At 31.7% G+C, this 72,089-nt stretch overlaps 1 protein-coding gene across 1 annotated transcript; it reads right to left on the reverse strand.

Moving 5' to 3' along the window:
• Nucleotides 1–12,362: 12,362 nt before the first annotated feature.
• LOC143242024 (uncharacterized) lies at nucleotides 12,363–46,540 on the reverse strand. The gene is made up of 4 exons (XM_076485366.1): nucleotides 46,430–46,540; nucleotides 42,515–42,679; nucleotides 40,908–41,009; nucleotides 12,363–12,524 (listed from the first exon to the last, which is right to left on the reverse strand). The coding sequence occupies exons 1-4, from the start codon at nucleotides 46,538–46,540 to the stop codon at nucleotides 12,363–12,365; spliced, it is 540 nt and encodes a 179-aa protein (XP_076341481.1).
• Nucleotides 46,541–72,089: the final 25,549 nt, after the last annotated feature.

Below are 72,089 nucleotides of genomic sequence, written 5' to 3' on the forward strand. Positions count from 1 at the left end.
ACTGGCTTCTTCCTTTAACTTAATGAAAAACAAATAAAAACTGGGCTTCTTCCTTTAACTAAATGAAACAACAAATAAAAACTGGGCTTCTTCCTTTAACTAAATGAAACAACAAATAAAAACTGGGCTTCTTCCTTTAACTAAATGAAACAACAAATAAAAACTGGGCTTCTTCCTTTAACTTAATGAAACAACAAATAAAAACTGGGCTTCTTCTTTTTAACTAAATGAAACAACAAATAAAAACTGGGCTTCTTCTTTTAACTAAATGAAACAACAAATAAAAACTGGGCTTCTTCCTTCAACTAATTTCTATATTGAAACCATCTGACAAATTTTTAGCAACAAGTTTCACTTGGATAATTTAATATACCACCTCCATACAACAGGCAGATACGTCTGCAATGTGTGTTTTCTACGTCACTAATATAACTGCTGTAAATTTGATTGTTTGCTTTGAATTTCGTGTAAAGCTACAGAAGGGCTATCTGCGCTTGCCGTCCCTAATTTAGCAGCATAGGACAAGAGGGAAGGCAGCTAGTCATCACAACCCACCGCCAACTCTTGGGCAACTATTTTACCAATGAATAGTGGGATTGACTGTCACATTATGACGCCCCAACGGCTAAAAGAGCAAGCATCTTTGATGAGACGGAGACTCAAACCCGCGACCCTACGAGTTAAGTGCCAGGACAGCTCCTGTAGAATCATTAGTCACTCCCATGTAATGAAGTAGAACTGTTTATCACCTCATTTTGACAACACTGTTTATAAACAGAATTTACTGGATTTAAACCGATTCTTATTTTAAACAGCTTTTATCACACATATTGACGATAACAAAAAAAACAACAAACATTCTTCCTAAAACACACGAGATGTTTACAAAGTGTTACAAGCCTACATTCATTCAGAATTAGGGACAGATACGAGCAGAGAAAGCATGTTCACAAATCTCACTTCAACATAATAGGAAAAATACCAATAAAAATTAACGTATGAGCAAATTAAACATTTACATAATTCATTATTAAGCTAGCCCTAAGTATCCCTGTCTTCTATAACTTCTATTTTATGTTTAAAAGTTTGACTGAAATCTACAACAATAGATACTGACACTGTAAGATCCACTTTCAACTAAATTACTTATTGTACATAATAATTTTGACTGGATATCTAGGTTGTTGTACCATTGTAGAATGTACAAATTTATATCAACTAGGACGTAATTGCACTTTTATGTATATTTCTTACCTCCTGAAGATAGGGGAACGTTTTCCACTGAAACCAGTAGTTTTTGGTACAATTACTTTTAATTTGTTTGTACAATACATGTTTGTGCATTTGAAAACTGATTTTATTATATAGAAACTGATATGGTGATATAAGTTTCAGACTCTATTATTTACCGCCATTGTTCCCATAAAATATTACAATCATAAAAATCTCGTCCACTTAAAACTTAGAATGATTCTTATTTTATATATCTATACTACAAAGCGTCTCTAAGGGCCGAAAACGACCTGTCTCCTAACCTCTTACAACTACGAAGGGTCATTTTTATCATATTCCCACCGAATAAACCACATGCACACCGTCTCGCCATCCCCGAGTAGACTTGTTATTATATACTTATTGTAAGCCTTTATATAGACATTTACAAAACAAATATAAAAACATTCATTTGTCAGTACCGAACACTTACAACCGAGCCTCAACTTTATTCTCAGAATTTCATGTTAATTACAAGTGATCACGCAGCACTCGTTGAGCCTAAGCCTTCTTGTAGTTGAACTTAGTTAAGCCGCAAATTAATCGATGAAGTAAATCGTCTGGCACTACGTGACTCGCTGTAAGTTACACTTCCATAGTTTGTTCTTTAAATAAAAAAGTCAGGCGAATAATACGCTTGTTGCCTTGTTGGTGTTAAATTACCGAAGTATCTAATTTAAAGATAAAAATACCTTAAAATCTCAGATTGAATAGTTGAACGAAAACTAACACTCAACAAGATGGGGCTGAACGTAAACAGATACAATGAAACTATCTATCGTATCTTTCTGTCTACTTGATAATAGGTGTGAACAAAGCTTTCTATCGTATCTTTCTGTCTATTTGATAATAGGTGTGAACAAAGCTTTCTTGTGTATCTTTCTGTCTACTTGATAATAGGTGTGAACAAAGCTTTCTATCGTATCCTTCTGTCTACTTGATAATAGGTGTGAACAAAGCTTTCTTGTGTATCTTCTGTCTACTTGATAATAGGTGTGAACAAAGGTTTCTAGTGTATCTTGCTGTCTATTTGATAATAGGTGTGAACAAAGCTTTCTTGTGTATCTTTCTGTCTACTTGATAATAGGTGTGAACAAAGTTTTCTATCGTATCTTTCTGTCTATTTGATAATAGGTGTGAACAAATCTTTCTATCGTATCTTTCTGTCTACTTGATAATAGGTGTGAACAAAGCTTTCTTGTGTATCTTTCTGTCTACTTGATAATAGGTGTGAACAAAGCTTTCTATCGTATCTTTCTGTCTACTTGATAATAGGTGTGAACAAAGCTTTCTAGTGTATCCTTCTGTCTATTTGATAATAGGTCTGAACAAAGCTTTCTTGTGTATCTTTCTGTCTACTTGATAATAGGTGTGAACAAAGCTTTCTTGTGTATCTTTCTGTCTACTTGATAATAGGTGTGAACAAAGCTTTCTAGTGTATCTTAATGTCTACTTGATAATAGGTGTGAACAAAGCTTTCTATCGTATCTTTCTGTCTATTTGATAATAGGTGTGAATAAAGCTTTCTTGTGTATCTTTCTGTCTATTTGATAACAGGTCTGCACAAAGCTTTTTTGTGTATCTTTCTGTCTACTTGATAATAGGTGTGAACAAAGCTTTCTAGTGTACCTTTCTGTCTACTTGATAATAGGTGTGAACAAAGATTTTTAGTGTATCTTTCTTTCTACTTGATAATAGGTGTGAACAAAGCTTTCTAGTGTATCTTTCTGTCTACTTGATAATAGGTGTGAACAAAGCTTTCTAGTGTATCTTTCTGTCTACTTGATAATAGGTGTGAACAAAGCTTTCTATCGTATCCTTCTGTCTACTTGATAATAGGTGTGAACAAAGCTTTCTAGTGTATCCTTCTGTCTACTTGATAATAGGTGTGAACAAAGCTTTCTTGTGTATCTTTCTGTCTACTTGATAATAGGTGTGAACAAAGTTTTCTAGTGTATCCTTCTGTCTACTTGATAATAGGTGTGAACAAAGCTTTCTATCGTATCTTTCTGTCTATTTGATAATAGGTCTGCACAAAGCTTTCTTGTGTATCTTTCTGTCTACTTGATAATAGGTGTGAACAAAGTTTTCTATCGTATCTTTCTGTCTATTTGATAACAGGTGTGAACAAATCTTTCTATCGTATCTTTCTGTCTACTTGATAATAGGTGTGAACAAAGCTTTCTTGTGTATCTTTCTGTCTACTTGATAATAGGTGTGAACAAAGCTTTCTATCGTATCCTTCTGTCTATTTGATAATAGGTCTGAACAAAGCTTTCTTGTGTATCTAACTGTCTACTTGATAATAGGTGTGAACAAAGGTTTCTAGTGTATCTTGCTGTCTATTTGATAATAGGTGTGAACAAAGCTTTCTTGTGTATCTTTCTGTCTACTTGATAATAGGTGTGAACAAAGTTTTCTATCGTATCTTTCTGTCTATTTGATAATAGGTGTGAACAAAGCTTTCTTGTGTATCTTTCTGTCTACTTGATAATAGGTGTGAACAAAGCTTTCTATCGTATCTTTCTGTCTATTTGATAATAGGTGTGAACAAAGCTTTCTAGTGTATCCTTCTGTCTATTTGATAATAGGTCTGAACAAAGCTTTCTAGTGTATATATCTGTCTACTTGATAATAGGTGTGAACAAAGCTTTCTAGTGTATCTTTCTGTCTACTTGATAATAGGTGTGAACAAAGTTTTCTAGTGTATCTTTCTGTCTACTTGATAATAGGTGTGAACAAAGCTTTCTAGTGTATCTTTCTGTCTACTTGATAATAGGTGTGAACAAAGCTTTCTATCGTATCTTTCTGTCTACTTGATAATAGGTGTGAACAAAGCTTTCTAGTGTATCCTTCTGTCTACTTGATAATAGGTGTGAACAAAGCTTTCTTGTGTATCTTTCTGTCTACTTGATAATAGGTGTGAACAAAGTTTTCTAGTGTATCCTTCTGTCTACTTGATAATAGGTGTGAACAAAGCTTTCTATCGTATCTTTCTGTCTATTTGATAATAGGTGTGAACAAAGCTTTCTTGTGTATCTTTCTGTCTACTTGATAATAGGTGTGAACAAAGTTTTCTATCGTATCTTTCTGTCTATTTGATAACAGGTGTGAACAAATCTTTCTATCGTATCTTTCTGTCTACTTGATAATAGGTGTGAACAAAGCTTTCTTGTGTATCTTTCTGTCTACTTGATAATAGGTGTGAACAAAGCTTTCTATCGTATCTTTCTGTCTACTTGATAATAGGTCTGAACAAAGCTTTCTTGTGTATCTTTCTGTCTACTTGATAATAGGTGTGAACAAAGGTTTCTAGTGTATCTTTCTGTCTATTTGATAATAGGTGTGAACAAAGCTTTCTTGTGTATCTTTCTGTCTACTTGATAATAGGTGTGAACAAAGTTTTCTATCGTATCTTTCTGTCTATTTGATAATAGGTGTGAACAAAGCTTTCTTGTGTATCTTTCTGTCTACTTGATAATAGGTGTGAACAAAGCTTTCTATCGTATCTTTCTGTCTATTTGATAATAGGTGTGAACAAAGCTTTCTAGTGTATCCTTCTGTCTATTTGATAATAGGTCTGAACAAAGCTTTCTTGTGTATCTTTCTGTCTACTTGATAATAGGTGTGAACAAAGCTTTCTTGTGTATCTTTCTGTCTACTTGATAATAGGTGTGAACAAAGCTTTCTAGTGTATCTTTCTGTCTACTTGATAATAGGTGTGAACAAAGCTTTCTAGTGTATCTTTCTGTCTACTTGATAATAGGTGTGAACAAAGCTTTCTAGTGTATCTTTCTGTCTACTTGATAATAGGTGTGAACAAAGCTTTCTAGTGTATCTTTCTGTCTACTTGATAATAGGTGTGAACAAAGTTTTCTAGTGTATCTTTCTGTTTACTTGATAATAGGTGTGAACAAAGTTTTCTAGTGTATCTTTCTGTCTACTTGATAATAGGTGTGAACAAAGGTTTCTAGTGTATCTTTCTGTCTATTTGATAATAGGTGTGAACAAAGCTTTCTAGTGTATCCTTCTGTCTACTTGATAATAGGTGTGAACAAAGCTTTCTTGTGTATCTTTCTGTCTACTTGATAATAGGTGTGAACAAAGCTTTCTTGTGTATCTTTCTGTCTACTTGATAATAGGTGTGAACAAAGCTTTCTTGTGTATCTTTCTGTCTACTTGATAATAGGTGTGAACAAAGCTTTCTAGTGTATCTTTCTGTCTACTTGATAATAGGTGTGAACAAAACTTTCTAGTGTATCTTTCTGTCTACTTGATAATAGGTGTGAACAAAGCTTTCTTGTGTATCTTTCTGTCTACTTGATAATAGGTGTGAACAAAGCTTTCTATCGTATCCTTCTGTCTACTTGATAATAGGTGTGAACAAAGCTTTCTAGTGTATCCTTCTGTCTACTTGATAATAGGTGTGAACAAAGCTTTCTTGTGTATCTTTCTGTCTACTTGATAATAGGTGTGAACAAAGTTTTCTAGTGTATCCTTCTGTCTACTTGATAATAGGTGTGAACAAAGCTTTCTATCGTATCTTTCTGTCTATTTGATAATAGGTCTGCACAAAGCTTTCTTGTGTATCTTTCTGTCTACTTGATAATAGGTGTGAACAAAGTTTTCTATCGTATCTTTCTGTCTATTTGATAACAGGTGTGAACAAATCTTTCTATCGTATCTTTCTGTCTACTTGATAATAGGTGTGAACAAAGCTTTCTTGTGTATCTTTCTGTCTACTTGATAATAGGTGTGAACAAAGCTTTCTATCGTATCCTTCTGTCTATTTGATAATAGGTCTGAACAAAGCTTTCTTGTGTATCTAACTGTCTACTTGATAATAGGTGTGAACAAAGGTTTCTAGTGTATCTTGCTGTCTATTTGATAATAGGTGTGAACAAAGCTTTCTTGTGTATCTTTCTGTCTACTTGATAATAGGTGTGAACAAAGTTTTCTATCGTATCTTTCTGTCTATTTGATAATAGGTGTGAACAAAGCTTTCTTGTGTATCTTTCTGTCTACTTGATAATAGGTGTGAACAAAGCTTTCTATCGTATCTTTCTGTCTATTTGATAACAGGTGTGAACAAAGCTTTCTAGTGTATCCTTCTGTCTATTTGATAATAGGTCTGAACAAAGCTTTCTTGTGTATCTTTCTGTCTACTTGATAATAGGTGTGAACAAAGCTTTCTTGTGTATCTTTCTGTCTACTTGATAATAGGTGTGAACAAAGCTTTCTAGTGTATCTTTCTGTCTACTTGATAATAGGTGTGAACAAAGCTTTCTAGTGTATCTTTCTGTCTACTTGATAATAGGTGTGAACAAAGCTTTCTAGTGTATATATCTGTCTACTTGATAATAGGTGTGAACAAAGCTTTCTAGTGTATCTTTCTGTCTACTTGATAATAGGTGTGAACAAAGTTTTCTAGTGTATCTTTCTGTTTACTTGATAATATGTGTGAACAAAGTTTTCTAGTGTATCTTTCTGTCTACTTGATAATAGGTGTGAACAAAGGTTTCTAGTGTATCTTTCTGTCTATTTGATAACAGGTGTGAACAAAGCTTTCTAGTGTATCCTTCTGTCTATTTGATAATAGGTCTGAACAAAGCTTTCTTGTGTATCTTTCTGTCTACTTGATAATAGGTGTGAACAAAGCTTTCTTGTGTATCTTTCTGTCTACTTGATAATAGGTGTGAACAAAGCTTTCTTGTGTATCTTTCTGTCTACTTGATAATAGGTGTGAACAAAGCTTTCTAGTGTATCTTTCTGTCTACTTGATAATAGGTGTGAGCAAAACTTTCTAGTGTATCTTTCTGTCTACTTGATAATAGGTGTGAACAAAGCTTTCTAGTGTATCTTTCTGTCTACTTGATAATAGGTGTGAACAAAGCTTTCTAGTGTATCTTTCTGTCTACTTGATAATAGGTGTGAACAAAGCTTTCTTGTGTATCTTTCTGTCTACTTGATAATAGGTGTGAACAAAGCTTTCTATCGTATCCTTCTGTCTACTTGATAATAGGTGTGAACAAAGTTTTCTAGTGTATCCTTCTGTCTACTTGATAATAGGTGTGAACAAAGCTTTCTTGTGTATCTTTCTGTCTACTTGATAATAGGTGTGAACAAAGGTTTCTAGTGTATCCTTCTGTCTACTTGATAATAGGTGTGAACAAAGCTTTCTATCGTATCTTTCTGTCTATTTGATAATAGGTCTGCACAAAGCTTTCTTGTGTATCTTTCTGTCTACTTGATAATAGGTGTGAACAAAGCTTTCTTGTGTATCTTTCTGTCTACTTGATAATAGGTGTGAACAAAGCTTTCTAGTGTATCTTTCTGTCTACTTGATAATAGGTGTGAACAAAGCTTTCTATCGTATCTTTCTGTCTATTTGATAACAGGTGTGAACAAAGCTTTCTAGTGTATCCTTCTGTCTATTTGATAATAGGTCTGAACAAAGCTTTCTTGTGTATCTTTCTGTCTACTTGATAATAGGTGTGAACAAAGTTTTCTATCGTATCTTTCTGTCTATTTGATAACAGGTGTGAACAAATCTTTCTATCGTATCTTTCTGTGTACTTGATAATAGGTGTGAACAAAGCTTTCTTGTATATCTTTCTGTCTACTTGATAATAGGTGTGAACAAAGCTTTCTATCGTATCTTTCTGTCTATTTGATAACAGGTGTGAACAAAGCTTTCTAGTGTATCCTTCTGTCTATTTGTTAATAGGTCTGAACAAAGCTTTCTTGTGTATCTTTCTGTCTACTTGATAATAGGTGTGAACAAAGCTTTCTTGTGTATCTTTCTGTCTACTTGATAATAGGTGTGAACAAAGCTTTCTAGTTTATCTTTCTGTCTACTTGATAATAGGTGTGAACAAAGCTTTCTAGTGTATCTTTCTGTTTACTTGATAATAGGTGTGAACAAAGCTTTCTTGTGTATCTTTCTGTCTACTTGATAATAGGTGTGAACAAAGCTTTCTTGTGTATCTTTCTGTCTACTTGATAATAGGTGTGAACAAAGCTTTCTAGTTTATCTTTCTGTCTACTTGATAATAGGTGTGAACAAAGCTTTCTAGTGTATCTTTCTGTTTACTTGATAATAGGTGTGAACAAAGCTTTCTAGTGTATCCTTCTGTCCACTTGATAATAGGTGTGAACAAAGCTTTCTATCGTATCTTTCTGTCTATTTGATAATAGGTCTGCACAAAGCTTTTTTGTGTATCTTTCTGTCTACTTGATAATAGGTGTGAACAAAGCTTTCTAGTGTATATATCTGTCTACTTGATAATAGGTGTGAACAAAGCTTTCTTGTGTATCTTTCTGTCTACTTGATAATAGGTGTGAACAAAGTTTTCTAGTGTATCTTTCTGTTTACTTGATAATATGTGTGAACAAAGTTTTCTAGTGTATCTTTCTGTCTACTTGATAATAGGTGTGAACAAAGCTTTCTATCGTATCTTTCTGTCTATTTGATAATAGGTGTGAACAAAGCTTTCTCGTGTATCTTTCTGTCTACTTGATAATAGGTGTGAACAAAGATTTCTATTTTATCCTTGTGACTATCTGCTTATCCCGTTGTAACTTCAAAAGTTCATGCTTGTTGATAACCATGTTGTTTACCCACATTTACTTATCTCTGTCAGTATTATACCTACCAAACTATTTTGACTTCATTTTTGTCAGTCATTCTTTAACTTCTCAAATCCAGTGATCTATTGTGTTTAGAAAGATGAAGTAAAGTGATGTTTGATCATCGATAGTTAACCAAAGATCTATTAACGGAGCCCATACATACTTCTCTGTTTTATACAAGTTTTCTAAAGTATTTGTGCACCAACTGCTTGATAGGTCCATGACCTTGCTGACTACACGGCACTTAAGAGTGGACTGAGCTGTCGGGAGATCATGAAACCCCTTTGTTTCATTTGTGAAGTGTACAGGTCGTACTGGTATATATATATTATACGTTTTGCAATAATTAGCGCAAGAGCTTGCTCAGGTATTTTTCAGGAAACCTCCACGTCTTTGGTATCCCAAAGAATCCCATGCTGTTTTATTATCCCATCCCCAAATATGCCCCCGAGGGTACCTAATAACGTAGTCTCACAAAGTTATCCCTCAATAGTGAAACTATTTCTATTAACGTGACCGTATTTTATTTAGAGCACGAGTGAGTCATATGTTTAATTAATTAAGTGTAATTCTGAGGATACTTGTCAAGGAAAACGTGTCACCGTGATGCAGAATCGCATCGCCTGTTACGTTAAACAAAACTTCGTAGATTTGTCACAGAAACGTGTCAATGTGACGCGATAACGTGTCATCTTTCTTATAATAGGAATGTGAAAGTCGTTCTCTTCTGTCATACTAGCCATTATAGTTTGTTCGTCTTTTGAATTTCGTGCAAAGCTACACGAGGACTATCTGCTATAGCTATCCCTAATTTATCAGTGTAAGACTAAAGGGTGTGTGTCGTTTTTCTTATAACGAAGCGACATCGGGCTATCTGCTGTGTCCACCGAAAGGAATCGAGCCTCTGATTTTAGCGTGGTAAATCTGTAAACTAATCGCTGTTCCAGCGGGGGAACAAGACTAAAGGGAAGGCAGCTAGTAATCACCACCCACCGCCAAGTCTTGAGCTACTCTTTAAACAATGAATAGTGGGATTGACCATCACTTTACAACACACCATGGCTGTAATGGTGAGCATGTTTGGTGTGACAGGATTCGAAGCCGCGACCCTAATATTACGAGTCGAGGCCCTAACCACCTGGCTATGGCGGGACTAGTCATTATTTAACTTGTATATTCAAACATCTCTTCAACTTTTATCAATCAAATCGAACGTATCATAGCAAATGGCTCAAGTTATTCTGGTAAAGATAGAATATGGCCAAATATTAAGCTAAGTTTGGTTTGTTTGAGATTTTCGCGCAAACCTATACGAGGGCTATCTGCGCTAGCCATTCCTAATTTAGCAGTACAAGACTAGAGGGAAAGCAGCTAGTCATCACCATCCACCGTTACATTATAACACCCCCAAGGCTGAAAGGGTGATCATATTTGATGTGACGGGGATTAGAACCCGGAACCCTCAAATTACGAGTCGAGTGCCTTAACCACCTGGCCATGCCGAGTCACTAAAAATAAGTAGAAAATAATGAGAACAGATATGAAAAATAAACTATGTCCTCTTGAATTGCCTTGTCCGTTTAGAAATTCAACTACAAAGTTTTCATCGTTTGAAAAATTCCTCTAACGAAGCCATTTATAGAAAAAAAACTTCAGAAAAACTCACCAATCGTTCATTTTTTAATAATTTAATATCCCGAAGGAGGGAAATTTCATTTTTTGAATACTTGTTCAACTTACAGCGTCTGGTGAATTGTAAGATAAGTTCAATTAACACGAATATTATGCAGACGAGGGATGCGAGCGCCCTCTATTAATAACTAAGTATAGTACAAGGATTAATTATGTGTGTATACCAAAACCTCTGTTATATGGAAAAGGTTCATGAATATTGACACTTTAAGATAGAAAACAATTGTATTAACAGATAAAAACTGTTACAATCTATCTTCAGTTTGTGAGGTACTCAAGCAATGGAAAACTGTTATTAATTATAATGTATCTCAGAACGACTGTTATGGGTATTAACACTTTTATTTGTAAGCAGCGAACAACGTTTCGACCTACCAAAGTCATCTTCAGCTTAACAAAAAGGTCGAAACGTTGTTCGCTGCTTATAAATAAAAGTGTTAATACCTATAACAGTCGTTCTGAGATACATTTTTATTTCAAGTGGGTTTCTTCACCAAGTGTTACTAACTTTAACAATCTCTGAGGGAGTCTTTTCATTGTAAACTCGTGGATTATTGTCTAAATAGTCTCGGAACTCAGTATTACTGGTTTTATGTTGTAACTTAAACGTTATTGTATCATTAAGTTAACTGTTAATCTGATCTTAGACTTGTTTATTTTGTGAACATAAAAGATTAATTATTAGTGCTTCCTGTTTTCGGATAACACTTATCATCTTACCCTAGTGGTCATCCTTTAAATTAGAGTTAGAAGAAGAAACCCTAGTTTCACAGAATACGCTTATGTTAGCACGCGGTTGACTTCACGCAGATTTCTGTCGCCGGCCACGTTAAAGCGTCACATACCGTGCCCTCACGCTACGTCAACTCGAAAGGCAAACTCACTTAACGTATTCACAGTATGGCTGCACGCGGTGGTTCGTGACTCGCTCAACTCTTGACATGCGGGGTCTGGGCGATCAATTGGAAGAACCTACATCAGAGATCTTACCAGAGTAGGGAGATGTTAAGATAGAATAACGTATATAATGTAGAAACAAACGTTCAACCACACATTAAAAAAGAAAACGAGTCGTATTCCTCTGATGAATACGGCGCCTGATGTTCGCTTGCACAAACAACCAATCCCATCAGTGGGTGGTACTGGATACCCTGGAAAAGTGTTTTTGTGCAGAAGTTCGCCAGACAAAACAATGAACTTGATTCTCGGATAATGGCGTTGGCTGTACATATTAACTGGATGGTAAATCCACATAGATCACTAGTGAATTTATAATGCTATCAAATAATTGCCTATACATTGGTCACAAAGTAAATGTGTTAGGGTAACAATTATGTATATTCATTTTTTTTCTTTAATTTGCGTGAACGAGATAATTACTTTCAACTTCGGATTAATAAATAAACGGCACTAACAAATTTAAAATAATACGCAATTATTAACTTCTCTTATAATCACAGTGGTATGCCTGTGGGCTAACATCTCTAAAATCCGGGTTTCGATACTCATCATACAAACAATCTCTCATGAACAAGGACTAACCAATAATAACAACCTAACTTAAGTATACCTTCACACTACTGACATGGTGTACAGATACTTAAAGAAACGGCATCACTGATCGTCGTTTCGGTAGAACAGAATTTTGTATACTAAGAAGGAACAACCACGTAAATTATTAAGGAGGAAGACAAACTTGCTCTTTGTGGATACACACGGCACGAGATTTAAGTTATATTCTGCACGTGTGGGCCGGACGACAACGCTTACCTTTCTCTAGTATCCAGTCCTCGTCTCGAAGGCGTAAAGTCCTCATTTGTTATGCCATAACTTTTGTTATTTTCTTGTCTAAAAACGACCTCTTGCCAACAACCACCTCGATCGGAAGCCTGAGCTAACCGAGAGCCACGAGGTCGCTGTAAGAGTGCCTACACATAGGAGTGCGTGTGGTTCTCTTACCCAATCAATAAGCTCTCTCATATTGGACGCAACCAATACGAACTTCGGAAGAGGGAGTGGAAGGCTTGTACTTAAATAACCGTGTTTGTTTTCATGTTGTTCATGTATAACATTAAAACTAACCGTGTTTGTTTTCATGTTGTTCATGTATAACATTAAAACTAAACGTGTTGTTTTCATGTTGTTCATGTATAACATTAAAACTAAACGTGTTTGTTTTCATGTTGTTCATGTATAACATTAAAAGTAAACGTGTTTGTTTTCATGTTGTTCATGTATAACATTAAAACTAAACGTGTTGTTTTTATGTTGTTCATGTACAACATTAAAACTAACCGTGTTTGTTTTCCTGTTGTTGATGTATAACATTAAAAGTAAACGTGTTTATTTTTATGTTGTTGATGTATAACATTAAAAATAAACGTGTTGTTTTTATGTTGTTCATGTATAACATTTAAAACTAACCGTGTTTGTTTTCCTGTTGTTGATGTATAACATTAAAACTAACCGTGTTTGTTTTTATGTTGTTGATGTATAACATGCAAAATAAACGTGTTGTTTTTATGTTGTTTATGTATAACATTTAAAACTAACCGTGTTTGTTTTCCTGTTGTTGATGTATAACATTAAAACTAACCGTGTTTGTTTTTATATTGTTGATGTATAACATGCAAAATAAACGTGTTGTTTTTATGTTGTTCATGTATAACATTTAAAACTAACCGTGTTTGTTTTTATGTTGTTCATGCATAACATTAAAACTAACCGTGTTTGTTTTCCTGTTGTTGATGTATAACATTAAAACTAAACGTGTTTATTTTTATGTTGTTGATGTATAACATGCAAAATAAACGTGTTGTTTTTATGTTGTTCATGTATAACATTTAAAACTAACCGTGTATGTTTTTCTGTTGTTGATGTATAACATTAAAACTAAACGTGTTTGCTTTTACGTTGTTCATGTATAACATTTAAAACTAACCGTGTTTGTTTTCCTGTTGTTGATGTATAACATTAAAACTAAACGTGTTTGTTTTTATGTTGTTGATGTATAACATTAAAACTAAACGTGTATGTTTTTACGTTGTTGATGTATAACATGCAAACTAAACGTGTTGTTTTTATGTTGTTGATGTAAAACATTTAAACCAAACGTGTTTGTTTTTTAGTTGTTGATGTATAACATTAAAACTAAAGTGTTGTTTTTATGTTGTTGATGTAAAACATTAAAACTAAACGTGTTGATTTTATGTTGTTGATGTAAAACATTAAAACTAAATGTGTTTGTTTTTATGTTGTTGATGTATAACATTAAAACTAAACGTGTTGTTTTTATGTTGTTGATGTAAAACATTAAAACTAAATGTGTTTGTTTTTATGTTGTTGATGTATAACATTAAAACTAAACGTGTATGTTTTATCTTGTTGATGTATAACATGCAAACTAAACGTGTTGTTTTTATGTTGTTGATGTATAACATTAAAACTAAACGTGTATGTTTTTACGTTGTTGATGTATAACATGCAAACTAAACGTGTTGTTTTTATGTTGTTGATGTAAAACATTTAAACCAAACGTGTTTGTTTTTTTAGTTGTTGATGTATAACATTAAAACTAAAGTGTTGTTTTTATGTTGTTGATGTAAAACATTAAAACTAAACGTGTTGTTTTTATGTTGTTGATGTAAAACATTAAAACTAAATGTGTTTGTTTTTATGTTGTTGATGTATAACATTAAAACTAAACGTGTTGTTTTATGTTGTTGATGTAAAACATTAAAACTAAATGTGTTTGTTTTTATGTTGTTGATGTATAACATTAAAACTAAACGTGTATGTTTTATCTTGTTGATGTATAACATGCAAACTAAACGTGTTGTTTTTATGTTGTTGATGTAAAACATTAAAACCAAATGTGTTTGTTTTTTTAGTTGTTGATGTATAACATTAAAACTAAAGTGTTGTTTTTATGCTGTTGATGTAAAACATTAAAACTAAATGTGTTGTTTTTATGTTGTTAGTGTAAAACATTAAAACTAAACGTGTTGTTTTTATGTTGTTGATGTAAAACATTAAAACTAAATGTGTTTGTTTTTATGTTGTTGATGTATAACATTAAAACTAAACGTTTTGTTTTTACGTTGTTGATGTCGTTTTTTTTTAAGTTCGCGCACAGCTACACAAGGGCTATCTGTGCTAGCCGTCCCTAATTCAGCAGTGTAAGACTAGAGAGAAGGCAGCTAGTCATCATCACCCACCGCCAACTCTTGGGCTACTCTTTAACCGTCACATTATAACGCCCCGCGGCTTTTTTTGAAAGGGCGAGCATGTTTGGTGTGACGAGGATTCGAACCTGGGACCCTAACCACCTGGCCATGCCTGCCGAAATCAAATGTGACGTTAAATTTCCATAACATTTTGTTCCATTTGTTATGGCACGTACAAGACTATTCTTACAATTATATAAGATATATCATTAGGACAATCTGTACAGATATAAAACACCTTTCAATAGAAGTTACACACAGTTCACAAACGTTTCTGTTAATTGAACGATATTCGACTTCATCAACAATTAACGTAATTAACAGTGAAGACAGCTCAGATATGTCGTCCATCTCTTGGATGAATCAAGACGCCACATTTTAAGGCAGCCGTTACATTTCCACGGTTGAAGATTCTTAAAATTAATCCATTAATCACTTTTGTTGTTGTTGAATTTCATACAAAACTACTCGACGGTTACCTGCGCTGTCTGTCACTAATTTTGAAGTTATCGGGTAAGCAACAACACATACTCTTGGGTTAATGTTTACCAATGACTAGTGGGTATTGACCGACACACTATAATATCCCAACAGCTTAAAGGACAAGCATGGGCAATATATAGGTGATTGACAAAATTGTCTGTTTTGGGTGAAGAAAAAAAATTATCGAATATATATATATATTTGTGAGAAACAAACACCTGGATATGCGCATTTTGTAACACGTCCCTTATGAGCCAAGTACCTGCATGGCAATGTGGATAAGGCACTCGAATCGTAATCTGAGGGTCACGGGTTCGAATCTCCGTCAAACCAAACATGATCGCCTTTTCAGCCGCGAGGGCGTTATAATGTAACGGTCAATCCCACTATTCGTTGGTAAAAGAGTAGCCCAAGAGTTGGCGGTAGGTGGTGATGACTAGTTACTTACACATAGACTAGCTCTCGTGTTACACTGCTAAATTAGAGACGGCTAGCCCAGATAGTCCTCGTGTAGCTTTGCTCGAAATTCAAAACAAACCAAATCCTCATGAGCCAAGCTGTTGAATACTAAAAGTTGGTTGAAACTGGAAACACCGGAAGAGGTTGGTTTTGAATGTATCTTTTCAAGACAAGGTTTTATTTGTTAACTGATACATTTTTAAATAAAATACAACATCCTTAAGTCTCCGTACCAGCTGGTACTAAGGTCTACCTGCTGGTAGTAAATTCAGTATATATTACTAAAGAGACATTCTGATAATTGTTAATTAACAGATTACCAGCCTTTTATGTGTCTGCTATCACCTTTTATTTTTAGCTTTGAATTTTAATACGAACGATTTCTCCTATGATACCGTATGGAAGGTGGAAGCATTACGATAGTCAGCAGTGGGATAAGTAGACAGGGACACTTTGAAAGCAGCTACAGACTTAATATTATACTCGGCTTGCTTCACAGTATCTACCAACGTTGTTCTAACTGGTTCCTGAATACTTCTGTGTTTCATTTGAAGACTTATATGTGTCTCGTTCTTGGCCATGAAGCTCGTGATGCGCTGACGGATGTCAATCACCTCACAACTTAATATTACTTTTCGCAGCCTCAACGATAAAACGATGCGGTAAATGTTTTCATTATAGCCAATGGAAATGTAAAAAAACAAACAAGACCAGTTTAAATTAAGAAAAAACGGATTAGATAATTGTTTGTTTGTTTCTACAAAAATGTCCCCCACTGGTACGTGAGGGGTCTGTAAAATGTATTAAAACTAATGATGTCTGTATTAGCTTACGGCACACACGTGTTGCTGTGAGTAGAAATAAAGCAAACTCATTCCATCGATCAAAGTTAAAGCTGAAGCCACAGGCTACTAAGAAAGTACGAAAAAACTACAAACTCAAGCGTGGAAAAAACTTTTAAAAAGTTTTATAATGAAGGCATGATTGTGCTGAGCGTTATTCTCTTAGCCCAAAATACAATTTGTTCAGAACAGGTGTGGAAAAGAGATAAATAGGATCTAATCTTTTTGTGGAAAAATACCATTGTGAAACATGACTTATTTAATTGACAATATCTCCTTGTCTGGTACCATTGTGAAACATGACTTATTTAATTGACAATATCTCCTTGTCTGGTACCATTGTGAAACATGACTTATTTAATTGACAATATCTCCTTGTCTGGTACCATTGTGAAACATGACTTATTTAATTGACAATATCACCTTGTCTGGTACCATTGTGAAAGATGACTTATTTAATTGTCAATATCTCCTTGTCTGGTACCATTGTGAAACATGACTTATTTAATTGACAATATCTCCTTGTCTGGTACCATTGTGAAACACGACCTATTTAATTGACAATATATCCTTGTTTGGTACCATTGTGAAACATGACTTATTTAATTGACAATATCACCTTGTCTGGTACCATTGTGAAACATGACTTATTTAATTGACAATATCACCTTGTCTGGTACCATTGTGAAACATGACTTATTTAATTGACAACATCACCTTGTCTGGTACCATTGTGAAACATGACTTATTTAATTGACAATATCTCCTTGTCTGGTACCATTGTGAAACATGACTTATTTAATTGACAATATCACCTTGTCTGGTACCATTGTGAAATATGACTTATTTAATTGACAATATCTCCTTGTCTGGTACCATTGTGAAACATGACTTATTTAATTGACAATATCTCCTTGTCTGGTACCATTGTGAAACATGACTTATTTAATTGACAATATCACCTTGTCTGGTACCATTGTGAAACATGACTTATTTAATTGTCAATATCTCCTTGTCTGGTACCATTGTGAAACACTACTTATTTAATTGACAATATCTCCTTGTCTGGTACCATTGTGAAACACGACTTATTTAATTGACAATATCACCTTGTCTGGTACCATTGTGAAGCATGACTTATTTAATTGACAATATCTCCTTGTCTGGTACCATTGTGAAACACGACTTATTTAATTGACAATATCACCTTGTCTGGTACCATTGTGAAGCATGACTTATTTAATTGACAATATCACCTTGTCTGGTACCATTGTGAAACATGACTTATTTAATTGACAATATCTCCTTGTCTGGTACCATTGTGAAACATGACTTATTTAATTGACAATATCACCTTGTCTGGTACCATTGTGAAACATGACTTATTCAATTGTCAATATCTCCTTGTCTGGTACCATTGTGAAACATGACTTATTTAATTGACAATATCACCTTGTCTGGTACCATTGTGAAACATGACTTATTTAATTGTCAATATCTCCTTGTCTGGTACCATTGTGAAACATGACTTATTTAATTGACAATATCTCCTTGTCTGGTACCATTGTGAAACACGACCTATTTAATTAACAATATATCCTTGTCTGGTACCATTGTGAAACATGACTTATTTAATTGACAATATCACCTTGTCTGGTACCATTGTGAAACATGACTTATTTAATTGACAATATCACCTTGTCTGGTACCATTGTGAAACATGACTTATTTAATTGACAATATCTCCTTGTCTGGTACCATTGTGAAACATGACTTATTTAATTGACAATATCTCCTTGTCTGGTACCATTGTGAAACATGACTTATTTAATTGACAATATCACATTGTCTGGTACCATTGTGAAATATGACTTATTTAATTGACAATATCTCCTTGTCTGGTACCATTGTGAAACATGACTTATTTAATTGACAATATCTCCTTGTCTGGTACCATTGTGAAACATGACTTATTTAATTGACAATATCACCTTGTCTGGTACCATTGTGAAACATGACTTATTTAATTGTCAATATCTCCTTGTCTGGTACCATTGTGAAACACTACTTATTTAATTGACAATATCTCCTTGTCTGGTACCATTGTGAAACACGACTTATTTAATTGACAATATCACCTTGTCTGGTACCATTGTGAAGCATGACTTATTTAATTGACAATATCACCTTGTCTGGTACCATTGTGAAACATGACTTATTTAATTGTCAATATCTCCTTGTCTGGTACCATTGTGAAACATGACTTATTTAATTGACAATATCTCCTTGTCTGGTACCATTGTGAAACATGACTTATTTAATTGACAATATCTCCTTGTCTGGTACCATTGTGAAACATGACTTATTTAATTGACAATATCTCCTTGTCTGGTACCATTGTGAAACATGACTTATTTAATTGTCAATATCTCCTTGTCTGGTACCATTGTGAAACATGACTTATTTAATTGACAATATCTCCTTGTCTGGTACCATTGTGAAACATGACTTATTTAATTGACAATATCCCCTTGTCTGGTACCATTGTGAAACATGACTTATTTAATTGAATATCACCTTGTTTGGTACCATTGTGAAACATGACTTATTTAATTGACAATATCCCCTTGTCTGGTACCATTGTGAAACATGACTTATTTAATTGACAATATCTCCTTGTCTGGTACCATTGTGAAATACGACTTATTTAATTGACAATATCCCCTTGTCTGGTACCATTGTGAAACATGACTTATTTAATTGACAATATCACCTTGTCTGGTACCATTGTGAAACACGACTTATTTAATTGACAATATCCCCTTGTCTGGTACCATTGTGAAACATGACTTATTTAATTGACAATATCTCCTTGTCTGGTACCATTGTGAAATACGACTTATTTAATTGACAATATCCCCTTGTCTGGTACCATTGTGAAACATGACTTATTTAATTGACAATATCCCCTTGTCTGGTACCATTGTGAAATACGACTTATTTAATTGACAATATCCCCTTGTCTGGTACCATTGTGAAACATGACTTATTTAATTGACAATATCACCTTGTCTGGTACCATTGTGAAACACGACTTATTTAATTGACAATATCCCCTTGTCTGGTACCATTGTGAAACATGACTTATTTAATTGACAATATCACCTTGTCTGGTACCATTGTGAAACACGACTTATTTAATTGACAATATCCCCTTGTCTGGTACCATTGTGAAACATGACTTATTTAATTGACAATATCTCCTTGTCTGGTACCATTGTGAAATACGACTTATTTAATTGTCAATATCTCCTTGTCTGGTACCATTGTGAAACATATTGTAAATTACATTACTTAAGCCACTGTGATACAATTTTTTTGAACTCATACCTCTACACTGTCTTTGAACACGACATCTTAATTGACTCACTATCTGAACATACTTTAAAAACAAATTAAGAAAAGTCCATACACCAAAGACAACATGTACATTACAGCTTTGGAAAAAGCTAAAAAATGTCATAACCTCTATCTGGCAAAGGTATTTTTTTTGTATTAATGAGATTTTTCTTTGATTTGCTCTCCTGATGTTCTGTCACGTTTCCATGGTAACGAGACGATGGAAGACAGACGTGCCTATATATATATATATATATATATATTATATTATATATACTCAGCCTCACATCTTCACGAAGGCTGTCAACAGCAATGCTATACATGAAAAACGCACCTAATGATTTTTAAATTTTTCAAGATTTGCTGGTGAAAACTAACCTAAAGGGTTATATATTATTGTCCCGAATTCCATACCTAGAAGTTACCAAGAAACGACAGTTTAACAAAACACAACACACACATACGACTTCTTTATTTCTCAATGCACTGCGACAAAACAACTGTTCTCTTGGGAATGAATAAAATATCTTGCTGGATTTATTAGAGCAGTTTTCCTTGTCAATCTGCAGGTAAACTACACGTATATCATCTCCCTAATATAAAATAAAAATTATTTGTTTCTGTGTCGAATCTTTGAGCTTTTGCTGCGAATTTCAGTTTCATCACGAGAAAAAAATAATCATTTTGTAGTTTTTACTGCATACAATACTGACTACTTCATACTGCTTGCTGATACTTCTCAAAGTGATAGAGTTTATATATATATACTGACTACTTCATACTGCTTGCTGATACTTCTCAAAGTGATAGAGTTTATAAATATATATACTGACTACTTCATACTGCTTGCTGATACTTCTCAAAGTGATAGAGTTTATATATATATACTGACTACTTCATACTGCTTGCTGATACTTCTCAAAGTGATAGAGTTTATATATATATACTGACTACTTCATACTGCTTGCTGATACTTCTCAAAGTGATAGAGTTTATATATATATATATACTGACTACTTCATACTGCTTGCTGATACTTCTCAAAGTGATAGAGTTTATATATATATATACTGACTACTTCATACTGCTTGCTGATACTTCTCAAAGTGATAGAGTTTATATATATATACTGACTACTTCATACTGCTTGCTGATACTTCTCAAAGTGATAGAGTTTATATATATATACTGACTACTTCATACTGCTTGCTGATACTTCTCAAAGTGATAGAGTTTATATATATATACTGACTACTTCATACTGCTTGCTGATGCTTCTCAAAGTGATAGAGTTTATATATATATATATACTTCATACTGCTTGCTGACTTCATACTGCTTTGATGCTTGCTGATACTTCTCAAAGTAATAGAGTTTATATATATATACTGACTACTTCATACTGCTTGCTGATACTTCTCAAAGTGATAGAGTTTATATATATATATACTGACTACTTCATACTGCTTGCTGATACTTCTCAAAGTGATAGAGTTTATATATATATACTGACTACTTCATACTGCTTGCTGATACTTCTCAAAGTGATAGAGTTTATATATATATACTGACTACTTCATACTGCTTGCTGATACTTCTCAAAGTGATAGAGTTTATATATATATACTGACTACTTCATACTGCTTGCTGATACTTCTCAAAGTGATAGAGTTTATATATATATACTGACTACTTCATACTGCTTGCTGATACTTCTCAAAGTGATAGAGTTTATATATATATATACTGACTACTTCATACTGCTTGCTGATACTTCTCAAAGTGATAGAGTTTATATATATATACTGACTACTTCATACTGCTTGCTGATACTTCTCAAAGTGATAGAGTTTATATATATATATACTGACTACTTCATACTGCTTGCTGATACTTCTCAAAGTGATAGAGTTTATATATATATACTGACTACTTCATACTGCTTGCTGATACTTCTCAAAGTGATAGAGTTTATATATATATATACTACTTCATACTGCTTGCTGACTTCTCACTTCATACTGCTTGCTGATACTTCTCAAAGTGATAGAGTTTATATATATATACTGACTACTTCATACTGCTTGCTGATACTTCTCAAAGTGATAGAGTTTATATATATATATACTGACTACTTCATACTGCTTGCTGATACTTCTCAAAGTGATAGAGTTTATATATATATATACTGACTACTTCATACTGCTTGCTGATACTTCTCAAAGTGATAGAGTTTATATATATATACTGACTACTTCATACTGCTTGCTGATACTTCTCAAAGTGATAGAGTTTATATATATATACTGACTACTTCATACTGCTTGCTGATACTTCTCAAAGTGATAGAGTTTATATATATATATACTGACTACTTCATACTGCTTGCTGATACTTCTCAAAGTGATAGAGTTTATATATATATACTGACTACTTCATACTGCTTGCTGATACTTCTCAAAGTGATAGAGTTTATATATATATACTGACTACTTCATACTGCTTGCTGATACTTCTCAAAGTGATAGAGTTTATATATATATACTGACTACTTCATACTGCTTGCTGATACTTCTCAAAGTGATTGAGTTTATATATATATACTGACTACTTCATACTGCTTGCTGATACTTCTCAAAGTGATAGAGTTTATATATATACTGACTACTTCATACTGCTTGCTGATACTTCTCAAAGTGATAGGGTTTATATATATATACTGACTACTTCATACTGCTTGCTGATACTTCTCAAAGTGATAGAGTTTATATATATATACTGACTACTTCATACTGCTTTGCTGATACTTCTCAAAGTGATAGAGTTTATATATATATACTGACTACTTCATACTGCTTGCTGATACTTCTCAAAGTGATAGAGTTTATATATATATACTGACTACTTCATACTGCTTGCTGATACTTCTCAAAGTGATAGAGTTTATATATATATACTGACTACTTCATACTGCTTGCTGATACTTCTCAAAGTGATAGGGTTTATATATATATACTGACTACTTCATACTGCTTGCTGATACTTCTCAAAGTGATAGAGTTTATATATATATACTGACTACTTCATACTGCTTGCTGATACTTCTCAAAGTGATTGCTTGCTGATAGTTTATATATATATATATATACTGACTACTTCATACTGCTTGCTGATACTTCTCAAAGTGATAGGTTTATATATATATACTGACTACTTCATACTGCTTGCTGATACTTCTCAAAGTGATAGAGTTTATATATATATACTGACTACTTCATACTGCTTGCTGATACTTCTCAAAGTGATAGAGTTTATATATATAAAGTGATAGAGTGACTACTTCATACTGCTTGCTGATACTTCTCAAAGTGATAGAGTTTATATATATATATATACTGACTACTTCATACTGCTTGCTGATACTTCTCAAAGTGATAGAGTTATATATATATATATACTGACTACTTCATACTGCTTGCTGATACTTCTCAAAGTGATAGAGGTTTATATATATATACTGACTACTTCATACTGCTTGCTGATACTTCTCAAAGTGATAGAGTTTATATATATATACTGACTACTTCATACTGCTTGCTGATACTTCTCAAAGTGATAGAGTTTATATATATATACTGACTACTTCATACTGCTTGCTGATACTTCTCAAAGTGATAGAGTTTATATATATATATACTGACTACTTCATACTGCTTGCTGATACTTCTCAAAGTGATAGAGTTTATATATATACTGACTACTTCATACTGCTTGCTGATACTTCTCAAAGTGATAGAGTTTATATATATATATACTGACTACTTCATACTGCTTGCTGATACTTCTCAAAGTGATAGAGTTTATATATATATACTGACTACTTCATACTGCTTGCTGATACTTCTCAAAGTGATAGAGTTTATATATATATACTGACTACTTCATACTGCTTGCTGATACTTCTCAAAGTGATAGAGTTTATATATATATACTGACTACTTCATACTGCTTGCTGATACTTCTCAAAGTGATAGGGTTTATATATATATATACTGACTACTTCATACTGCTTGCTGATACTTCTCAAAGTGATAGAGTTTATATATATATATACTGACTACTTCATACTGCTTGCTGATACTTCTCAAAGTGATAGAGTTTATATATATATACTGACTACTTCATACTGCTTGCTGATACTTCTCAAAGTGATAGGGTTTATATATATATACTGACTACTTCATACTGCTTGCTGATACTTCTCAAAGTGATAGAGTTTATATATATATACTGACTACTTCATACTGCTTGCTGATACTTCTCAAAGTGATAGAGTTTATATATATATATACTGACTACTTCATACTGCTTGCTGATACTTCTCAAAGTGATAGAGTTTATATATATATATACTGACTACTTCATACTGCTTGCTGATACTTCTCAAAGTGATAGAGTTTATATATATATATACTGACTACTTCATACTGCTTGCTGATACTTCTCAAAGTGATGAGAGTTATATATATATATACTGACTACTTCATACTGCTTGCTGATACTTCTCAAAGTGATAGAGTTTATATATATATACTGACTACTTCATACTGCTTGCTGATACTTCTCAAAGTGATAGAGTTTATATATATATATACTGACTACTTCATACTGCTTGCTGATACTTCTCAAAGTGATAGAGTTTATATATATATACTGACTACTTCATACTGCTTGCTGATACTTCTCAAAGTGATAGAGTTTATATATATATACTGACTACTTCATACTGCTTGCTGATACTTCTCAAAGTGATAGAGTTTATATATATATACTGACTACTTCATACTGCTTGCTGATACTTCTCAAAGTGATAGAGTTTATATATATATACTGACTACTTCATACTGCTTGCTGATACTTCTCAAAGTGATAGAGTTTATATATATATACTGACTACTTCATACTGCTTGCTGATACTTCTCAAAGTGATAGAGGTTTATATATATATACTGACTACTTCATACTGCTTGCTGATACTTCTCAAAGTGATAGAGTTTATATATATATATACTGACTACTTCATACTGCTTGCTGATACTTCTCAAAGTGATTGAGTTTATATATATATACTAACTACTTCATACTGCTTGCTGATACTTCTCAAAGTGATAGAGTTTATATATATATATACTGACTACTTCATACTGCTTGCTGATACTTCTCAAAGTGATAGAGTTTATATATATATACTGACTACTTCATACTGCTTGCTGATACTTCTCAAAGTGATAGAGTTTATATATATATATACTGACTACTTCATACTGCTTGCTGATACTTCTCAAAGTGATAGAGTTTATATATATATACTGACTACTTCATACTGCTTGCTGATACTTCTCAAAGTGATAGAGTTTATATATATATACTGACTACTTCATACTGCTTGCTGATACTTCTCAAAGTGATAGAGTTTATATATATATACTGACTACTTCATACTGCTTGCTGATACTTCTCAAAGTGATAGAGTTTATATATATATACTGACTACTTCATACTGCTTGCTGATACTTCTCAAAGTGATAGAGTTTATATATATATACCATCACTGACTACTTCATACTGCTTGCTGATACTTCTCAAAGTGATAGAGTTTATATATATATACTGACTACTTCATACTGCTTGCTGATACTTCTCAAAGTGATAGAGTTTATATATATATACTGACTACTTCATACTGCTTGCTGATACTTCTCAAAGTGATAGAGTTTATATATATATATAACTGACTACTTCATACTGCTTTGCTGATACTTCTCAAAGTGATAGAGTTTATATATATATACTGACTACTCTCATACTGCTTGCTGATACTTCTCAAAGTGATAGAGTTTATATATATATACTGACTACTTCATACTGCTTGCTGATACTTCTCAAAGTGATAGAGTTTATATATATATACTGACTACTTCATACTGCTTGCTGATACTTCCTCAAAGTGATAGGGTTTATATATATATATACTGACTACTTCATACTACTTGCTGATACTTCAAAGTGATAGAGAGTTTATATATATATACTGACTACTTCATACTGCTTGCTGATACTTCCTCAAAGGTGATGGAGTTTATATATATATATATATTGACTACCTCATACTGCTTGCTGATACTTCTCAAAGTGATAGAGTTTATATATACTGACTACTTCATACTGCTTGCTGATACTTCTCAAAGTGATAGAGCTTATATACATATACTGACTACTTCATACCGCTTGCTGATACTTCTCAAAGTGATAGAGTTTATATATATATATACTGACTACTCACATACTGCTTGCTGATACTTCTCAAAAGTGATAGAGTTTATATATATATACTGACTACTTCATACTGCTTGCTGATACTTCTCAAAGTGATAGAGTTTATATATATATACCGACTACTTCATACTGCTTGCTGATACTTCTCAAAGTGATAGAGTTTATATATATATAGTACTGACTACTTCATACTGCTTGCTGATACTTCTCAAAGTGATAGAGTTTATACATATATATACTGACTACTTCATACTGCTTACTGATACTTCTCAAAGTGATAGAGTTTATATATATATACTGACTACTTCATTGCTGCTTGCTGATACTTCTCAAAGTGATAGAGTTTAAATATACATATATATACTGACTACTACCTATATACACTGCTTCTTGCTGGATACTTCTCAAAGTGATAGAGTTTATATATATATACTGACTACTTCATACTGCTTGCTGATACTTCTCAAAGTGATAGAGTTTATATATATATATATACTGACTACTTTTATACTGCTTGCTGATACTTCTCAAAGTGATAGAGTTTATATATATATATATACTGACTACTTCATACTGCTTGCTGATACTTCTCAAAGTGATAGAGTTTATATATATATACTGACTACTTGACATATTGCTTGCTGATACTTCTCAAAGTGATAGAGTTTATATATATATGTACTGACTACTTCATACTAACTGCTGCCTACTCTCAAAGTGATGGGGTTTATATATATATATACTGACTACTTCATACTGTGCTTGCTTTGATACTTCTCAAAGTGATAGAGTTTATATATATATACTGACTACTTCATACTGCTTGCTGATACTTCTCAAAGTGATAGAGTTATATATATATATTACTTCATGCTTTGCTGGATACTTCTCAAAGTTGATAGAGTTTATATATATATACTGACTACTTCATACTGCTTGCTGATGCTTCTCAAAGTGATAGAGTTGATATATATATATACTGACTACTTCATACTGCTTGCTGATACTTCTCAAAGTGATAGAGTTTATATATATATATACTGACTACTTCATACCGTTTGCTGATACTTCTCAAAGTGATTGAGTTTATATATATATATACTAACTACTTCATACTGCTTGCTGATACTTCTCAAAGTGATAGAGTTTATATATATATATACTACTGACTACTTCATATACTTCTTGCTGATACTTCTCAAAGTGATAGAGTTTTATATATATATATACCATATACTGTACTTCATACTGCTTGCTGATACTTCTCAAAGTGATAGAGTTTATATATATATATACTGACTACTTCATACTGCTTGCTGATACTTCTCAAAGTGATAGAGTTTATATATATACTGACTACTTCATACTGACTACTTCATATACTGTTTGCTGATACTTCTCAAAGTGATAGAGTTTATATATATATACTGACTACTTCATACTGCTTTGCTGATACTTCTCAAAGTGATAGAGTTTTTTATATATATACTGACTACTTCATACTGCTTGCTGATACTTCTCAAAGTGATAGAGTTGATATATATATATACTGACTACTCCATACCTGCTTGCTGATACTTCTCAAAGTGATAGAGTTTATATATATATACTGACTACTTCATACTCTTGCTGATACTTCAAAGTGATAGAGTTTATATATATATACTGACTACTTCATACTGCTTGCTGATACTTCTCAAAGTGATAGAGTTTATATATATATATACTGACTACTTCATACTGCTTGCTGATACTTCTCAAAGTGATAGAGTTTATATATATATATACTGACTACTTCATACTGCTTGCTGATACTTCTCAAAGTGATAGAGTTTATATATATATACCTGACTACTTCATACTGCTTGCTGATACTTCTCAAAGTGATAGAGTTTATATATATATCCTGACTACTTCATACTGCTTGCTGATACTTCTCAAAGTGATAGAGTTTATATATATATACTGACTACTTCATACTGCTTGCTGATACTTCTCAAAGTGATAGAGTTTATATATATATATATACTGACTACTTCATACTGCTTGCTGATACTTCTCAAAGTGATAGAGTTTATATATATATATACTGACTACTTCATACTGCTTGCTGATACTTCTCAAAGTGATAGAGTTTAAATAACAAAGACTATAACGAGACCAAATGTTTTTCCTCTTCACTGTTATTTTCTACACAAAAGTTATGTTTCCCGTTATTAGATTCAGCAGGACCAGCAACAGGCGAGAAGAACCTTCTTTTTTACATTGTTGGATTCATCAGGACCAGCAACAGACTAGAAGAACCTTCTTTTTTATATTGTTGGATTCATGAGAACCAGAAACTGGTTAGAATAATCTTTTCTTATATTATTTGATTCAACAGGACCATCATTGAGCGACGATAAGCACTGAGGGAACTAAGTTAAACTAATCAACAACTGCCTGTTGCAGAAACACAGGTGTAATGAACCCAAGTTAAACTAATCAACAACTGCCTGTTGCAGAAACACAGGTGTAATGAACCCAAGTTAAACTAATCAACAACTGCCTGTTGCAGAAACACAGGTGTAATGAACCCAAGTTAAACTAATCAACAACTGCCTGTTGCAGAAACACAGGTGTAATGAACCCAAGTTAAACTAATCAACAACTGCCTGTTGCAGAAACACAGGTGTAATGAACCCAAGTTAAACTAATCAACAACTGCCTGTTGCAGAAACACAGGTGTAATGAACCCAAGTTAAACTAATCAACAACTGCCTGTTGCAGAAACACAGGTGTAATGAACCCAAGTTAAACTAAGCAACAACTGCCTGTTGCAGAAACACAGGTGTAATGAACCCAAGTTAAACTAAGCAACAACTGCCTGTTGCAGAAAACAGGTGTAATGAAGCCAAGTTTAACTAAGCAACAACTGCCTGTTGCAGAAACACAAGTGTAATGGACGACGTTTTGAAGAGTCTTCCGCCTTTCATCTGAACCCTATGGCTAAACAATCTATGATGTGATATGCACAGAGGTTTTAGTAATATTATAATCGACTTCACGCTTAGACGTTTGTTTTTCTTAGCGTTTAATTACAACCAGTACATGTCTTCTATTTCAGGTCAATTCATTTTTTTATCATGAGAAATATTTCTCTCATCTTGTGAAGTTGGACTATAAACAATATTGAATGAAGACTACCACAGGTCTTTTCAAAGTTCACTCACGTTAAATGAAACAAAAGAATTGAATAGTAAACGTGAATAATGCATCTTTGTTTTAACAACGTATAAGGTGTGGTGTATCATCTATAGCTATGAGCAATCGATTACTTACTGACTTACCTGCTTCATCAACAGGTGGAGCACACTTATATACACTATCTATTTGATATATAGGTGGAGCACACTTTTATACACTATCTATTTGATATATAGGTGGAGCACATGTTTAGACACTAATCTACATACTTGGTGTATAGGTAGAGCACACGTTTAGACACTAATTTACCTACTTGGTGTATAGGTAGAGTACACGTTTAGACACATAGAAAACAGCAGTTTCATGAATTAGATTCGTTATGAAAAGGCTGAACGTGACACACGCATAACATTGTGTTATTACAAACTTTCACAGATAAGCAAGGAAAAGAAATGCGCTTTTTCACCTGCTAAATGATTGAAAACTGAATGTTAGCAAAGTAAAATGCAGTTTACGTCACGCTGTTCCATTTACTGAGTCGTCCATTAATCAGTCCTAAATTTTTTTACAAAATAAAATTTTGAAACGTTTGTTTCCCCTGAAAACATTTTCTTAATATTATGTAAGCAAATGAAAGCCGTCCATTGTTCAAACGTTTGCCTTATAATGAAATAGAATACCAAGAGTGGGTCAGTGGATAGCGAATTTGGGCTGTGAATTTGAGGTTCCACGACTGTTGGAAAAACGAGCTTCTCACTATAGGGCTATGGGTGTGTTATGACAGTAACAGTAAGAGCCCAATATTCGATCAGAGGAAACTAGCCCATGAGTTAATAGTGGATAAGGTTTTCTGGCTTGCACCTCTAAACCTGGGAGGAACATGCCTAAATATCCCCTCTGTAGCTTTAGGCAAGATTTCCAAACCAAGAAAAAAAAAAACTTTAAATAGGACATATCTGTGGTATCTATTACTGCAGTTAACATAGAAAACTTGGGAACATTAGGACAAGAATTTCTAAATTTAGAAAGTTAAGTACGAAATAGCTGATATGAAGACTCAAGAGTTCGAAGAGCGTACTGGTAATCGCATGCAAAACAAATGATCTGTTTGAATATCTTTACTTCCCTTTTCTATTCTGATAACAGTATTTAAATAAGAAAAAAAACTACTGAATTTCATCATCAAGCTACAAAAATATAAATAGTGTTATGATGTACTGTAAATATAAATAGTGTCCTGATATACTGTAAATATAAATAGTGTCATGATATACTGCAAATATAAATAGTGTCATGATATACTGCAAATATAAATAGTGTCCTGATATACTGTAAATATAAATAGTGTCATGATATACTGCAAATATAAATAGTGTCATGATATACTGCAAATATAAATAGTGTCCTGATATACTGTAAATATAAATAGTGTCATGATATACTGCAAATATAAATAGTGTCATGATATACCGCAAATATAAATAGTGTCCTGATATACTGTAAATATAAATAGTGTCATGATATACTGCAAATATAAATAGTGTCATGATATACTGCAAATATAAATAGTGTTCTGATATACTGTAAATAAAAATAGTGTCATGAAATACTGTAAATAAAAATTGTGTCCTGATATACTGTAAATAAAATAGTGTCCTCATATAATATAAACCGAAATAGTGTCATGATGTACTGTAAATATAAATAGTTTCATGATATACTGTAAATATAAATAGTGTCATGATATACTGTAAATATAAATAGTGTTCTGATATACTGTAAATATAAATAGTGTCATGATATACTGTAAATAAAAATAGTGTCATGATATACTGTAAATAAAAATAGTGTCCTGATATACTGTAAATATAAATAGTGTCATGATATACTGTAAATATAAATAGTGTCATGATATACTGTAAATATAAATAGTGTTCTGATATACTGTAAATATAAATAGTGTCATGATATACTGTAAATAAAAATAGTGTCATGATATACTGTAAATAAAAATAGTGTCCTGATATACTGTAAATAAAAATAGTGTCATGATATACTGTAAATAAAAATAGTGTCCTGATATACTGTAAATAAAAATAGTGTCATGATATACTGTGAATAAAAATAGTGTCCTGATATACTGGAAATAAAAATAGTGTCATGATATACTGTAAATAAAAATAGTGTCCTCATATAATATAAACCGAAATAGTGTCATGATGTACTGTAAATATAAATAGTGTCATGATATACTGCAAATATAAACAGTTTCATGATATACTGCAAATATAAATAGTGTCCTGATATACTGTAAATATAAATAGTGTCATGATATACTGCAAATATAAATAGTGTCCTGATATACTGTAAATATAAATAGTGTCATGATATACTGCACATATAAATAGTGTCATGATATACTGTAAATATAAATAGTGTCATGATATACTGCAAATATAAATAGTGTTCTGATATACTGTAAATATAAATAGTGTCATGATATACTGTAAATATAAATAGTGTCATGATATACTGTAAATATAAATAGTTTCATGATATACTGCAAATATAAATAGTGTCATGATATACTGTAAATATAAATAGTGTCATGATATACTGTAAATATAAATAGTGTTTTGATATACTGTAAATAAAAATAGTGTCATGATATACTGTAAATAAAAATAGTGTCATGATATACTGTAAATATAAATAGTGTCATGATATACTGTAAATATAAATAGTGTCATGATATACTGTAAATATAAATAGTGTTCTGATATACTGTAAATATAAATAGTGTCATGATATACTGTAAATAAAAATAGTGTCCTGATATACTGTAAATAAAATAGTGTCATGATATACTGTAAATAAAAAATAGTGTCCTCATATAATATAAACCGAAATAGTGTCATGATGTACTGTAAATATAAATAGTTTCATGATATACTGTAAATATAAATAGTGTCATGATATACTGTAAATATAAATAGTGTTCTGATATACTGTAAATATAAATAGTGTCATGATATACTGTAAATAAAAATAGTGTCATGATATACTGTGAATAAAAATAGTGTCCTGATATACTGGAAATAAAAATAGTGTCATGATATACTGTAAATAAAAATAGTGTCCTCATATAATATAAACCGAAATAGTGTCATGATGTACTGTAAATATAAATAGTTTCATGATATACTGCAAATATAAATAGTGTCATGATATACTGCAAATATAAACAGTTTCATGATATACTGCAAATAAAAATAGTGTCCTGATATACTGTAAATAAAAATAGTGTCATGATATACTGTAAATAAAAAATAGTGTCCTCATATAATATAAACCGAACTAGTGTCATGATGTACTATAAATATAAATAGTGTTATGATATACTGTAAATAAAAATAGTGTCCTGATATACTGTAAATAAAAATAGTGTCATGATATACTGTAAATAAAAATAGTGTCCTCATATAATATAAACCGAAATAGTGTCATGATGTACTATAAATAGAAATAGTGTCCTGATATACTGTAAATAAAAATAGTGTCATGATATACTGGAAATATAAATAGTGTCCTGATATACTGTAAATATAAATAGTGTCATGATATACTGCAAATATAAATAGTGTCATGATATACTGCAAATATAAATAGTGTCCTGATATACTGTAAATATAAATAGTGTCATGATATACTGCAAATATAAATAGTGTTCTGATATACTGTAAATATAAATAGTGTCATGATATAGTGTAAATAAAAATAGTGTCATGATATACTGTAAATATAAATAGTGTCATGATATACTGTAAATATAAATAGTGTCATGATATACTGTAAATATAAATAGTGTTCTGATATACTGTAAATATAAATAGTGTCATGATATACTGTAAATAAAAATAGTGTCCTGATATACTGTAAATAAAATAGTGTCATGATATACTGTAAATATAAATAGTGTCATGATATACTGTAAATATAAATAGTGTTCTGATATACTGTAAATATAAATAGTGTCATGATATACTGTGAATAAAAATAGTTTCATGATATACTGCAAATATAAATAGTGTCATGATATACTGTAAATATAAATAGTGTCATGATATACTGTAAATATAAATAGTGTCCTGATATACTGTAAATATAAATAGTGTCCTGATATACTGTAAATAAAAATAGTGTCCTGATATACTGTAAATAAAAATAGTGTCATGATATACTGTAAATATAAATAGTGTTTTGATATACTGTAAATAAAAATAGTGTCATGATATACTGTAAATAAAAATAGTGTCCTGATATACTGTAAATAGAAAGTGTCCTAATATACTGTAAAGCAAAATAGTGTCCTGATATACTGTAAATAAAAATAGTGTCCTAATATACTGTAAATAAAAATAGTGTCATGATATACTGTAAATAAAAATAGTGTCCTCATATAATATAAACCGAAATAGTGTCATGATGTACTATAAATAGAAATAGTGTCCTGATATACTGTAAATAAAAATAGTGTCATGATATACTGCAAATATAAATAGTGTCCTGATATACTGTAAATATAAATAGTGTCATGATATACTGCAAATATAAATAGTGTCATGATATACTGCAAATATAAATAGTGTCCTGATATACTGTAAATATAAATAGTGTCATGATATACTGCAAATATAAATAGTGTCGTGATATACTGCAAATATAAATAGTGTTCTGATATACTGTAAATATAAATAGTGTCATGATATAGTGTAAATAAAAATAGTGTCATGATATACTGTAAATATAAATAGTGTTCTGATATACTGTAAATATAAATAGTGTCATGATATACTGTAAATAAAAATAGTGTCATGATATACTGTGAATAAAAATAGTGTCCTGATATACTGGAAATAAAAATAGTGTCATGATATACTGTAAATAAAAATAGTGTCCTCATATAATATAAACCGAAATAGTGTCATGATGTACTGTAAATATAAATAGTTTCATGATATACCGCAAATATAAATAGTGTCATGATATACTGCAAATATAAACAGTTTCATGATATACTGCAAATAAAAATAGTGTCCTGATATACTGTAAATAAAAATAGTGTCATGATATACTGTAAATAAAAAATAGTGTCCTCATATAATATAAACCGAACTAGTGTCATGATGTACTATAAATATAAATAGTGTTATGATATACTGTAAATAAAAATAGTGTCCTGATATACTGTAAATAAAAATAGTGTCATGATATACTGTAAATAAAAAAATAGTGTCCTCATATAATATAAACCGAAATAGTGTCATGATGTACTATAAATAGAAATAGTGTCCTGATATACTGTAAATAAAAATAGTGTCATGATATACTGGAAATATAAATAGTGTCCTGATATACTGTAAATATAAATAGTGTCATGATATACTGCAAATATAAATAGTGTCATGATATACTGCAAATATAAATAGTGTCCTGATATACTGTAAATATAAATAGTGTCATGATATACTGCAAATATAAATAGTGTTCTGATATACTGTAAATATAAATAGTGTCATGATATAGTGTAAATAAAAATAGTGTCATGATATACTGTAAATATAAATAGTGTCATGATATACTGTAAATATAAATAGTGTCATGATATACTGTAAATATAAATAGTGTTCTGATATACTGTAAATATAAATAGTGTCATAATATACTGTAAATAAAAATAGTGTCCTGATATACTGTAAATAAAATAGTGTCATGATACACTGTAAATAAAAAATAGTGTCCTCATATAATATAAACCGAAATAGTGTCATGATGTACTGTAAATATAAATAGTTTCATGATATACTGTAAATATAAATAGTGTCATGATATACTGTAAATATAAATAGTGTTCTGATATACTGTAAATATAAATAGTGTCATGATATACTGTGAATAAAAATAGTGTCCTGATATACTGGAAATAAAAATAGTGTCATGATATACTGTAAATAAAAATAGTGTCCTCATATAATATAAACCGAAATAGTGTCATGATGTACTGTAAATATAAATAGTTTCATGATATACTGTAAATATAAATAGTGTCCTGATATACTGTAAATATAAATAGTGTCATGATATACTGCAAATATAAATAGTGTCATGATATACTGTAAATATAAATAGTGTCCTGATATACTGTAAATAAAAATAGTGTCATGATATACTGTAAATATAAATAGTGTCATGATATACTGTAAATATAAATAGTGTTTTGATATACTATAAATAAAAATAGTGTCATGATATACTGTAAATAAAAATAGTGTCCTGATATACTGTAAATAGAAAGTGTCCTAATATACTGTAAATAAAAATAGTGTCATGATATACTGTAAAGCAAAATAGTGTCCTGATATACTGTAAATAAAAATAGTGTCCTAATATACTGTAAATAAAAATAGTGTCATGATATACTGTAAATAAAAATAGTGTCCTGATATACTGTAAATATAAATAGTGTCATGATATACTGCAAATATAAATAGTGTCCTGATATACTGTAAATATAAATAGTGTCATGATATACTGCAAATATAAATAGTGTCATGATATACTGCAAATATAAATAGTGTCGTGATATACTGTAAATATAAATAGTGTCATGATATACTGCAAATATAAATAGTGTCATGATATACTGCAAATATAAATAGTGTTCTGATATACTGTAAATAAAAATAGTGTCATGAAATACTGTAAATAAAAATTGTGTCCTGATATACTGTAAATAAAATAGTGTCATGATATACTGTAAATAAAAAATAGTGTCCCTGATATATATAAACCGAAATAGTGTCATGATGTACTGTAAATATAAATAGTTTCATGATATACTGTAAATATAAATAGTGTCATGATATACTGTAAATATAAATAGTGTCATGATATACTGTAAATATAAATAGTGTTCTGATATACTGTAAATATAAATAGTGTCATGATATACTGTAAATAAAAATAGTGTCATGATATACTGTGAATAAAAATAGTGTCCTGATATACTGGAAATAAAAATAGTGTCATGATATACTGTAAATAAAAAAATAGTGTCCCCATATAATATAAACCGAAATAGTGTCATGATGTACTGTAAATATAAATAGTTTCATGATATACTGCAAATATAAATAGTCTCATGATATACTGCAAATATAAACAGTTTCATGATATACTGCAAATAAAAATAGTGTCCTGATATACTGTAAATAAAAATAGTGTCATGATATACTGTAAATAAAAAATAGTGTCCTCATATAATATAAACCGAACTAGTGTCATGATGTACTATAAATATAAATAGTGTTATGATATACTGTAAATAAAAATAGTGTCCTGATATACTGTAAATAAAAATAGTGTCATGATATACTGTAAATAAAAATAGTGTCCTCATATAATATAAACCGAAATAGTGTCATGATGTACTATAAATAGAAATAGTGTCCTGATATACTGTAAATAAAAATAGTGTCATGATATACTGGAAATATAAATAGTGTCCTGATATACTGTAAATATAAATAGTGTCATGATATACTGCAAATATAAATAGTGTCATGATATACTGCAAATATAAATAGTGTCATGATATACTGCAAATATAAATAGTGTTCTGATATACTGTAAATATAAATAGTGTCATGATATAGTGTAAATAAAAATAGTGTCATGATATACTGTAAATATAAATAGTGTCATGATATACTGTAAATATAAATAGTGTCATGATATACTGTAAATATAAATAGTGTTCTGATATACTGTAAATATAAATAGTGTCATGATATACTGTAAATAAAAATAGTGTCCTGATATACTGTAAATAAAATAGTGTCATGATATACTGTAAATAAAAAATAGTGTCCTCATATAATATAAACCGAAATAGTGTCATGATGTACTGTAAATATAAATAGTTTCATGATATACTGTAAATATAAATAGTGTCATGATATACTGTAAATATAAATAGTGTTCTGATATACTGTAAATATAAATAGTGTCATGATATACTGTGAATAAAAATAGTGTCCTGATATACTGGAAATAAAAATAGTGTCATGATATACTGTAAATAAAAATAGTGTCCTCATATAATATAAACCGAAATAGTGTCATGATGTACTGTAAATATAAATAGTTTCATGATATACTGCAAATATAAATAGTGTCATGATATACTGCAAATATAAACAGTTTCATGATATACTGCAAATATAAATAGTGTCCTGATATACTGTAAATATAAATAGTGTCATGATATACTGCACATATAAATAGTGTCATGATATACTGTAAATATAAATAGTGTCCTGATATACTGTAAATATAAATAGTGTCATGATATACTGCAAATATAAATAGTGTCCTGATATACTGTAAATATAAATAGTGTCATGATATACTGCAAATATAAATAGTGTCATGATATACTGTAAATATAAATAGTGTCCTGATATACTGTAAATAAAAATAGTGTCCTGATATACTGTAAATAAAAATAGTGTCATGATATACTGTAAATATAAATAGTGTTTTGATATACTGTAAATAAAAATAGTGTCATGATATACTGTAAATAAAAATAGTGTCCTGATATACTGTAAATAGAAAGTGTCCTAATATACTGTAAATAAAAATAGTGTCATGATATACTGTAAAGCAAAATAGTGTCCTGATATACTGTAAATAAAAATAGTGTCCTAATATACTGTAAATAAAAATAGTGTCATGATATACTGTAAATAAAAATAGTGTCCTGATATACTGTAAATAAAAATAGTGTCCTGATATACTGTAAATAAAAATAGTGTCATGATATACTGTAAATAAAAATAGTGTCCTGATATACTGTAAATAAAAATAGTGTCATGATATACTGTAAATAAAAAATAGTGTCCTCATATAATATAAACCGAAATAGTGTCATGACGTACTATAAATATAAATAGTGTTATGATATACTGTAAATAAAAATAGTGTCCTGATATACTGTAAATAAAAAATAGTGTCATGATATACTGTAAATAAAAATAGTGTCCTCATATAATATAAACCGAAATAGTGTCATGATGTACTATAAATAGAAATAGTGTCCTGATATACTGTAAATAAAAATAGTGTCCTGATATACTGTAAATAAAAATAGTGTCATGATATACTGTAAATAAAAATAGTGTCCTGAGATACTGTAAATAAAAAATAGTGTCATGATATACTGTAAATAAAAATAGTGTCCTGATATACTGTAAATAAAAATTGTGTCATGATATACTGTAAATAAAAAATAGTGTCCTCATATAATATAAACCGAAATAGTGTCATGATGTACTATAAATATAAATAGTGTTATGATATACTGTAAATAAAAATAGTGTCCTGATATACTGTAAATAAAAATAGTGTCATGATATACTGTAAATAAAAATAGTGTCCTCATATAATATTAACCGAAATAGTGTCATGATGTACTATAAATAGAAATAGTGTCCTGATATACTGTAAATAAAAATAGTGTCCTGATATACTGTAAATAAAAATAGTGTCATGATATACTGTAAATAAAAATAGTGTCATGATGTACTATAAATAGAAATAGTGTCCTGATATACTGTAAATAAAAATAGTGTCCTGATATACTGTAAATAGAAATAGTGTCTTGATGTACTATAAATAGAAATAGTGTCCTGATATACTGTAAATATAAATAGTGTCCTGATATAATATAAACCGAAATAGTGTCTTGATATACTGTAAATAGAAATAGTGTCTTGATGTACTATAAATAGAAAAATTGTCCTCATATACTGTAATAGCGTCCTGATATACTGTAATAGCGACCTGATATACTGTAATTGTGTTTCTTTAGTTTTTCCTTATGAAATAACTAGCTATTCACAGTTGATACCCAAAGGAAACAAAATAGTTAACGTTAGTGGCACGTGAACCGGAGAAGTAATACCTCTCCCCTTGGGAATAACGTGCCAACAGTTGCGACCAACATTACCTAAAATTCCTAAGGAACACCCTCCCCTTCCAAACACAAAATACAAAATTTCTATTTAGAGTTTCTAAATTTGTATCCATAAGAAACAAACGTTCACACCGGTAAAAAGTTCCTACAAATTAAACCAGGCCTGAATCGACTAAGAAGTAGGCAACTTAACTGGATACTCATGTATTTTTCTACCTCGAGGAAAAACAACCATTTCAGTTACAGTTGTATCATCTAGTTCGAAGAAAAACAACCTAGCCAATTACTGATGTATCATCTAGCTCGAAGAAAAACAACCTAGCCAATTACTGATGTATCTTTTAGTACGATGAAGAACTGCTTAGTCAATTACTGATGTATCTTTTAGTACGATGAAGAACTGCTTAGCCAATTACTGATGTATCTTTTAGTACGATGAAGAACTGCTTAGCCAATTACTGATGTATCTTCTAGTTTAAGAAGACCCTTATACGATTTTCATCCTGGTAACAGTTGCATTCATAGTACAGATTAAATCCTAAATTTGGAGCTATTTAAATCATTGTAATTTATTAGACGGTTTCCTTGTAAGCTCTAAACAGAACAGTCCGATGTTCCTGTCCGTTAAACAGATCGCTAATTCAGTCCACTGGCGATTCAGTTGTATGTTTGAGGACGAAAACGTTAAAATTCGAGACTCGATGACTGTGGGGAACAAAGCAGGTAGCTAACTTTGCAGAATGTGTGCTTAAGAAAACCACCCAGTCTGTGTATTTATAACGAACCAATTATGACACCGTTTTCGTGAAACTGTAGTTTAATACAAAGACGAAATTAAGTAAACGAAATAAAAACAACTATGCCAATAGTATATCGAGAAACAAAGAAAGTTACGGATTATTTGGCCAATTCTCTTAACATGTTTTTTCTACTCGAATTAGGAACAAACTGGCTTGTGTTTCAAATCATAAATATGGTTAAAAGCTTTTTAGTGTATACCATTATATGGTATTTCAAGTTCTGGCTTGGAAAGCGAAGAATGCGCTGTCCTTCATATCGCCTTAGCTCTGGAAAGAATGCAGAGAAATGGAATGCATCGTCGGTATTAATTTCCCAATCTGAGAAAAATAAAATAAAATATACTACGCCGACGCATCATGAGAAAAAAAATAATTAAAATGGCCGCGAATTTTCATTCTCTAGTCTTCCATTCTAAGGTTGATCATTTTTCAATGGGAATTTTACTGTAAGTATATTAACAATAGAGAAAATTGATGAATATCGCTATCAGAAAATTTATCATTTGACAACCATCGAAAGAAACTGGAAAATTTTACCAACCTCAGTAGCCCTCGCTAGATGGCGCTCCAATTGCAGTCGTTCCTTCGATGACTGACGTATAATTTTCTGCAGTTCTTTGACGTCAAGATGGAAAATTCCATTCTAATACGATGTAAAATGATGATAAATAGTTAAACAAATTAAGTTATGGGATAAAACTAAAAAACGTCTAAAATGAATTAGACCGACATGTTTAGAAATATTAAATTCCCAAATTTATAAAAAGAACCTGACATCACACACACACACATACATATATTAGAAAAGTTGTTAATTAACTTATAAAAATAGATTCCGAACAATAAGAAAATGATGAAAGGGTATTTATGACAAGTAAATTTGTTACCTGAACTTAAGCCTAACTGTAGTAAGTCATAAGATTTTAAGAAGTGCAATATTAACTACGACAACTGCATGACAACTTTCATTCAGCTCGTTGTTAAATAATAGTGCTAAAGACAACATTGTATAAATATATATAGATTTCAACTCTAACACTGTTTACATAGGATATTGAATCATTTGCTATGAAAAATGCAACAACAACTTTACAGTGTTAGTAACTGATCCTTACTGTATCACTACAACAAATGTAAAACCACATTATTAGAATTAGGGCTAATATTTAACCCGAGCTAAATTACTTAGTATGTGTTGTAATTTGATGTTTACAATAATTCAGTTCTTATTAGAATTAGGGTTAATATTACACATGAGCTAAGTTACTTAGCAGATGTTGTAATTTGAGGTTTACAATAATTCAGTTCTTATTAGAATTAGGGTTAATATTACACGTGAGCTAAGATTTTGTAATTTGATGTTTACAATAATTCAGTTCTTATTAGAATTAGGGTTAATATTACACGTGAGCTAAGCTACTTAGCAGATGTTGTAATTTGAGGTTTACAATAATTCAGTTCTTATTAGAATTAGGGTTAATATTACACGTGAGCTAAGCTACTTAGCAGATGTTGTAATTTGAGGTTTACAATAATTCAGTTCTTATTAGAATTAGGGTTAATATTACACGTGAGCTAAGCTACTTAGCAGATGTTGTAATTTGAGGTTTACAATAATTCAGTTCTTATTAGAATTAGGGTTAATATATAATAGGAGCTAAGCTACTTAGCAGATTTTGTAATTTAAGGTTCGAAAATTCCATTAGAGTTTCATCAATTTAACAAAATAAGTGTTACGTATTTATTTAAATACAGTAGAAATTCCACTTACGAATCTCTATGGTGTTAAGTGTGTTAAGACATTGTTTTTATTTTTTTGTTACATTTATTTGAAACGCATGATGTACATACGAGTACAAATCTTCAATATTTGTCTGTTGTTAATAACCACGCCCAGACGTATAACAGTGAATAGCGCCCTCTATATTACATTAAGATAACTGAACCTTATGTTTTTATACAAATAAGTGACGGTCAAGTTAATGTGGCTATTTTCTTATACTCTCATTTCTTTCCTACTCTTCTGCTCACTACCCAACTGAAACGTACTCTAAACATACAGATATTTGTGTACGTAAATACAAATTATTTATAACGTACTGTTTTAAATAAAACCAGTTGAGCTTTACGCTTTCAAACACAACTTACCATGTTCAATCTTTCATATTCTCCTTCTGCAGAGACGTACTGGTTTTCTCTGTTTGCAAGGATCTCTTCACTTCTGACCACCAAACATTTTCCGTTTCGTCTTAAACGTTTGGTTCGTAGTTTGGAAAATCGTTGTTGAATCTTTTCATGAGAAATCTCTTTTCTCTGTAAGTCAGTAAAGTCGGTAATCAGTAATTTACATACTTATAAACACACACACATATATTTTTGCTTGTCCTACACACCTATTATCAATCAGTCTTTTAAAATAAGTAAATAAACCACTTTTAGAAACTTGACTATCATTCATGCAATATCCATAAGAGCACAGAGTTCTTCAGTTTGTAAAGTTTTAGTAGAGTGCGAATTTAACCCACTTGTATTACAATTGTATGCTACCTTCATATCACTTTTTACAACATGGATTACTGTGACGGCTCATTTATTATTCTTTTTGTTTTGCATCTAAGACGATAACACATGCTAATAAAACTTAATTTAAAAGAGAAAATAATTCTCCAGATCGAACTGCGACTTGATCACGGAACCGGATGTGACAAGTAAATAAAATGATGGTCGATTTCGGTAACCACGAAAAAGAGAGTGTTAGTCCTAACTGGCAGCTTTCTTTTAATCCCGAAGACACAACAGAATTCACTGTTACGCGTCACTGAACCTGGCGTGTCGTTTATAAATTGTAAAGAGATGAAAAGCAGTAGACAGGAACGGATTATTTATTAGGCACAGTACCTAGGGCCTACGAAATTTCAAACTAGAATTCATAATTTATATACAGTGGTATCTCGGTTCTCGAACGACTCCCTTCTCGAACAATTCGGTTTTCGAATATATTGTTTGAGACAAAAGTGTCTCGGTTGTTGAACACAAACTCGGTTCCTGAACCAAGTTATCGTGGCCCGAACCTCCGAATTAACCCGAATGATGACCCGAACGACCATTTTCGGCCCACGCCAAGCTTGTCCAAAACATTTTACCCGCACCTGTTGCTCAGTCCACACCCCCGCTAAAATCTGATGTGAACGTTCTCGTTTTTTCTAAATATTCTGATTAAATAAGCCACCTTTGGGTCAAAGAAGGATAATGAAAGCAGTAAACCAAAAAGAAAAGTTGTTAGAGTCACAATAGAGGTGAAAAAAATCTTATAGCGAAGTATGAGAGTGGTGTTCGCGTGCCTGACCTTGTTACACAGTTTGATATGGCGAAGTCTACAGTCTGCACCATACTGAAAAATAAAGAGGTCATCAAAGGAGCTGATATTGCAAAAGGAGTGACAGTCCTTACGAAACAAAGATCACAAACAATGGAAGAGGTAGAAAAACCGTTGTTGATTTGGGTAAACGAAAAACAGTTAGTTGGTGATAGCATTTCTGAGACCATCATTTGTGAGAAAACAAAGCAGTTGCATGCTGACCTCCTGAAAAACACCCCTGGAACGGGTGCTGATACAAGTGATGCCTTTAAGGCTAGTAGGGGGTGGTTTGAAAAATTTAAAAAGAGAAGTGGCATACATAGTGTGGTGAGACATGGGGAGGGTGTCAGTTCTCACAAAGACGCTGCTGATAAATTTGTTAGGGAATTTAAGGACTATGTAGAAGTTGAGGGTTTTATTCCACAACAAGTGTTCAACTGTGATGAGACAGGCCTCTTTTGTAAGAAAATGCCAAAGAGGACCTACATCACCCAGGAGAAGAAGTCACTGCTAGGACACAAGCCAATGAAGGACAGGCTAACTCTATTGTTATGTAGTAATGCATGTGGGGATTTAAAACTTAAACCTTTGCTTGTGTACCATTCTGAGAACCCGGGGGTTTTTAAGAAAAATAATGTCCTGAAAAGTAAACTAAATGTCATGTGGAGGGCTAATAGTAAAGCATGGGTAACCAGGCAATTTTTTTATGGAGTGGGTCCATGAAGTGTTTGCCCTAAGTGTAAAGAATTACCTCACGGAAAACAGTTGCCACTCAATGTCTTCTTGTGACGGACAATGCACCTGCTCACCAACCAGGCTTGGAGGACGGGTTGGTGGAGGAGTACAGTTTCATTACAGTGAAGCTCTTGCCCCCTAACACGACTCCTTTCATTCAGCCCATGGACCAGCAGGTCATATCGAACTTTAAGAAACTCTACACCAAAGCACTGTTTTAAAGGCGCTTTGAAGTGACCTCTGACACAGAGTTAACCCTCAGAGAATTCTGGAAAATTGCTTTAATATCTTCCATTGCTTGAGGATCATAGACAAAGCCTGGAGGGAAGTGTCTTTGACAACCATGAACTCAGCCTGGAAGAAATTGTGCCAGACTCAGTAGCAGGTAAAGATTTTGAAGGCTTTGAGACTGAGCCTGTTGTCGAGGATATTGTCTCACTAGGCAAGTGTATGGGCTTGAATGTGAGTGGTGATGATGTGGAGGAGTTTGTGGAAGACCACAACACTGAGCTCACCATGGAAGAACTCCAAGATCTTCAGAAGGAGCAGCAACAGAAAGCAACTGAGGAAGTGTCTTCAGATGAGGAGGAGGGAAGGGAGGATGTTCCTAGTTCACTAATCAAGGAAATGTGTGTAAAATGGGGAGAGTTACAAAGTTTTGTGGAAAAATTTCCCTCTAACAAAGCTGTAGCAAACTGCAGCATAAACCTTTTCAATGATAATGCCATGTCTTACTTCAGAAACATTTTAAAATGCAGGCAAAAACAAAACTTCATTAGACAAGTTTTTAGTGAGAAATAGGCCCAGTGAGTCTCAAGCAGGTTATAGCAGTGCAAAGAGACAGAAAAGAGAAAGAACCCCAGTAGGGGAGTTACCTGACGTTTTTATGGAAGGTGACTCCCCTTCCAAACAATAATAACCCTCCTACTCTCCACGTTTCTCACCACCTTTCACTTACGCCATCAGCTCTCCTCAGCACAGGTAAAGTGCAGTTAAATTTTCATTTATTGTTTTTTTATTGTGTTTATAGTTTTTGTGGTTGACATGTAAGTATTATTATACAGGTATAAATAAGCAATATTTTTACTTAAAATGCTTCATAATTCGTAATGTTTGGAGGTCTGTAACGGATTAATTTAATTTACAGTATTTCTTATGGGAAAAATTGATTTGGTTTTCGAACAAATCGGTTTTCGAACAGCCTTCTGGAACGGATTAAGTTCGAGAACCGAGGTACCACAGTGTATATAATTTATCTAACTTTTGGTTTATCTTATACGGCTGGTAGAGCTTACGAACAGAAGGTGCCTAGGCCCTACGATCGTCTTGATCTGGTACTGGCAGTAGGTGACAATGTACTTTTTTCGTTTTGTTTGTTTCTGTTGTTGGTTTTTTTGTGTGGTGGTTGTGGGATACTTAGTTATGAGAATAGTGTAGATAACATTCATACTAAATTTTTGTTTTTATTGGAAATAATAATAAAACTCATGTTGACTAATACAGACAAAGCTAAGAATCTGAGGAATTTTGTTGTAGTTGTTTACGCACACCAGTGAATAAAACGAATCAGTTATCTCAGCGTAGTTTACAGTGCCCATTTCAACGCATATGCGGATTTCATTTTTAGCATCTTTTAAAATAAGTATATTTAGGTCTACTTATTTTAATAAGTCTATGAGGCTTAGCTCGAGTACAACATTTTGGGACAGTTGCAATTGTATTATCGCCTCTCACTTGTAACCTACAGAATTAGGCTGGGTTCCAAGAAGTAAAAATAATCGACCTATCTGTTAAACGTAGAAGAAATTGAAAAACGTTACATTACTACCCTAACATAAAACATGATCTTATTACGTTACGTGTACAAGCTGTAATTACAATATAAATCAGTTTTCTTTGTTTGACGTTTAAGACTTTTAAAATTCCAGTAAGTTTCTTGAATTCATTTTGGGTCTAACTTGCTGAAATACCTGGTTAATTTCTATAATTTTATGTACATTTGATGTGAGCTCGTCATTGTTTTTCTTCAGTTTCTGCCCTTCCTGTAGTTTTGGGGTCGTTCTCTCTCGTTCTAACTCCATCTGTTTTTCTGTAAAAATTACACACAAATAACCAGTTAGGCCTAGCTGCGGTAGGTGAAATATTTAGGAGTTAATACTGAGTTAACCCTAACTTAGGTGAGTATTTTGTACTTAACAGTGAGTTAGCCCTGTTTTGTCAGTAAAGTATTTAATAGTTAACAATGAGTTAACCCTAATCAAAGCATAGAAAATATTTAAAAGCTTTGAACACTGACATTACCCTTAACTGTAATTAAAAAATAAATTTAACTATTCCAATACTAGCTCGTTTCAATTACTAATCGTGCCCGTCGGAAAAATTAAAGTTTAACAAAATGAAAATTACAAATAAAAGTAAATATACTTCTTTTCAGCATCTTTATTACGTCGTTATTTTATTTTTTGAAACTAAAATCTAAGATAATTTAGTTGTAGAAACTATGTTTAGGGAAATTACGAATCTTAACATGTACACTAACCTCATAAATACCCATATTTTGTGGATTAGTTAGTTTAATGGGATCTATCCAGCCATTTATATGTTGACCTCTCTAATCTTTCTGAATAGGTTTTACTAAACGCAAAGGAAAAACATATCGATATAAGATTAACTAATCACTAACTAAAGAAACTTCTTAAGGCGCTCGACTCGAAAGCTGAGGGTCGCGGGTTCGAATCCCGGTCGCGCCAAACATGCTCGCCCTTTCAGCCATGGGGGCGTTATAATGTGACGGTCAATCCCACTATTCGTTGGTGAAAGAGTAGCCCAAGAGTTGGCGGTGGGTGGTGATGACTAGCTGCCTTCCCTCTAGTCTTACACTGCTAAATTAGGGACGGCTAGCGCAGATAGCCCTCGAGTAGCTTTGCGCGAAATTCAAAACAAGCTAAACGAAAGAAGCTGGTATGACCAAAATCTATAAAACATGTGTTAGACCAGTAATAGACTATGCAGCTCCAGCATGGATAACTGTAAGCAATAAAATAATTAAAACTAAACTACAAACAATCCAAAACACACTCACAACTGCATACAGAGTTCCAAGAACAATATCATCTCAGTTCATTCACAAATACTCGAACATACCAACCATACCAGATAGACTCCTACATATTACAATTATGTACTTTAATAAGAATTGGATGAAAACGAATTACTATGCGAACTAGACAGGTACCTCATACATGATGAAGTTAGTCCTAAATATCTCTCCCCAGTTAACTTATATTTTAAATATAAAAAAATAAATAAAACTAATAATAATAATAATAAATAAATAAATAATAATAAATAAATAAATAATAATAATAATAAATAATAATAAAAATATATATACAAGATAATAAAAATGCCACCGACAAACTTGACATTCTGTTGATATAATAAAATAATCACTATATACAAGCCACAATACATGGACATTGCCCTGAAAAGGATCAAAATAATATTCAGTTCTAGAATTATAAATACCAATCCGTATTTGTAACATAATCCGTAAAAACAATATAATCATAATAAAAAACAAAACATAATAATCCGTAACATAAGTACGGGGAGAAGGAAGAGGTCACAGAGAACCTGACCCTCCAGGGTATGAACTTTTCTTACCCAAACACCGACAGAGATCGAACGATGGTATGACCATAACCATATTGACAAACAGAAGGACACCGTTAACCCTATCTTGGTTCATAACCAGCATAAATGTTTTTAAAAAATGCACTATTTCTTTATATCACTTTAGTGTGCACTACCCTTTTTTGCAACTCAGTAACAACGTTACCCATCCCTGAACAAACGAGGTTCTGCTATTTAGCGCCCCCAGCGGTAAGTATATTGAGTTACAACGCTAAAATCAGGGGTTCGATTCCCCTCGGTGGGATCAGTAGACAGCCCAATGTGGCTTTGTTATAAGAAAACACACACACATACACTGATAATGATAACGTTAGTCACCCTGAACAAACGAAATCCTGCTACTGACAAATATTCTGTTTTTTAACTTCTGATTGGTCAAGTCCTCTACAAGCCACCATTTTTTTGCCGTTATTACTAGTGTATCTCTAGGAGTTGTTACATATCCTCTTTTAGAATTACACTTGTTCGTGTGGTATCATCAGTCAAAAGAACGAAATTCCTGAGAAAATGTACATGAATAAAATCTTTTTTGGTTATTTTATAATTGAACGAATTTGTTGTTTGTTTGTTTTGGTCAAGACATTATTAAAATATTGAATAGTTATGCAGGGGAGGATCTAGTTTGTTTGTTGTTTTTTATTATTTCGCGCAAACCTACACGAAAACTATCTGCACCAGCCGTCCCTAATGTATGAGCCAAATTATTTATTGTCGATATCTGTCACTACTTGGTGATACATTTCAAAAAATAAACGAACAGCACATAGTCTGTTTGAAATTCTTTTAGTGGGATCAGAGTAAATTAATCTATTAAACCATTCCTTCCTTTTATTACTTACGTTTTCGTGTACCAGTAATACCAAGCGTCGGGCATATGTATACCGACTCACTTTAATTACTCATCAGAATCTTTACCAGCCGATCCTCAAATTGAAATTCTTTTAAGTAGGATTAGAGTAAATTAATCTACGAGACGCTGGGTGTGGTCAAACTTATCAATCGAAAGGATTTGATATTCTAAGTCCAAAACTGTAATTATACCTCGAATTTGTCAAGGAATGACGGAGCTATGAGTTAAAAGTTTGTAGTTGAAAGAAACCCAAAGTCACTTTATGTGCCGCTATGCAGCGGTGAATGATATGTGTATTAAAACAAGTTAGATGTATATACATAAATGTTCGTTACACAGTTAATTACTACAACTGTATCCAAAGCTTTAACTAATCGTCTCTTTCCGTCAAAATCTACATTGGCTGGTTCAGTTATTTTAGAACACAATTGAAGACTTCTTCTCTCTCCTGTTGTGACAATACAACCGATGATAATTTCATTTTAAAATCATTATTATACCCTCTTTATCACTAAACTCACAATCACGTACTCTAGATCTACTATCTATCTAACTCGAACTGCATTTTGAAATCGTATTTATAACCCAATAGAGGCTTAGAACGTTTCATATGTTACAAGATATTATGATGCGGTAACACTCAATTAAAACAACGAGAAAAACTTGAAAGGTTTTAGTGGCATGACGCAATAATACAACAGTCGCTAAGTCAGTGCAAATGAACTATACAGCGTAAAATTCGTAAACAGTTATGTGAGCAAAATTGCGATAAACTATCGCTTCTAAAGAGTAACTAAATTTAACACATTTGTTATACTTAATTTGAAATAGTCGTGTTTGTCTAACAATTCCCTTTCAGGTGAAATGTAAAAAATAACCTTAAATCTAATAAAAACTATCTCTTTTTTCCAGAAACTTTCAAGACCTGGTGAAATATTCCACCCGTCTTCCTTCTGACTAAATAACCTGGGTCTTCCCTGTCACGATTGCCCTCCATGTGGCTGTTCAGATTTTGTGCGCGTTTCGTGTTATATGTGAAGCAAGAATTGATTATTATTTATGACCTGTGTTTACATAAATAATTCTTGTAGGCCTTCCAGTGGCACATCAGCGTGTCTGTGGACTCACATCGCAAGATATCAGGTTTCGATATCTGTGGTGGGCGGAGCACAGATAACCCTTTGTGTAGCTTTGTGCTTAATTTCAAATAAACAAACATAATTCGTATACATGTGGTTCTGTAACAGATTTTAGCAGATGCGCATCTGACCACAGACATTGTTCGTCATGTTTACACGTGTTTTATGTTACTCAAAAGTGACAGAACTGTATGCTATTGTAATGTGCTTTCGCGAATCTCACTTGGTGAGACCCGGCATGACCAGGTGGTTAATGTGATTGACTCGCAATCTTAGGGTCACGGGTTCGAATACCAATCACACCAAATATGCTCGCCCTTTCAGATGTGAGGGCGTTATGATTTGACGGTCAATCACACTATTCGTTGGTAAAAGAGTAGCCCAAGAGTTGACGGTGGTTGGTGCTGACAAGATGGCTTCCTTCTAGTCTTACACTGCAAAATTGGGGAAAGCTAACGCAGATAGCCCTAGTGTAGCTTTGCGCGAAATTCGAAAGAAACCAAACCGCTTCGTCAGACCCGACATCGCCAGGTGGTTAGGGCGCTCGACTAACAATCTGAGGGTTACGGTTCGAGTCCCTGTCCCATCAAACATGCCACCCCTTTCAACCGTGGTGGCTTATAATGTTACAGAACTAACAAATGATAGCACTGGGAAAATACTCCGCCACCTAGTGGTTTGTTAGAAAACAACGCTTTTTCTGTTTTAATGGGAAAATGTGATATTTAGCTATCAGTCTGGCGGAACGTGTGACATAAGAACTATAGGATATACAATGTAAGCATTTACATCAGGTATTGGAGGAGCTTCACAGTAACGATTTTTAGTTACTGGAATTTACAACGATTGATTCAACTACAAACTGTATCCAGAAACAAGGTAGTTTCACGGATCCAAGATAAGATTAGAGCTATAGGGTCCACTCTACATGCACTATAGTTTCACGGATCCAAGATAAGATTAGAGTTATAGAGTCCACTCTACATGCACTATAGTTTCACGGATCCAAGATAAGATTAGAGTTATAAAGTCCACTCTACATACACTATAGTTTCACGGATCCAAAATAAGATTAGAGTTATAGAGTCCACTCTACATACACTATAGCTTCACGGATCCAAGATAAGATTAGAGTTATAGAGACCACTCTACATACACTATAGTTTCACGGATCCAAGATAAGATTAGAGTTATAGAGTCCTCTCTACATACACTATAGTTTCACGGATCCAAGATAAGATTAGAGTTATAGAGTCCACTCTACATACACTATAGTTTCACGGATCCAAAATAAGATTAGAGTTATAGAGTCCACTCTACATACACTATAGTTTCACGGATCCAAGTTAGGATTAGAGTTATAGAGTCCACTCTACATACACTATAGTTTCACGGATCCAAGATAAGATTAGAGTTATAGAGTCCACTCTACATACACTATAGCTTCACGGATCCAAGATAAGATTAGACTTATAGAGACCACTCTACATACACTATAGTTTCACGGATCCAAGATAAGATTAGAGTTATAGAGTCCACTCTACATACACTATAGTTTCACGGATCCAAGATAAGATTAGAGCTATAGAGTCCACTCTACATACACTATAGTTTCACGGATCCAAGTTAGGATTAGAGTTATAGATTCCACTCTACATACACTATAGTTTCACGGATCCAAGATAAGATTAGAGCTATAGAGTCCACTCTACATACACTATAGTTTCACGGATCCAAGATAGGGTTAGAGCTATAGAGTCCACTCTACATACACTATAGTTTCACGGATCCAAGTTAGGATTAGAGTTATAGAGTCCACTCTACATACACTATAGTTTCACGGATCCAAGATAAGATTAAAGCTATAGAGTCCACTCTACATACACTATAGTTTCACGGATCCAAGTTAGGATTAGAGTTATAGAGTCCACTCTACATACACTATAGTTTCACGGATCCAAGATAAGATTAGAGTTATAGAGTCCACTCTACATACACTATAGTTTCACGGATCCAAGATAAGATTAGAGTTATAGAGTCCACTCTACATACACTATAGTTTCACGGATCCAAGATAAGATTAGAGCTATAGAGTCCTCTCTACATACACTATAGTTTCACGGATCCAAGATAAGATTAGAGTTATAGAGTCCACTCTACATACACTATAGTTTCACGGATCCAAGATAAGATTAGAGTTATAGAGTCCACTCTACATACACTATAGTTTCACGGATCCAAGATAAGATTAGAGCTATAGAGTCCTCTCTACATACACTATAGTTTCACGGATCCAAGTTAGGATTAGAGTTATAGATCCCACTCTACATACACTATAGTTTCACGGATCCAAGATAAGATTAGAGCTATAGAGTCCACTCTACATACACTATAGTTTCACGGATCCAAGATAGGGTTAGAGCTATAGAGTCCACTCTACATACACTATAGTTTCACGGATCCAAGATAAGATTAGAGTTATAGAGTCCACTCTACATACACTATAGTTTCACGGATCCAAGATAAGATTGGAGCTATAGAGTCCACTCTACATACACTATAGTTTCACGGATCCAAGATAAGATTAGAGCTATAGATCCCACTCTACATACACTATAGTTTCACGGATCCAAGATAAGATTGGAGCTATAGAGTCCACTCTACATACACTATAGTTTCACGGATCCAAGATAAGATTGGAGCTATAGAGTCCACTCTACATACACTATAGTTTCACGGATCCAAGATAAGATTGGAGCTATAGAGTCCACTCTACATACACTATAGTTTCACGGATCCAAGATAAGATTGGAGCTATAGAGTCCACTCTACATACACTATAGTTTCACGGATCCAAGATAAGATTAGAGCTATAGAGTCCACTCTACGTACACTATAGTTTCACGGATCCAAGATAGGGTTAGAGCTATAGAGTCCACTCTACATACACTATAGTTTAACGGATCCAAGATAAGATTGGAGCTATAGAGTCCTCTCTACATACACTATAGTTTCATGGATCCAAGTTAGGATTAGAGTTACAGAGTCCTCTCTACATACACTATAGTTTCACGGATCCAAGATAGGATTAGAGTTATAGAGTCCACTCTACATACACTATAGTGTATAGAGTTGTGGAGTCTACATACACTGTAGCATCACAGAGCGAAGACAAAATTAGAATTATGCAGTCTACATACAACGAATCATATGTTAGAATGGTGAGACACTGTATTTCGTGTCTCCAACATCTAACCCTTTGACAGCTCTAATGTCACGCGTTATGATTTGTCTAGGATAGATGGAGCCCCATCAGTAACCATCTCAACGTTTCGATCTTCTTAAGTTAAGCTGAAGATAACCTAAAAAGGTCGAAACGTTGTTCTCTACTTTAGATTGATAAAATTTTTAACACCCATACCAGCCGTCTTGAAATACAAGATATGGTTCTGTTACTAGTACAATTTACGATATAACTACATTGAAGCTATGACGGGAAAAATCCATGTATCGTCTAACAAAGTATACCCTAATTCAAAGCGGTGAATCAAAGAGTTTCTCATGTTATAATTCTTAATTTTACGTATAGGAAACTTAGACGTAATTCTGTAAACCAGCTACAACAAAACTTTGTATTAAATCACAACTTTATAAGCAACTCACGATCTCACTGTGAACGCTAACGGTGGTGCTGCCGCCAAGCGAATGATTTCCATAATACATTAAAATTAGTAAGATGTTCTTCATCCGAACATAGTTTCTCTGAAAAATAACCACTTTCTGGAGCTAGAACTATATATTGTTTGATGATGTGTTCTCTTCAGGAATGAAGTGAATAGCAAGTTTGTAACATGACAAAATAGAGTATAGTCAGTAAGTGTGTAATATGACAAAATAGAGTATAGTCAGCAAGTGTGTAACATGACAAAATAGAGTATAGTCAGTAAGTGTGTAACATGACAAAATAGAGTATAGTCAGCAAGTGTGTAACATGACAAAATAGAGTATAGTCAGTAAGTGTGTAACATGACAAAATAGAGTATAGTCAGCAAGTGTGTAACATGACAAAATAGAGTATAGTCACTAGTCACACCCACTTTCAAACACTCTGTTAACTGATTATGTTACGAATAGTTTGTTTTTATTCTTCATATTTTTAAAACTTTAAAATTCACTGAACACTGGTCAACGGTAATGTCTTTGTGAGTTTGAACTTCACTGGACATTGTCCATAATGATGTCTTCGTGAGTTTAAAATTTCACTGGACATTGGTTCACAATGATGTATTCGTCAGTTTGAACTTCACTGGACATTGTCCATAATGATGTCTTTTGAGTTTGAAACTTCACCAGGCCTTGAGTAATAATGAGTCTTCATGAGGTTAAATATCTTCTAGTCAAACATTGTGCTACACGTAACTCCGAATGAGAACAATAAGGTATTTTTATCAATCAGAATTATCTCTTTAAAGTTTAAAATGATATGTTTGGTACAGACAGTTACGTGTTCTAGTTTTTAATTTCGTTTCTATGGATCTTCCTAGTCAGTAACATATTGAGGATAAAATTTATGGACAGTAGACTGGATGATGGACTTGCTTTAAGACATTGAAGTGTTTTTCGAAATCATGTACGTTTTACTGTACTTTCAAGGGTATGCTCTACTCTTACATAAAACCAATATCATCATATCCCAAGTTTTAGGTTCATTTTTCAGTATTACTGTTCTGGGTTTTTAATTCTAACGTAAGCCTTTCTCTTCCACCTTTTCCTTTCTGTATCTAATCTCTTCTTCCGTTAATAAGTAGTCACCATACACACATAACTTGTAAAGTCTCTTGATTTGGTGTCCATTCTAGTGACTATTAGTGTCTATTCTAGTGAGTATTGGTGTCTATTCTAGTGACTCTGTGTCTATTTTAGTGACTATTGGTGTCTATTCTAGTGACTCTGTGTCCATTCTAGTGACTATTGGTGTCCATTCTAGTGACTATTGGTGTCTATTCTAGTGACTTTGTGTCCATTCTAGTGACTATTGGTGTCCATTCTAGTGACTATTGGTGTCCATTCTAGTGACTATTGGTGTCTATTCTAGTGACTCTGTGTCTATTTTAGTGACTATTGGTGTCTATTCTAGTGACTCTGTGTCCATTTTAGTGACTATTGGTGTCCATTCTAGTGACTATTGGTGTCAATTCTAGTGACTATTAGTGTCTATTCTAGTGACTTTGTGTCCATTCTAGTGACTATTGGTGTCCATTCTAGTGACTATTGGTGTCCATTCTAGTGACTATTGGTGTCCATTCTAGTGACTACTGGTTTCCATTCTAGTGACTATTGGTGTCTATTCTAGTGACTACTGGTTTCCATTCTAGTGACTATTGGTGTCTATTCTAGTGACTCTGTGTCCATTCTAGTGACTATTGGTGTCCATTCTAGTGACTATTGGTGTCCATTCTAGTGACTCTGTGTCCATTTTAGTGACTATTGGTGACAAACTGATTTTTGCCTGTCACAACAATCAGGGTAAAGAAAAACTGACAATAGCATTAGCTGAAGTCACAAGAAGTAATTATTGAAGTTACTTTTAATATTCATGGTATTTTTGTATTAAATTCTTCATGCTCGCCCTCCCAGCCGTTGGGGCGTTATAATGTTACGGTCAATCCCACTATTCGTTGATAAAAGAGTAGCCCAAGAGTTGGCGGTGGGTGGTGATGACTAGCTGCCTTTCCTCTGGTCTTACACTGCTAAATTAGGGACGGCTAGCACAGATAGCCCTCGAGTAGCTTTGTGCGAAATTCCAAAACAAAATTGAATCCTTTTTCATGTGACTGGTATATTATTAATGACCCTGTAGCCAACAGTTTATGGACCCAAAGCCTTAGATAGTTTTATAAAATGTGTTAAAACAGTACTTCTGTGACTGACTTTTAGCGGCCTTGAATAGTCTAGAAGAGTGTGCAGGCTTGTTCTTATGCTTTACGTCATTTCCGGTTTATTTTATGTACTTCCGTTCAATTATTTAACAAACTCGGCTTCTATCGTTGTCCCTGAGATAGATTCACAATGACACAGTTGTTCCCCACCACATATATTCACACGTAGATGCATACTTACACAAAAGTAGAGATGACATGCTCGCTAAAAACCTTTCACTAATTTTTTGAACCTATATTTTTAAAATAAAGTTTGTTTATAGCTAAAATAAAAGACGATTTGGTAACATTAGCTAAATACAGAGGAATGTTGTATGCAACAAAATATACCATCTCATCAGAACGTCGGCGCTATACAAAGATAACATTGGTCACGCTTGGTGACCTTGTGTTACATACCGAATATAAAAACATTCATTTCAGCTGGATTGTTGCAATTGTAGCGCCATCTAACGTCACAAATATATAACGTCTCAGCAATATTAAACTATTATTATAACAACAAGCACGTTTTTTTCTTTCTACGGTTTTCGATTAAGGCTTTTAATACAAAGCTACATTCAATGGTATCTGCAGACGTCCCTAAATCTGAACATAAAGAATGAAAAGAAGATAACTATTCAACAGCACTTACCGCCAAGTCTTGAGCTACTCTTGGCTGGGTGGAAAAAGGGATTTGAACATCACTTATACAGAACAACCATGACTTCAAAGTGCAAAACGTTTTTCTGCAGTAATTTTCTGTGCATAAAACAAAGCGTACATTAATGTGATTTACTGTTTTATTTTTAATTTCGCGTAAAGCTGCTCGAGGGCTATCTGCGCTAGCCGTCCCTAATTTAGTAGCACAAGGCTGGAGGGAAGGCAGCTAGTCATCACCACCCACCGCCAACTCTTGGGCTACTATTTTACCAACGAATAGTGGGATTGACCGTCACACTATAACGCCCTCATTGGTGAAAGGGCGAGCATGTTTGATGTGGCGGGAATTCAAACTCGTGACCCTCGTATTGCGAGTCGAGCGCTTTAACACGCTTGGCCATGCCGGGACAAAATGTTGTTTGGAATTAAGCACAAAGTTACACAATGGGCTTTTTGTGCTCTGCCCACCACGGGTATGGAAACCTGGATTTTAGCGTTGTAAGTCCGCAGACATAACGCTGAGCCACTGAGGGGCGTGATTTAGTTAATTAGGTCTATATAGGCTTATAATATACGAAGTATGTAACAGTACTGAATGATAGCAGAGTTTAAAGTTTATACTTAAAAAAAGACATATTGAAAACTTATGATTCAGGGGTTTCCATGGCAACAATCATCCTTCACACAAGACACACCCTGTGGTTGTGGTTACGTGTACATGTCTGAGCCTTGCTCATGAATTTCGGTATATATTTTTTGTTTTCACTTGTTGAATTAGGAAACCATTTCTTCAGCGAATAACCACCTTTTCAATTTTTAATAATTCAAAATATAATTTAGGAAATCAACACCAATTTCCACGGATAGCAGAATGTTTAATAACTTTTAATCTATCGTACATATAAATTTCTACACAGGAGTAACATTTTCAAAGACACTGAAAAAAGAAAGTGAATGAAACAAAAGATAAAGTAATAAATAACAGTCCTCCGTTAGTACAACGGAAAGTCTACAAACAATGGTTTGTAGAATTGTTATATAGTGATAAGAATGAAAAGACGAAACAATGGTTTGTAGAAGTGTTATATAGTGATAAGAATGAAGAGACAAAAAATTGTTTGTAGAATTATTATATAGTGATAAGAATGAAGACACGAAACAATGGTTTGTAGAATTGTTATATAGTGATAAGAATGAAGAAACAATGGTTTGTAGACAAAACAATGGTTTGTAGAATTGTTATATAGTGATAAGAATGAAGAGACAAAACAATGGTTTGTAGAATTGTTATATAGTGATAAGAATGAAGAGACAGAAACAATGGTTTGTAGAATTGTTATATAGTGATAAGAATGAAGACACAAAACAATGGTTTGTAGAATTGTTATATAGTGATAAGAATGAAGACACAAAACAATGGTTTGTAGAATTGTTATATAGTGATAAGAATGAAGACACAAAACAATGGTTTGTAGAATTGTTATATAGTGATAAGAATGAAGAGACGAAACAATGGTTTGTAGAATTGTTATATAGTGATAAGAATGAAGACACGAAACAATGGTTTGTAGAATTGTTATATAGTGATAAGAATGAAGAGACAGAAACAATGGTTTGTAGAATTGTTATATAGTGATAAGAATGAAGAGACAGAAACAATGGTTTGTAGAATTGTTATATAGTGATAAGAATGAAGAGAAACAATGGTTTGTAAACAATGGTTTGTAGAATTGTTATATAGTGATAAGAATGAAGAGACAGAAACAATGGTTTGTAGAATTGTTATATAGTGATAAGAATGAAGAGACAAAAAACAATGGTTTGTAGAATTGTTATATAGTGATAAGAATGAAGAGACAAAACAATGGTTTGTAGAATTGTTATATAGTGATAAGAATGAAGACACAGAAACAATGGTTTGTAGAATTGTTATATAGTGATAAGACACAGAAACAATGGTTTGTAGAATGAAGACACAGAAACAATGGTTTGTAGAATTGTTATATAGTGATAAGAATGAAGACACAGAAACAATGGTTTGTAGAATTGTTATATAGTGATAAGAATGGTTTGTAAGATAAGAATGAAAAACAATGGTTTGTAGAATTGTTATATAGTGATAAGAATGAAGAGACACAGAAACAATGGTTTGTAGAATTGTTATATAGTGATAAGAATGAAGAGACAATGAAACAATGGTTTGTAGAATTGTTATATAGTGATAAGAATGAAGAGACACAGAAACAATGGTTTGTAGAATTGTTATATAGTGATAAGAATGAAGAGACAGAAACAATGGTTTGTAGAATTGTTATATAGTGATAAGAAAGACAAACAATGGTTTGTAGAATTGTTATATAGTGACAAAACAATGGTTTGTAGAATGAAAATGAAGAGACAAAACAATGGTTTGTAGAATTGTTATATAGTGATAAGAATGAAGACACGAAAAACAATGGTTTGTAGAATTGTTATATAGTGATAAGAATGAAGACACGAAACAATGGTTTGTAGAATTGTTATATAGTGATAAGAATGAAGACACAATGAAACAATGGTTTGTAGAATTGTTATATAGTGATAAGAATGAAGAATGACAAAACAATGGTTTGTAGAATTGTTATATAGTGATAAGAATGAAGACACAGAAACAATGGTTTGTAGAATTGTTATATAGTGATAAGAATGAAGACACAATGGTTTGTAAATTGTTATATAGTGATAAGAATGAAGAGACAAAACAATGGTTTGTAGAATTGTTATATAGTGATAAGAATGAAGAGACAAACAATGAAACAATGGTTTGTAGAATTGTTATATAGTGATAAGAATGAAGAGACAATGGTTTGTAAACAATGGTTTGTAGAATTGTTATATAGTGATAAGAATGAAGAGACAAAACAATGGTTTGTAGAATTGTTATATAGTGATAAGAATGAAGAGACAGAAACAATGGTTTGTAGAATTGTTATATAGTGATAAGAATGAAGATATAGTGACAGAAACAATGGTTTGTAGAATTGTTATATAGTGATAAGAATGAAAAGACAGAAACAATGGTTTGTAGAATTGTTATATAGTGATAAGAATGAAGAGACAGAAACAATGGTTTGTAGAATTGTTATATAGTGATAAGAATGAAGAATGACAGAAACAATGGTTTGTAGAATTGTTATATAGTGATAAGAATGAAGAGACAGAAACAATGGTTTGTAGAATTGTTATATAGTGATAAGAATGAAGAGACAGAAACAATGGTTTGTAGAATTGTTATATAGTGATAAGAATGAAGAGACAGAAACAATGGTTTGTAGAATTGTTATATAGTGATAAGAATGAAGAGACAGAAACAATGGTTTGTAGAATTGTTATATAGTGATAAGAATGAAGAGACAGAAACAATGGTTTGTAGAATTGTTATATAGTGATAAGAATGAAGAGACACAGAAACAATGGTTTGTAGAATTGTTATATAGTGATAAGAATGAAGATAAGAATGAAGAACAGAAACAATGGTTTGTAGAATTGTTATATAGTGATAAGAATGAAACAATGGTTTGTAAATTGAATAAGAATGAAGACACAAACAATGGTTTGTAGAATTGTTATATAGTGATAAGAATGAAGAGACAGAAACAATGGTTTGTAGAATTGTTATATAGTGATAAGAATGAAGAGACAAACAATGGTTTGTAGAATTGTTATATAGTGATAAGAATGAAGACACAAAACAATGGTTTGTAGAATTGTTATATAGTGATAAGAATGAAGACACAAAAACAATGGTTTGTAGAATTGTTATATAGTGATAAGAATGAAGACACAAAACAATGGTTTGTAGAATTGTTATATAGTGATAAGAATGAAGACACAAAACAATGGTTTGTAGAATTGTTATATAGTGATAAGAATGAAGAGACAGAAACAATGGTTTGTAGAATTTATTATATAGTGATATAGAATGAAGACACAGAAACAATGGTTTGTAGAATTGTTATATAGTGATAAGAATGAAGAGACAGAAACAATGGTTTGTAGAATTGTTATATAGTGATAAGAATGAAGAGACAGAAACAATGGTTTGTAGAATTGTTATATAGTGATAAGAATGAAAGAATGAAGACAGAAACAATGGTTTGTAGAATTGTTATATAGTGATAAGAATGAAGAGACAGAAACAATGGTTTGTAGAATTGTTATATAGTGATAAGAATGAAGAGACGAAAATTGTTATATGGTTTGTAGAATTGTTTGTAGAATTATATATATAGTGATAAGAATGAAGAATGAAGACACAAACAATGGTTTGTAGAATTGTTATATAGTGATAAGAATGAAGAGACAGAAACAATGGTTTGTAGAATTGTTATATAGTGATAAGAATGAAGATAAGACACAGAAACAATGGTTTGTAGAATTGTTATATAGTGATAAGAATGAAGAATGAAGACACGAAACAATGGTTTGTAGAATTGTTATATAGTGATAAGAATGAAGACACAAAACAATGGTTTGTAGAATTGTTATATAGTGATAAGAATGAAGACACAATGGTTTGTAGAATTGTTATATAGTGATAAGAATGAAGACACAAAACAATGGTTTGTAGAATTGTTATATAGTGATAAGAATGAAGAGACAGAAACAATGGTTTGTAGAATTGTTATATAGTGATAAGAATGAAGAGACGAAAACAATGGTTTGTAGAATTGTTATATAGTGATAAGAATGAAGAGACAGAAACAATGGTTTGTAGAATTGTTATATAGTGATAAGAATGAAGAGACAAAACAATGGTTTGTAGAATTGTTATATAGTGATAAGAATGAAGAGACAGAAACAATGGTTTGTAGAATTGTTATATAGTGATAAGAATGAAGAGACAAAACAATGGTTTGTAGAATTGTTATATAGTGATAAGAATGAAGATGGTTTGTAGAATTGTTATATAGTGATAAGAATGAAGACACGAAATGGTTTGTAAACAATGGTTTGTAGAATTGTTATATAGTGATAAGAATGAAGAGACAAAACAATGGTTTGTAGAATTGTTATATAGTGATAAGAATGAAGAGACGAAACAATGGTTTGTAGAATTGTTATATAGTGATAAGAATGAAGACAAACAATGAAACAATGGTTTGTAGAATTGTTATATAGTGATAAGAATGAAGACACGAAACAATGGTTTGTAGAATTGTTATATAGTGATAAGAATGAAGACACGAAACAATGGTTTGTACGAAACAATGGTTTGTAGAATTGTTATATAGTGATAAGAATGAAGAGACGAAACAATGGTTTGTAGAATTGTTATATAGTGATAAGAATGAAGAGACAGAAACAATGGTTTGTAGAATTGTTATATAGTGATAAGAATGAAGAGACAGAAACAATGGTTTGTAGAATTGTTATATAGTGATAAGAATGAAGACACAGAAACAATGGTTTGTAGAATTGTTATATAGTGATAAGAATGAAGAGACAGAAACAATGGTTTGTAGAATTGTTATATAGTGATAAGAATGAAGACACAGAAACAATGGTTTGTAGAATTGTTATATAGTGATAAGAATGAAGTGATAGTGATAAGAATGACAATGGTTTGTAGAATTGTTATATAGTGATAAGAATGAAGAGACAAAACAATGGTTTGTAGAATTGTTATATAGTGATAAGAATGAAGACACAAAACAATGGTTTGTAGAATTGTTATATAGTGATAAGAATGAAGAAGACACAGAAACAATGGTTTGTAGAATTGTTATATAGTGATAAGAATGAAGAGACAGAAACAATGGTTTGTAGAATTGTTATATAGTGATAAGAATGAAGAGACAGAAACAATGGTTTGTAGAATTGTTATATAGTGATAAGAATGAAGAACAAAACAATGGTTTGTAGAATTGTTATATAGTGATAAGAATGAAGAGACAAACAATGGTTTGTAGAATTGTTATATAGTGATAAGAATGAAGACAGACAATGAAACAATGGTTTGTAGAATTGTTATATAGTGATAAGAATGAAGAGACAGAAACAATGGTTTGTAGAATTGTTATATAGTGATAAGAATGAAGAATGACAGACAAAACAATGGTTTGTAGAATTGTTATATAGTGATAAGAATGAAGACACAGAAACAATGGTTTGTAGAATTGTTATATAGTGATAAGAATGAAGACACAGAAACAATGGTTTGTAGAATTGTTATATAGTGATAAGAATGAAGAGACAGAAACAATGGTTTGTAGAATTGTTATATAGTGATAAGAATGAAGAGACAGAAACAATGGTTTGTAGAATTGTTATATAGTGATAAGAATGAAGATAAGACAGAAACAATGGTTTGTAGAATTGTTATATAGTGATAAGAATGAAGAGACACAGAAACAATGGTTTGTAGAATTGTTATATAGTGATAAGAATGAAGACACAATGGTTTGTAGAATTGTTATATAGTGATAAGAATGAAGACAAAAACAATGGTTTGTAGAATTGTTATATAGTGATAAGAATGAAGAAGACAAAAACAATGGTTTGTAGAATTGTTATATAGTGATAAGAATGAAGACACAAAAACAATGGTTTGTAGAATTGTTATATAGTGATAAGAATGAAGACACAAAACAATGGTTTGTAGAATTGTTATATAGTGATAAGAATGAATGAAGACACAGAAACAATGGTTTGTAGAATTGTTATATAGTGATAAGAATGAAGAAAAACAATGGTTTGTAGAATTGTTATATAGTGATAAGAATGAAAGAATGAAGAGACAGAAACAATGGTTTGTAGAATTGTTATATAGTGATAAGAATGAAGAGACGAAACAATGGTTTGTAGAATTGTTATATAGTGATAAGAATGAAGAGACAGAAACAATGGTTTGTAGAATTGTTATATAGTGATAAGAATGAAGACACAAAACAATGGTTTGTAGAATTGTTATATAGTGATAAGAATGAAGAGAGACGAAACAATGGTTTGTAGAATTGTTATATAGTGATAAGAATGAAGACACAGAAACAATGGTTTGTAGAATTGTTATATAGTGATAAGAATGAAGAAGACAGAAACAATGGTTTGTAGAATTGTTATATAGTGATAAGAATGAAGAGACAAAACAATGGTTTGTAGAATTGTTATATAGTGATAAGAATGAAGAGACAAAACAATGGTTTGTAGAATTGTTATATAGTTTGTATAATTGATATGATAAGAATGAAGAGACAAAACAATGGTTTGTAGAATTGTTATATAGTGATAAGAATGAAAGAATGAAGAGAGAAACAATGGTTTGTAGAATTGTTATAGTGATAAGAATATAATGGTTTGTAGAATTGTTATATAAGATAAGAATGAAGACAAAACAATGGTTTGTAGAATTGTTATATAGTGATAAATGAATGAATAAGAAACAGAAACAATGGTTTGTAGAATTGTTATATAGTGATAAGAATGAAGAGACAGAAACAATGGTTTGTAGAATTGTTATATAGTGATAAGAATGAAGACAGAAACAATGGTTTGTAGAATTGTTATATAGTGATAAGAATGAAGAGACAGAAACAATGGTTTGTAGAATTGTTATATAGTGATAAGAATGAAGAGACAGAAACAATGGTTTGTAGAATTGTTATATAGTGATAAGAATGAAGAGACACAGAAACAATGGTTTGTAGAATTGTTATATAGTGATAAGAATGAAGAGACAGAAACAATGGTTTGTAGAATTGTTATATAGTGATAAGAATGAAATTGTTATATAGATAAGACACAAAACAATGGTTTGTAGAATTGTTATATAGTGATAAGAATGAAGACACAGAAACAATGGTTTGTAGAATTGTTATATAGTGATAAGAATGAAGACACAGTGACAATGGTTTGTAGAATTGTTATATAGTGATAAGAATGAAGAGACAGAAACAATGGTTTGTAGAATTGTTATATAGTGATAAGAATGAAGACACACGAAACAATGGTTTGTAGAATTGTTATATAGTGATAAGAATGAAGAACATAAGAATGAAAACAATGGTTTGTAGAATTGTTATATAGTGATAAGAATGAAGAGACAAAACAATGGTTTGTAGAATTGTTATATAGTGATAAGAATGAAGAGACACAACAATGAAACAATGGTTTGTAGAATTGTTATATAGTGATAAGAATGAAGAGACAGAAACAATGGTTTGTAGAATTGTTATATAGTGATAAGAATGAAGAGAATGACAAACAATGGTTTGTAGAATTGTTATATAGTGATAAGAATGAAGAGACAGAAACAATGGTTTGTAGAATTGTTATATAGTGATAAGAATGAAGAGACAGAAACAATGGTTTGTAGAATTGTTATATAGTGATAAGAATGAAGACACACACAAACAATGGTTTGTAGAATTGTTATATAGTGATAAGAATGAAGACACACAGAAACAATGGTTTGTAGAATTGTTATATAGTGATAAGAATGAAGACACAGAAACAATGGTTTGTAGAATTGTTATATAGTGATAAGAATGAAGAGACAGAAACAATGGTTTGTAGAATTGTTATATAGTGATAAGAATGAAGAGACAGAAACAATGGTTTGTAGAATTGTTATATAGTGATAAGAAACAATGGTTTGTAGAAGATATAGTGATAAAACAATGGTTTGTAGAATTGTTATATAGTGATAAGAATGAAGAGACAGAAACAATGGTTTGTAGAATTGTTATATAGTGATAAGAATGAAATTGTTATATAGTGACAATGGTTTGTAGAATTGTTATATAGTGATAAGAATGAAGAGACAAAACAATGGTTTGTAGAATTGTTATATAGTGATAAGAATGAAGAAGAGACAGAAACAATGGTTTGTAGAATTGTTATATAGTGATAAGAATGAAGACACAAAACAATGGTTTGTAGAATTGTTATATAGTGATAAGAATGAAGAGACAAAAACAATGGTTTGTAGAATTGTTATATAGTGATAAGAATGAAGAGACGAAACAATGGTTTGTAGAATTGTTATATAGTGATAAGAATGAAGACACGAAACAATGGTTTGTAGAATTGTTATATAGTGATAAGAATGAAGAGACAGAAACAATGGTTTGTAGAATTGTTATATAGTGATAAGAATGAAGAGAAACAGAAACAATGGTTTGTAGAATTGTTATATAGTGATAAGAATGAAGACACAGAAACAATGGTTTGTAGAATTGTTATATAGTGATAAGAATGAAGACACAGAAACAATGGTTTGTAGAATTGTTATATAGTGATAAGAATGAAGACACAGAAACAATGGTTTGTAGAATTGTTATATAGTGATAAGAATGAAGAGACAGAAACAATGGTTTGTAGAATTGTTATATAGTGATAAGAATGAAGAGACAAAACAATGGTTTGTAGAATTGTTATATAGTGATAAGAATGAAGAGACAGAAACAATGGTTTGTAGAATTGTTATATAGTGATAAGAATGAAGATATAGTGATAAGAAAAAACAATGGTTTGTAGAATTGTTATATAGTGATAAGAATGAAGAGACAGAAACAATGGTTTGTAGAATTGTTATATAGTGATAAGAATGAAACACAAAAACAATGGTTTGTAGAATTGTTATATAGTGATAAGAATGAAGAGACACAGAAACAATGGTTTGTAGAATTGTTATATAGTGATAAGAATGAAGAAACAATGAGAATTGTTATATAGTGATAAGAATGAAACATATGAAGAGACAGAAACAATGGTTAGAATTGTATATAGAATTGAAGAGACAGAAACAATGGTTTGTAGAATTGTTATATAGTGATAAGAATGAAGACACAGAAACAATGGTTTGTAGAATTGTTATATAGTGATAAGAATGAAGAGACAGAAACAATGGTTTGTAGAATTGTTATATAGTGATAAGAATGAAGAGACAGAAACAATGGTTTGTAGAATTGTTATATAGTGATAAGAATGAAGAGACAGAAACAATGGTTTGTAGAATTGTTATATAGTGATAAGAATGAAGAGACAATGGTTTGTAATGGTTTGTAGAATTGTTATATAGTGATAAGAATGAAGAGACAAACAATGGTTTGTAGAATTGTTATATAGTGATAAGAATGAAGAGACAGAAACAATGGTTTGTAGAATATATATAGTGATAAGAATGAAGAGACAGAAACAATGGTTTGTAGAATTGTTATATAGTGATAAGAATGAAGACGAAACAATGGTTTGTAGAATTGTTATATAGTGATAAGAATGAAGAAGACGAAACAATGGTTTGTAGAATTGTTATATAGTGATAAGAATGAAGAGACAGAAACAATGGTTTGTAGAATTGTTATATAGTGATAAGAATGAAGAGACAGAAACAATGGTTTGTAGAATTGTTATATAGTGATAAGAATGAAGAGACAGAAACAATGGTTTGTAGAATTGTTATATAGTGATAAGAATGAAGAGACAAAACAATGGTTTGTAGAATTGGTTTGTATTGTTATATAGTGATAAGAATGAAGAGACAGAAACAATGGTTTGTAGAATTGTTATATAGTGATAAGAATGAAGAAACAATGGTTTGTAAATGGTTTGTAGAATTGTTATATAGTGATAAGAATGAAGAACAGAAACAATGGTTTGTAGAATTGTTATATAGTGATAAGAATGAAGAGACAGAAACAATGGTTTGTAGAATTGTTATATAGTGATAAGAATGAAGATAAGACAAACAATGGTTTGTAAATTGTTAATGGTTTGTAGAATTGTTATATAGTGATAAGAATGAAGACACAGAAACAATGGTTTGTAGAATTGTTATATAGTGATAAGAATGAAGACACAAAACAATGGTTTGTAGAATTGTTATATAGTGATAAGAATGAAGATAACAATGAAACAATGGTTTGTAGAATTGTTATATAGTGATAAGAATGAAGAGACAAAACAATGGTTTGTAGAATTGTTATATAGTGATAAGAATGATAAATTGAATAGTGATAAGAATGAAGAATTGACAGAAACAATGGTTTGTAGAATTGTTATATAGTGATAAGAATGAAGAGACAGAAACAATGGTTTGTAGAATTGTTATATAGTGATAAGAATGAAGACACAGAAACAATGGTTTGTAGAATTGTTATATAGTGATAAGAATGAAGACACAGAAACAATGGTTTGTAGAATTGTTATATAGTGATAAGAATGAAGAGACAAAACAATGGTTTGTAGAATTGTTATATAGTGATAAGAATGAAGAGACAGAAACAATGGTTTGTAGAATTGTTATATAGTGATAAGAATGAAGACACACAGAAACAATGGTTTGTAGAATTGTTATATAGTGATAAGAATGAAGACACAAAACAATGGTTTGTAGAATTGTTATATAGTGATAAGAATGAAGAGACAAACAAATGGTTTGTAGAATTGTTATATAGTGATAAGAATGAAGAATGAAGACACAAAACAATGGTTTGTAGAATTGTTATATAGTGATAAGAATGAAGAGACAGAAACAATGGTTTGTAGAATTGTTATATAGTGATAAGAATGAAGAGAATTGTTATATAGTGATAAGAATGAAGAGACAGAAACAATGGTTTGTAGAATTGTTATATAGTGATAAGAATGAAGAGACAGAAACAATGGTTTGTAGAATTGTTATATAGTGATAAGAATGAAGAGACAGAAACAATGGTTTGTAGAATTGTTATATAGTGATAAGAATGAAGAAGACAAAACAATGGTTTGTAGAATTGTTATATAGTGATAAGAATGAAGAGACAGAAACAATGGTTTGTAGAATTGTTATATAGTGATAAGAATGAAGACACAGAAACAAACAATGGTTTGTAGAATTGTTATATAGTGATAAGAATGAAGAGACAAACAATGGTTTGTAGAATTGTTATATAGTAGAATTGTTATATAGTGATAAGAATGAAGAGACAGAAACAATGGTTTGTAGAATTGTTATATAGTGATAAGAATGAAGAGAAACAATGGTTTGTAGAATTGTTATATAGTGATAAGAATGAAGAGACACAAACAATGGTTTGTAGAATTGTTATATAGTGATAAGAATGAAGACACAGAAACAATGGTTTGTAGAATTGTTATATAGTGATAAGAATGAAGAGACACAGAAACAATGGTTTGTAGAATTGTTATATAGTGATAAGAATGAAGAGACACAAACAATGGTTTGTAGAATTGTTATATAGTGATAAGAATGAAGACACAAACAATGGTTTGTAGAATTGTTATATAGTGATAAGAATGAAGAGACAAAACAATGGTTTGTAGAATTGTTATATAGTGATAAGAATGAAATTGTTATATAGATAAGAATGAAGACACAAACAATGGTTTGTAGAATTGTTATATAGTGATAAGAATGAAGAGACAAAACAATGGTTTGTAGAATTGTTATATAGTGATAAGAATGAAGAGACAGAAACAATGGTTTGTAGAATTGTTATATAGTGATAAAATGAAGACACAGAAACAATGGTTTGTATAAATTGATAAGAATGAAGAGAGACAAAACAATGGTTTGTAGAATTGTTATATAGTGATAAGAATGAAGAGACAGAAACAATGGTTTGTAGAATTGTTATATAGTGATAAAATGAAGAATGACGAAACAATGGTTTGTAGAATTGTTATATAGTGATAAGAATGAAGAGACAGAAACAATGGTTTGTAGAATTGTTATATAGTGATAAGAATGAAGAATGACAGAAACAATGGTTTGTAGAATTGTTATATAGTGATAAGAATGAAGACACAGAACAATGGTTTGTAGAATTGTTATATAGTGATAAGAATGAAGACACAAAACAATGGTTTGTAGAATTGTTATATAGTGATAAGAATGAAGAGACAAAACAATGGTTTGTAGAATTGTTATATAGTGATAAGAATGAAGAGACAGAAACAATGGTTTGTAGAATTGTTATATAGTGATAAGAATGAAGAGACAAAACAATGGTTTGTAGAATTGTTATAGTAGTGAAGACACGAAACAATAAGAATGAAGATATAGTGATAAGAATGAAAAATGAAGAGACAATGGTTTGTAGAATTGTTATATAGTGATAAGAATGAAGAGACAGAAACAATGGTTTGTAGAATTGTTATATAGTGATAAGAATGAAGAGATGGTTTGTAGAATTGTTATATAGTGATAAGAATGAAGAGACAGAAACAATGGTTTGTAGAATTGTTATATAGTGATAAGAATGAAGAGATAAGAATGAAGAGAAAAACAATGGTTTGTAGAATTGTTATATAGTGATAAGAATGAAGAGACAGAAACAATGGTTTGTAGAATTGTTATATAGTGATAAGAATGAAGAAGACAGAAACAATGGTTTGTAGAATTGTTATATAGTGATAAGAATGAAGAGACAAAACAATGGTTTGTAGAATTGTTATATAGTGATAAGAATGAAGACAAACAATGGTTTGTAGAATTGTTATATAGTGATAAGAATGAAGAGACAAAACAATGGTTTGTAGAATTGTTATATAGTGATAAGAATGAAGAACAAAACAATGGTTTGTAGAATTGTTATATAGTGATAAGAATGAAGACACATGGTTTGTAGAATTGTTATATAGTGATAAGAATGAAATTGATAAGAATAGACAAGAAACAATGGTTTGTAGAATTGTTATATAGTGATAAGAATGAAGACACAGAAACAATGGTTTGTAGAATTGTTATATAGTGATAAGAATGAAGACACAAAACAATGGTTTGTAGAATTGTTATATAGTGATAAGAATGAAGAGACAGAAACAATGGTTTGTAGAATTGTTATATAGTGATAAGAATGAAGAACAGACAATGAAACAATGGTTTGTAGAATTGTTATATAGTGATAAGAATGAAGAGACAGAAACAATGGTTTGTAGAATTGTTATATAGTGATAAGAATGAAGAAACAATGACAAGAAACAATGGTTTGTAGAATTGTTATATAGTGATAAGAATGAAGAGACACAAAACAATGGTTTGTAGAATTGTTATATAGTGATAAGAATGAAGAGACAGAAACAATGGTTTGTAGAATTGTTATATAGTGATAAGAATGAAGAGACAGAAACAATGGTTTGTAGAATTGTTATATAGTGATAAGAATGAAGAAAGAGACAGAAACAATGGTTTGTAGAATTGTTATATAGTGATAAGAATGAAGAGACAATGAAACAATGGTTTGTAGAATTTATTATATAAGTGATAAGAAACAATGGTTTGTAGAATTGTTATATAGTGATAAGAATGAAGAGAGAAAAACAATGGTTTGTAGAATTGTTATATAGTGATAAGAATGAAGAGACAAAACAATGGTTTGTAGAATTGTTATATAGTGATAAGAATGAAGAAGACAGAAACAATGGTTTGTAGAATTGTTATATAGTGATAAGAATGAAGAATGAAGAGACAAAACAATGGTTTGTAGAATTGTTATATAGTGATAAGAATGAAGAGACAGAAACAATGGTTTGTAGAATTGTTATATAGTGATAAGAATGAAGAAGACACGAAACAATGGTTTGTAGAATTGTTATATAGTGATAAGAATGAAGATATAGTGATAAGAATGAAAACAATGGTTTGTAGAATTGTTATATAGTGATAAGAATGAAGAGACAGAAACAATGGTTTGTAGAATTGTTATATAGTGATAAGAATGAAGATAAGAATGAAGAGACAGAAACAATGGTTTGTAGAATTGTTATATAGTGATAAGAATGAAGAGACACGAAACAATGGTTTGTAGAATTGTTATATAGTGATAAGAATGAAGAGACAGAAACAATGGTTTGTAGAATTGTTATATAGTGATAAGAATGAAGAATGACAAAACAATGGTTTGTAGAATTGTTATATAGTGATAAGAATGAAGACACAGAAACAATGGTTTGTAGAATTGTTATATAGTGATAAGAATGAAGAAGACAGAAACAATGGTTTGTAGAATTGTTATATAGTGATAAGAATGAAGAGACAAAACAATGGTTTGTAGAATTGTTATATAGTGATAAGAATGAAGACACAGAAACAATGGTTTGTAGAATTGTTATATAGTGATAAGAATGAAGAGACAGAAACAATGGTTTGTAGAATTGTTATATAGTGATAAGAATGAAGAGACAGAAACAATGGTTTGTAGAATTGTTATATAGTGATAAGAATGAAGAGACAGAAACAATGGTTTGTAGAATTGTTATATAGTGATAAGAATGAAGAGACAGAAACAATGGTTTGTAGAATTGTTATATAGTGATAAGAATGAAGACACAAACAATGGTTTGTAGAATTGTTATATAGTGATAAGAATGAAGAATGACAAAA

Source organism: Tachypleus tridentatus, unplaced genomic scaffold, assembly GCF_004210375.1.
Source record: "Tachypleus tridentatus isolate NWPU-2018 unplaced genomic scaffold, ASM421037v1 Hic_cluster_1, whole genome shotgun sequence".
NCBI classification, from domain to species: Eukaryota; Metazoa; Arthropoda; class Merostomata; order Xiphosura; family Limulidae; genus Tachypleus; species Tachypleus tridentatus.

Bases quoted from the DNA above. Each gene is read 5' to 3' on its own strand.
- LOC143242024 (XM_076485366.1), bottom strand. From the start codon at position 46,540: ATGGAGTTAGAACGAGAGAGAACGACCCCAAAACTACAGGAAGGGCAG. The intron at 41,010-42,514 runs GTAAGTTGTGTT...ACATCGTATTAG, and splicing joins AATATGAAAGATTGAACATG to AATGGAATTTTCCATCTTGA. The intron at 12,525-40,907 runs GTTGGTAAAATT...TCCTATGTGTAG, and splicing joins ATCTAGCGAGGGCTACTGAG to GCACTCTTACAGCGACCTCG.